Source organism: Dermacentor variabilis, chromosome 1, assembly GCF_050947875.1.
Source record: "Dermacentor variabilis isolate Ectoservices chromosome 1, ASM5094787v1, whole genome shotgun sequence".
In the NCBI taxonomy this organism is placed as follows: domain Eukaryota; kingdom Metazoa; phylum Arthropoda; class Arachnida; order Ixodida; family Ixodidae; genus Dermacentor; species Dermacentor variabilis.
The window spans coordinates 218,384,066-218,456,154 of record NC_134568.1 but is presented as its reverse complement, the minus strand read 5'-3'; the positions used below and the strand labels follow the sequence as shown (position 1 = coordinate 218,456,154).

Below are 72,089 nucleotides of genomic sequence, written 5' to 3'. Positions count from 1 at the left end.
GCATAAATAATCAGAAGAATAAGAATGGGCTGGGGTGTGTTTGACCGGCATCCTCAGACCATGAACAGCAGGTTGCCATTATCCCTCAAGAGAAAAGTTTATAACCAGCTGTGTCTTACCAGTACTCGCATACGGGGCAGAAACCTGGACGCTTACGAAAAGGGTTCTACTTAAATTGAGGACGACACAACGAGCTATGGAAAGAAGAATGACAGGTGTAACATTAAGGGATAAGAAAAGAGCTGATTGGGTGAGGGAACAAATGCAAGTTAATGATATTTGAATTAGTTTGAAAAGTTAATGATTAGTTGAAATCAAGAAAAAGAAATGGGTAGGACACGTAATGAGGAGGGAAGATAACCGGTGGTCATTAAGAGTTATGAAATGGATTCCAAGGGAGGCGTAGCAGAGGGCGGCAGAAAGTTAGGTGGGCGGATAAGATTAAGAAGTTTGCAGGGACAACATGGCCACAATTAGTACAAGACCGGGGTAGTTGGAGAAGTATGGGAGAGGCCTTTGCCCTGCAGTGGGCATAACCAGGCTGCTGCTGATGATGAAACAATGATATGGTTTCATATTACACATATATTTAAATGCACACACACACACACACACACACACACACACACACACAAACACACAAAACACCCATAAAAGAAAAACACAATGCCTACCTAACTGCAACTGTACGCTACAAAGGAAGCCAGCTAAGTTCTTCAAGAAGGAAACTCTAGCTGAAATTTTGTCCTGTCTAAGGACTACAATTATTGAAAACCAGTGTGGAACGAAATAATTTCCATGATAAGTTGGTTGGATGTTATTATAGGATGAGCAACTACAATGTTACAGAAAGAAGGACACCTTATAGATAACTGCCCTTTTTTATGTGCTACTTTTGATTTTATTATTGAGATGATAGAAATATAGATCATATTAACACACTCACCTGTCCCACGGCAGTGGTGGCTCAATTCCAGGGATTCTACTGTTGTAGAGAACCATCATAAATGTTGCGACAAGAATTCCAATTCCATATAAAATAGCTCTCCAAAATTGATCTGCGAGTTTATGACACAAAAGTAAAGACAAAAGATTATTTAATACAGAAAAAATAAACGCTTTCTTCACAATTACCCATCATAGAAGTAATATCTTACGATGAACACTCCGCTAAACTGCAAAGTGATAAACTATACAGTTCAATGTTGTATTGTGGTCCACTTGCCCACAAATATATATATATATATATATTTTAAATCTTCAGTAGTCTAACCAATCAATGCAAATAAAAAGTGATTACCAAAAGTTATCATTTCAGAGTATGGCCCCAGTTCTCAATAAGAGTGAACTACTGAGTTGCACTCGGACATTTACATACTGGTGGAAATTGGAACTGGATATTTGGTTCATTAGTTTACACAAACAACACTGCATAATCTGAACACTTAGAAGTGCCACGTGCAGAAAGAGCAAGAAAGCAAAGCTAGATATTAGATTAAGCATTATATTACCCAGTCTCTAAGAAAACTATTACTGTACAAAAAGACGAGAGTTGCCATCACGAACCTCTACTATTACAGCATTAATAAGAAAACACTGTTGACTATTACCTGCAGATGCAATTGAATTTACCAGCTCTTCCAAGTATGAGTAGACGTTGTGAGCTCGAAGACCATTTTCTAGAAAAATAATAGGGAAATACCAAGCAAGCATAAGATAAGATTTTCCATTGTTCCAAGTATACAAGTACGTAGTATCATTAGCTGGAGCCAAACAACTTAAGCCTTCAAGTTCATGGGGCAGGCTAGTTACCTGCCTGATGTAGGTCGCACACGTTGGACAATATGCACCACTATTCAAAACCATCTATGTTAGCAATACAAGCATGTAAAAAAATATGCTTTTACTAGTGCTGGAGAGAATTTTCATTAACCCTTTTAAGTGCTGTGTACACTATTGTGTACATCAAGATTGTGCATAAACAGCAAAAGCATTGATGAAAGTAACAATATCTAAAATGTGTTGGCTGCAGCTTGAAACACTTCTGTTTGTAATCATGCTGCAAGTTTGAATATCATACACAAAATGTTTTAGACGAACGAGTGAGTATGTAGATGCGTGGGTATTTTTGCTCGGTGTGGGTATGCCATTATATACAATTCATGAGAAGCCAACAAACAATGACACCACGGAAAACACAGGGAAAATTACTTGCACTTACTAACTGAATTAAAGAAATGATAAATTAATGGCAATGAAAGGTGCGATGGCAATGAAAGAACATCGCACATGTAATGCGAAGACGTAGCATCGTCCCCCACCCGCGGCAAGTTGTTTTTTAATCCACTTTCATTGCCATCAATTTATTTCTTTAATTCAATTAGTAAGTACCAGTAATTTCCCCTATGTTTTCCTTGGTGTCTTTGTTGGCTTCTCATGATATGATTAATAAAAATCGGGCCCCTCGGTTAACCCCCTTTCTACTCGTTATTGTACACAACTGGTTCACTTCTTTCATTGCTTTTGACAATGTGTTGCATCGGGCATAACTTTCAAGTGGCCGGATAGGTGCTTTTAGAGACTCCTAGACATGAAATAGTTGATGTTCTCATATCTGATGTTCCTGTAGTGAGTTTTCGCATGGAGTCCATATTCTGTAAACTTGACAAAACTCGCTAAAGAATTGAAAATTCTCTGTCTATTGTGCAGGTGTGTGCTTCTTATTATTCTGAAGATGCAAGAAATGCGGCAAAAGTAAGTTTTAAATCAACAGATTTAATTGGCGCCTTGGCACACGTTTACGCATAGAGGCGCTCAGATAAGTCTAACCGAAGAGAAATACTCGTAGCATGCTGGTCTCCCGGTGTTGACGTAGTAACGCACTGTACTTAGCAGGCAAATTTCTGGTGTAATGAGTACAACGAATTTAATCAACGAAACGCAACGCTTACACGAAACACGCATATTACAGCGAGGTTTCAAGCTAAATGCGTTTCAAATTTAAAAAGCTGAGCAGTTCGTACCAACAGTGCACCGTCGTCGCAGGCTCAACTGAAAACAAGCATGCCGTCCGCTCTCGACTACTTAGATAAAATCTGTTGCACGTAGTCGTATCTCATATGAGTAGTCTCACAACATCAATACGAAGAAAAGCAAAATGTCACCTTTACTGAAATAGACGACAGCGTGGACGAATATGAGCAGAACTACCACCAGTAGTCCGGCAAGTGGGACGTAGCGACTCGCACGGTCTGAGAAACTCGAATTCACGATATCGCAGCTATCATTGATATCTGGCGACCTTTTATGAGGCATCCTTGCCAACCTTATGCACTAAGATCTCCAGTCACATTAACTACATTGTTATACGTTAAGCACGGAAAGACTCCGCCAGAAAAAATACGCCATGCGACCGACGAGAGCAACGAAAGCGTCCCGTTTGTATACTGCTATAAGCCAGAGCCAGAGCCAAAGCATTTTAAACATCCGTTACCTGGCTATGCTCTACGAAGCGATTTCATTCGTTCGTTGGCGTGTTTATTTTCTCTCGCAAAGTACGCGTTGTGTGTAGTTTACGCAGGATAATTTTTTTTATTATTCACAACCTAAAATAATGTTTTGCTAACAAATGCCTTTTGTGAAGTCCCACTTGTCGATCAACCATTACAAACCACGCGTGTGGTCCGACCACCCACACTCTTACACTCTAAAAACAGTTGACCCCTTTGGGGTGCATACTTGCCATACAACGATAATCGTCACCTGTCTTGTCCGCATTTCCTTTCTTTAACGCGGCGAGCCCGGTACTTTCCAGTAACGAACGTCATGCGCGTTATCAGCATGACATAGCATTCCCGACAGGAAAGTAACGAGCGCAGCGTTTTGAAGAAAGGAAATGCGGGCAATACAGATGACGATTATCATTGTGGGGCAAATATACACTCCAAAGGGTGTAAACTTTTCTTAGAGCGTACACTCATAGAAACATTTACACCCTTTGGGGTGTATCTTGTCCCAAAACCATAATTGTCATCCGTGTTGCCCGCGTTTCCTTTCTTTAACACTACGAGCCCTGCTCTTCCCAGTCACTAATGGCATGCGCGTTATCAGTGTGACGCAGCATTCTCGACAGGAAAGTAGCGAGCGCCGAGTTTTCAGGAAAGGAAACGCAAGCAAGGCAGATCACGATAATCGTTGTGGGACAAATATACACCCCAAAGGGTGCAACCGTTTTAAGAGTGTAGACAATGTCACACCCTTCGGGGTGTATATCTGCCACACAGCACTCTGAGAAACGTTTACACCCTTTGGGGTGTATATTTGCCACACAACGATAATCGTCATCTGTCTTGCCCGCATTTCCTTTCTTGAAAACGCTTCGCTCGTTACTTTCCTGTCGGGAATGCTATGTCATGCTGATAACGCGCATGTCATTCGTTACTGGAAAGTACCGGGCTCGCCGCGTTAAGGAAAGGAAATGCGGACAAGACAGGTGACGATTATCGTTGCATGGCAAATATACACCCCAAAGGGTGCAAGTTTTACACTCTTAAAATGGTTGCACCCTTTGGGGTGTATATTTGTCCCACAACAATAATCGTCATCTGCCTTGCTTGCGTTTCCTTTCTTGAAACTCGGCGCTCGCTACTTTCCTGTCGAGCATGCTGCGTCACACTGATAACGCGCATGCCGTTCGTGACTGGGAAGTACCAGGCTCGCAGCGTTAAAGAAAGGAAACGCGGGCCAGACAGATGACGATTATTGTTGTGGGACAAGATACGCCCCAAAGGGTGTAAATGTTTCTAAGAGTGTAGAGTGAACGATAATCGTGATCTGCCTTGCTTGCGTTTCCTTTCTTGAAAACGCTGCGCCCGCTACTTTCCTGTTAGGAATGCTATGTCATGCTGATAACGCGCATGCCGTTCGTTGCTGGGAAGTACCGGGCTCGCCGCGTTAAAGGAAATGCGGACAAGACAGATGACGATTATCGTTGTTGCAAAAGGGTGTAATTTTGCTTAAGAGTGCACTTTATAGTTCGGTCATAAATAAATAAATAAATAGGTTCAAGTCACCATAATAGGGTAGTGTGATCTTACAACTGTTCGCTTTCCATACCGTTTCATTATAAAATCGAGCCCAGGTGGATGACTTCGCCGTATAGACCACTGACCTCCACCCTCTAGTGGAGATCAGTGGTATTGGAGATGTCTTCCTCGCGCTTTAGAGCGCAGCTCTTGGGCGCCCGTTCCAACGTTTAGCGTCGGCGTCCCTCAGCGTAACCAGACGAACGAGCACAGCGAAGGATGAAAGAGCGAACTCGGAACGCAGCGGGGGATGAAAAACGGCGATAGCGAAGAGAGCGCGAGGAGGAAAGCGGAGGTGGAGGGTGCAGCGGAACCTCCACCTCCGGAGGTTCAGCGGAGGTTCAGTGGCGTACTAACATTTTTTTCCAGTAGGGGGGAGCAAGCCATCTTTCTCTGCTGTCTATATATATATATATATATATATATATATATATATATATATATATATATATATATATATATATATATATATATATATATATATATATATATACATATAGTCTCGCGATGCAGAACAGGACGTGCAGGCAAGAGGCGATGATGAAGTGTTGTTGCTGTTGGGGCGCTTCGGCCGCCATGTTCTAGTGTCAGCTGGTGCCTTCAGCATTTGCCTTGCATAAGCAACATTCGTGCTTGTCTCCGCCTCGCAACATTTTGGTGGAGGTGCTGAGTACTAACACGGAGCTCCACAACGGTCGCCGCATAAGGCCTGACACGAAGATCAAGAGCCAAAGAGCCACAATGACAGACCGCCCACCTCCGGTGCGGAGGAATTCAGTGGCGTACATATCAACAATTTTTCGAGTGGTGGGGGCTCCATTTCCCTCTGCTGTCTTTATTTATTTATTTATTTATTTATTTATTTATTTATTTATTTATTTCAGGAGTACTGCCAACCTCTCATTGGGGCCTTAGGCAGGAGTGGGTTATAACACAACATATTTGAAAACAAAGAGAAACAAATCTAGAAGCGCAACAGAAAAAGTTGCCAAAGCAAGTCCAATGCAGGTACTAGGAGAACGTGATGCATGCACAGGTACAAGAAACAAGCGCTTGAAACACGAATACCAGAAATTATACAATTCAAGGGCAGAATGACGGCAACAGACATCTCTTGACAAACATCCCTGCAACGAGTGAACATACCATAATCAGAGCAAGATAAATTTGTAAACATTACGCCTTGCGAACACCGAAAGATACACATGACGCCAAGCAAGTATTTTTAGCACACTGCAAAAATACTAGAAAACGTAAATTGAAGCATAGTGCGCGTGCGTTGAACGAGGCCAGATAGTGGAAGGGGGGGGGGGGGGCATGTACGATGAGGTAAATCAAGTGGATTGTTGCCACAGCTTTGCCATGAACGATTCAACAGTAGTACAGTTTACTGTATCAGCAGAAAGAGCATTCCATTCAGTAACGGTGCGCGGAAAAAACGAATTTTTAAAAGCTCGTGTCTTGCAAGAATACTCCCTCAGTTTCTTTGGGCGCTCGGATCGCGTGGATCGCCGATTAACGGATTCTATGTACGTGTCCTTGTTAGCTTGTCATGATAAAGTAAAAACATGTATTTCAAACGATCATGTAGTCTTCTTGTCTGCAATGTATCCAGGTTAGCGTTATTTAGAAGTGTAGTGGGGGATGTAAAGGAACTGTAGCGATTGTAAACAAATCTAATTGCTTTCCTTTGAATCATTTCAAGCTTTTTAGTGTTTTCTTGGCTATGCGGATCCCAAACCACGGAAGAGTACTCGAGGATTGGACGGATGTAAGTTTTGTATGCAATTAGTTTTATATAATATTATATAAATTATAAATTATAAAATATAATTATAATATAATATAAAATTACAATTATATAATAATAATAATAATAATAATAATAATTTTTATTTGCACAAAGACACGAACCCGCCGGTGCTCGTGCGCCTGTTAGCCCGCCACCGAAGGGTAAGGAATAGTCACAGAGAGAGAAGAGGGAAAAAGTGAGGTACAAGAACACGCAGGGAAGAAGAGATGAAAGGGCAGTAGATATCGGGCTTCGCAGGTCATTGGATGTGGTTATGTGGCAACAGTACAGCGAGCAAAGATGTTTCTTGTACTCACGGGTTTGTGGGAGGGGTACACGAATATTCAGGGGAAGTGAGAGGAATTCACGCACAGCGGCTGGGATGGCGGAGGACCCGTGGCGTTTAGTCCTTGAATGGAGAAGCTCAGGTTGGCCTGTGCGCTTATTCACGCGTACTGCCGACGATACAAGGGTGCCAGACAGACTGCCATCGAGTAGGCGACAGAGCAGTCCCATCAGGGTGTTAGGGTTGGCGTCGGACACCACGGGCGATACGTCATCCCCTTACCCTCTACTTGGTCGGAGCCCACGGGCGACAGGTCATTCACCCTACCCTCTGGGCCGGAGCCCACGGGCGACAGGTCATTTCCCCTACCCTCTGGGCCGGAGCCCACGGGCGACAGGTCATTTCCCCTACCCTCTGGGCCGGAGCCCACGGGCGACAGGTCATTCACCCGACCTTCTCCCCGGATTCGTCGAAAAGAGGATCGACTTCTCCTACCCGTGCTCGGTAATGCAGGAGGGGGGGCCCTCTCTCTGTGCCTGTCACGTGTTATCGACGGAAGCAAGATCCCGCCCACACTTGTAGAGAGCCTATTTAAGGGGCTCCGAAATGTACTTTTGAGATACTTCCTACTTCATGCTTTTCTTATTTTCTTTCAACTACCTTTGAATAAACCGTGCAAGTTTCGCACTAGCAAATCGTCTCGCCCCTGCTTGGTCGCCATGATCAACCGGATGCCTGCAGCCTGCCGACAACGCCACGCTACCCAATAAGTAATGTCGGTCGAGCTTCGATAGGCAGGCGCCGCTACTTCTCGGCAGCAGTACGGTACGCTACCCTGGAGTACGCAACAAGGGCCACCTCTTGACGCTGGCGGAGGGAACGCCACTTGGCCATCTTCAGACGGGTTGCGTAGTCCACCGTTGGGGGCCCTACGGATGCCTATGAAGCGTGAACGAGGCTCTTTTTTGTACGCTTTCAATGCGGGAGATCAGGTGTTGCTGAGAGGGAGACCACACAGTACAGCCGTATTCAAGTATAGACAGGACAAGTGACGTGTACAGGAGGGAAAATGTTGCGGGACCACATGGTTTTGAGACCCGGGAGACAAAGCCTAACACGCGAAGAGCCTTTGTGACGACACTTGAAATCTGAAGGCTGAAGTCCAGAGAGCTTGTGAACGTGACTCCCAGAATTTTCAGTGACTCTTGGACGGAGAGGGGGACGCCTCGCATAGAGTATGGCTTGGCAGGCGTGCGGGCACTCGAGAATTTCATTACTCTACTTTTAGCGGGGGACAGCTTAAGGTGATTTGAAACAGTCCAGGATTCGATAATCGCGAGGTAATCCTGGAGATCCGGGCTTGTGGTAGGGCTGACAATGGGGCCGAGTATGGACGTGTCGTCTGTGTACTGCACGATGGGGAATCGGTGATCCTGGGGTATGTCATTCTCTTTCTCTCTCTCTCTATCTCTCACTTATATATATATATATATATATATATATATATATATATATATATATATAGAGAGAGAGAGAGAGAGAGAGAGAGAGAGAATTTGCGGATTGGAAAGTGATCTTTGCAGTACGTGCCGCCTGAGATAGCTGTGCCGCCGCTTTCCTGTCGGCACGGACGCCACGCCAATCATGAAAGCTTCACTACTCTAAACGTGTATATATTTTCCACTTTGACTTGTGCATTACATGTTCGTTTTTCTTATGCTTTACTGCAAAGCCTAACACAGAGAGCTCCTGCCAAAGGGAGCTGAGCAAGCCGGCGCGCAGCGCGGATGCTAGGGTGGTTAGGTGTAGATGCTGCTTTAGCAGCCGCAGACGAATAAACAATGACACGTTCTTTTATTCAATGTGTTAATGACATTTTGATTTATTGTAAAATATTCCTTGGAGGTTATACAGCATGCAGTTCGTGATCACGTACTATCAAGTTCACAAAAGCCATGAGAGTACGGAAGCGATTTGTTGAGACGCGCGTAAACGAGCTCAGCCGTTCCGATATTTATGCCTTTTCACGCAGTCACCTGCTGTGTCATAAATCTGAACACAAAATTTATTCCATTTGAGTTAGGTAAATTAGCTCTCTGACACGCTTGCGCACGTCTACCAGTCGAATGGATTTGATGACACCGCTGAACCCGCAGTGTTTAAACGCATTAAAATAGGTTTTGTATATAATAAAGAAACTTCAATTGTTTCAGCACTATTATGACCAATGTGCTCTGAAGCACCCTCACAGTGTGAAGGCTACCAATGAGAAGGCAACCGCGGTTCATCATGGTCACGCAGTCTATGCGTCGTACATCGAGTTTCGGCCGCTTACATGTACCTTCTGAATATTAAACTGCGTTCTAGCAAGCTGTTTCTCAAGCAGCCTTTCTAACTTATAAGTCGTTAAAGTAACGCCAATTGTTCATTCAAATCGCTAAAGAAGGTCGCTGATTGCTAAATAGAAAACATTGCTGCAAACCGACAAAAGAGCCACTAAATTTCAGCGACAAGATCGCTAAAATAGCAACTGATTAAATACCGGTAAATTATAGAAAGCAAATCTGATTTTGTGTTTTCAAAGGTGATTAGGTTAGACAGTTCCAAGAAAACAGGGGATGATGCAAGCGATGGTAGAACAAACTTGTTTTGGACCGCCCAGCGACAGCTTTCTCAGCAATGCAGGCTTGCGAGGCGCGTCCCGCAGGCGTCTCGCAGCGCAAAGCACGGTAACTCTTAACTGCTTTGTGCGGCCGACCGAGCGTCATCTACTATAGCACGTGGTGGCGACGCCTGAAAGACAATCTTAGCTGCCCAAGCAGGGGATACGTAATAAAGAAATCGCACCTATGTGGGCGCAATTCTGAGAGAAAACTTGGCATCAGCTGTTTTGTCAGATTTGTCAGTGTGCAGCCGACATTGCCCGCTTTCAGAAGCATGTGTGTGTAGGGGGGGGGGCGCAAGTGGCCTACTTTTCCCTTTCACTTCTGACTGTGGGAGGGAGCGGCATGCTTACCCCCAAACCGGCAGATACGCCTATGATAAGCATGCATGGTGTAACACACGCACAGGCAAATATAAACACACCTCACTCGATAACCTCGAGCACTCGCTGTCACAACGATGGCGGGATGAAAAGCGGCCGCAGGGAGAAGCGGACGCTTTGTGCTGCCTCAGTTTCCCCGCGAAAACACGGCCAAATAAATTAAAGTACTCTTGAAAGTACTGGACACTTCAATTGCACTATTGAGGTTCAATTGCACTACTGACAGATCCAGTAGCCCGAATCAATGCCTATAAATGAAGACTTGAAATACTATATTGCAGACTTGCAGAGGTGGGGAAATTTACCACCTGGAACCGAGTAGACCCTGTGTGCTATATACATACCGGTGATGAGTGCCCTGAAGAACCAATGTGGCCGAGGCCCCGCGTGCAGCTTGTGAAGAGGCCAGACCCCCATTATCAGGGCTTCAAGCTGTTTTCTGTAGACTCGAATGATCTTGGTCGGGACTCCAGGCGCCGTATTCCCGGCTTTCAAAAGTTGGGTGGGGTGGGGGGTGGCAAATGACTTACTTTGCACACCCACTTCTGAGAGTGACTCCGCCCCCCCCCCCGACCCCTGTTAGATACGCCTATGTCTATAGTACGCGTTCGCAATCACGAAAGTGTGCGAATAAGAAAATTTAAAGAAGAAAGATAATTGTCGCGACATCACGTTTCTTTACAGTAACTGACGTTGCTCGTTGCGGTGGAGGTTTGATCAGGTAGACGGTCGTATCGACGCCGTAGTATGGTGTTACATACCGACCAAACTGATACTTTCATTCTACACGTCAGCTTCAGTTATATATAGGCACGCGTTGTCGGCAATACATTCCAGATGCGGGCCTTAGGACACTTCGCACGGCAGTATTATACTCAAGCGAACTTTGTGGAGTCGGGAGCGGTGCGGTGGTTGCATAATAGTTGGCTCGATACTTATTTGAGTCTCAGTTTAGCGCTACCCCTGCAACCGTGTCGCATGTTCTTGACAGCCCAGACACAGCGAGAAGAAAGTAGTATGAAGAAAAGTTTAAGGAACCGACAGGTGCTGCTCACTGAAAACTTGGCCTTTAAGTTTGGGAGCTCCGCATGTGGGGTACTTGCCAAATTTTGTCCCCGACATGTCTGAGGGTAGATCAAACACCGCTTTTTGCTCGTTTGACCCACCGGCATCATCAGACCGAAGGGGCAGGTAACAAGAGAGACACGGGGAGGGATCAATTGATGTCGAACTTTTTTTTATTTTATTCAACATGCCGGCAACAAACAGTAGAGGGGGCCATGACAGGCAAAGAGGAGCGGGGATGAAAGAGAGAGCGAGTGGGCGGGGGGGCTCAGCCTCGCATAGGAAAGCTCCAGGGGGGGGGGGGGGGGGGCTCGAGCCGGCCCTGCCACCACCCTCCCCGGTTCCGCAGTCCCTGGCTGCGCGTGCAAACGTCCGGCCTGCCCAGTGAGCCGCATCAGATTTTTTAAAAGACAAACAGCCCTTCAAGCGAGCTAGAGGTTAAAAAAAAAAAAAGAGAGAGAGGTGTTTGTGCGTAGCGGGCCTCCGAAAGCTGCAAACGCCTGTTCGCGGCGTTGCTCCACTGGCACAATACTTGACTGTTTTCGACCTTCATAGGCAACTCCGCACTGCGACTCGTGTTGTAGTATATCACATATAGCATCGCACAATATATAGGCAGTAACGTCTGTCGTGCTTTCAGAAGCTAAATACGGAGATTCTGCACTGATAGAACGACGCTAAAAAAGGGTAAAGTTACCTGGTCTTGGGATAAAAATAAATGGAGAGTTCCGTTTGCGAGTCGGGGTGCACCTTTCTTTTTATAGTTTACTACTGGCTGATACAAGTTCGTCTGCGTCCTATGAGCGGCGCTTGTTCATGCTCGCAGTTCGTAGTGTTCGAAGTAGGGCCCGGGCTTGGGAACACAGCAGACACCTGCCACCCGTAGGAATTCAAACCCCGATGAAACGTGAGAATAACAACCAGTCGGACCAAGTTGAGTTTATTCCAACCGGCTTCCAAAATATAGCGAGGGTTTTCTGTTTGGCAAAGTCACTTGTATTTGTGTAAATGCATGATTTAATAGAAAAAAATGTAACCAATTGTAATGGAATTTAGCTGTGTACATAGTGTCGGAAAGCCAACTAGCGACGCCGTGCGCAGGTCGAACGCTGCAAGGCTGTAATGAAGAAGAAGAAAGAAAACATTTATTGTAGAAATCAGGACTGAAAAGTCAGCGCGTTGAATGAGAAAACAGAATCTTTTGCATGCACCGCTTACCTAAAGCATGCCATGAAAACGATATGCCGCCTCGCGGCATAACATGTGTCATGATCAACTTCAGACCTTGCAGCAGACAAAAGCTTCATTAGCGGGAATATTGCTGCTGCTTAAAGCATTAGTAATCCTAATGATGGGGCAGAAACTACAAAGAACAAAAACAAATGAAGCTTTAGCGTACATCGCTCTATGTAATTTATTAAAGCCCCTGGATAAACAAAGTACACTCCGCGATTTGAAACGCCAACAAGTTATTTAAAAAAAGTACAGTGAAAGTAATTCTGTACTCGCCGGGAAGAAAATGTCGCCGCGAATGAAGTGTTTCGAACAAACCGGTATAGCATCAGTCACCATTTCCAAATGCGGAAGCTTATTATCCAAGTTCCGATGCGCGTCGTCTGCTCCTGTAGGGAAGAAAATAAATCATACATTGCTGTCTTTCCACCTCAGTGCACTCGAAAATTCGGAATGGCAAGTGAGGACTGCAGTCTTTAACGTGAGATTGCATTCACAGACAAAGGAGAAAATGAGTTTTATTGCGCAATTCCTGGTCCGTATACTCTTGCTCACGGGTGTACGTATGACAACGTTATTCGTAACAGCGTGACGTGTTGTAGCGTAAAATACTTTAATGCTGGCACGGAATTTCTTGTTAGCTTTTTATCTCTGACGCGGTCGCAGTGATCGACGTGGCAGATAACTTCCGAGGGAGCAGTATAGGCGCAGAACGAATGGAATGAGGTAGTGACATGACTAACTTTTAAAGCGAAAGACTAACCTCGCCGAGCCGAGTTCATTTGACCGCAGCTGCGAAGTAGTCTTGGTATCGCATCACGTGACTCGCCGCGCCGAGCTGGCCGAGCTCCGGTGCCGCCGGCTTGGCGCATGCGCTCTCCGCAGCTGGGTCGCCGCCTGACCACGTGACTAGCCGCGCGCCTGGCTAAGATGAGCCCCGCGCTCGCCTATCAGTGCGAGCATATAGAATGAAATTGTGCGAGCTTGGCCATGGATGAGAGCGGGGCAGGGCCGTCTTCTCTGAGCGTTGCGCGGTAGAGGGAGGCTATGAGCCGTCGTCGCCAAGCGGCATCTGACCACCCCGCGGATATTGCCCGGCGAGCTGCTTCATTGGAGAAGGTCCGGAATGCAAACGGCGTCGCACCGTCGAGATCAATGTAGCGACCGCGTTCGCGCCCTGTCCGTTTGTGCTTCGACGCTGCGCATGTTCGCGGCGTCTCTTTGCATGTCTAGCACTTGTGCTTTTACTGTGGCACAACGGGTGTCGCACCGTCGAACGATGCGTGTCTACCCAAGCCTAATCACAGTCATGTCGAGCCACCGACATAGGCACAGCCGTCATACCTGGCTTAACGATCATTGTATACCTAAGCATAATAATTACAGCTAAATCAAAGCTTAACCAAGTGAAACCAGGACTTAACCGTGCTAAACGAAACTTTCGCTTTGCATATACAGGGTTAGCTGAGCTAAACCGTAGCCAAAATTTTTTCCAATTACCTTGAGTTGAAGACGAGAGCCAACTTCCATTCCATACGAATGACCGCAGGTTGCCATTCCATTCTTTCAATTCCGACAAGGTGTAGGTGTGAAGCACGGTAGTTATAAAGAAAACGCATACTGTAATGGTACCATAATGATCTGACTGCAGGTTGGTATTATTAACATATAAAGAGTGCGCATATGGACAATTCATGTTATGCTACAACCTGAAAATCAGCAATAGGCCGGTAATTTCGTTCGTTGTTGCAAATCCAAACGGCTCTAAACAAGGGCACAATCGCAAGATTGGGCAAGGAAGTGCTAAGACAGACACTCCGCTTAGGAAAGACAAGGTCACAACGTATTTTTGGGCTGGTTGGTTCATATTCACAGTAAAACAGCGCCAGAACTCAAGAGAAGAACAAGTACAGAGGGCGCACTAACAACTGAAGGTTTATTCACTGGATGCGCAGAATAAGTACTGGCTGAACGTGAATAAACGTAAGATAGGAAAATACGAGACATGAAAGAGCATCGCATGGTCAAGTCGATAGAGTTTCATGCAATAGTTACTAGAGGGAACTCTGGCGCTAGTGTCTACAGGAGCTGCAGCGGTTGACCCAGCATGGGAATGATGATATAAGGTTTTCTGAGTACTTGATGGCTCGTTATTGATTTATAGAGAATGAAGCCCCAAAGCATGTCAGAGATGCGGTAGTGGAGGAATCCGGATTTGTTTTGTCCGTCTTTTCTTTGTTATGGTGCTCCGAAAGCAAAGTAAACCAGCGTTTCTGCATTCGCTATTTATTAAAACGCGGCCAGGAATTGAACCCACGACCGTACGCTTATCAGCTGAATGCCATGCATATCCAATGAGTAACAGCGGCAAATATGTTTATTAGACACGCTATGTCATAATTCTTTAATCTGTAACACTGGCACACGGCTTCCTTATTGGCCTGCAAGAAAGGAGGAGTACAGTTGCCTGACTAACACGGCTACCAACAAGTATAGAGTCACTGTGAACAGCCAGGGCTCACAGTAGAACCTTAACCACGATAAAAACGAAACCGCATTTATGTTTACACACACAAACACACACACACACACACACACACACACACACACACACACACACACACACACACACACACACACACACACACACACACACACACACACACACACACACACACACACACACACACACACACACACACACACACACACACACACACACACACACGCACGCACGCACGCACGCACGCACCAAAAGAAGAATGTGCAAACGAGCTGTCAGGCATCATAAAAAGGAAATCAGGTGTACTTTTAGTTATCCAGTAGGGAAGAAAAATGCTAAAGTCGGGACATTTGGCAGTACCGACTGGATCAAACACGGGACATTTACTCAAAAGTCGGGACTGTCCCACTAAATTCGGTGCGTTTGGAGACCCTAAGAAGAAGCAAAGAAGCTAGGTCCACAAGCTACACTTCGCCCCTAATCCACAGTACGCGATAGCATAATCAGCATCGGTCCACCCAAGTCTTTGATTGTACTGAATTTATAGGATCAGTTTGCGTTAGAAAACCACATTAGAGCCCTTTCGCGAAAGCGTGTCGTGCCGAATCACCGGTTTCATTACCCAGCACCCAGAATCCGCCCAATTTTGATTACAGAAAACAGGGTGAACCCTGTTGCAGGCAAGGAAAGCTTTGCGTTTCAGAGTTCTCACGCTGTTCGTGAGAGCAGACGCTGGCCATTCGCGATGTTGGAGATAATATTAACGAAGACGGCCGGCCATCGGAAAACAAAATTTGCGAAAGAAAAGCTTCGTGAATTCGGCCCCAGTTTTATCAAGTTTGTTGCCTCTGTTTGCAAAAGGCTGAGCATGAAGCATTGTAAAGTTCTTCGAACTGATTTTTTTCTTTAAACACCATCAAGGAAAGTTCTACTATCTCCGCACAGCCTTCAATTCTTGGGGGTACAAACCACATACTGCACGCTAACTACAACGCATTCGGGAAACCATATAATAAAAAAAAGAATAAAGGCGTTAGGCTTCTTTGGTTGCTTCGCAAATAACACGAAGTGATTAGACAGAAGTGCTACACGGCTCCTGTTGTTGCGAAAAGCTCACGTTCTCAAAACTTAGTCTCCTTTTCAAAGTAAAAATACATTCTGGCCTCCTCCGATTGATTTGAAATGCGCATGCTGTCTTTGAATGTGTGCTAACTGGAGGGTGCCTGGCAATGCAGCAAATGCACAAGAAAAGGTACGTCTGGTTGAAAGTTCACTTCAATCCAAACATGATCTCGCCAACTCGCTTCATTTGTCCATTCATTGTTGCCTTTCTCGATTCTTCTGTGCCCGATCCCCGCTCACGCACGTCTTCCACGGGACCGCTGCGGTTGTAACCTGAAGGGCATACACATCACGACGAATTTAGATTTGGAAAGCAATGAAGAAAGGCGCCCAAGTCGTTCGCCGTCGGATTGGCTTTTCCTCTGAGATGTTTGCTTGCTCGTTAGATGGCGAGCTTCCGAGACGGAACACGAAAGAGGTCAGGACAGGAGAAATCAAAACAGAGCAGCGCTTTTCCTGCACACCATGCGTTTTTTGTTCCTTTTTTCCTCCGACTCGTGGCGCGTTTACTTTTAGAACGTTGACGTAGCGTGCCCGGGCGGCCTTTGCGCCGGGAGGGGAACACCCTACCTCGACCGAGAGGGCGGCCTGTGCGCCCTGCGTTTCCAATGCCACAGAGAAAGGCCACTGCATGCGCGAGATTTCGTCAACTGGCGCTCAGTCCCGAGGCTGGCGTGGCGCCGCTACCGCCGGTGGGCGCTCGCTGCCAGCTATAGGAGTGCGCGGCTTCCCGCATCGCCGTCAGCGGAGACTCGAGGGCACGCAGCGCGCCGCGGCCGACTGGTGTGACTGTCCGCGAGGCTGAAGGAGCCGGGACGCCATGTCACGGCCTGCGAACAACGAGTAAGGAGGCACTTCAGTGACCGACCTCACCTCGGAATTCCCTTGCAGTCTCCACGCTTGCTCTTGCGGGAAACAGCGGTAACGGTAGAATGACGACCTTCGAGCGCGAATGATCGGGGGTATCGCGGCGCCTGTTAAGGAAAATCACTGATTTTCCACTGTCCCACCCGTAACGCCTTTGCCAGTTGCGCTGTACGTAAATGCACGACCTGTGGACGCTGCATGTTTGCATGAACGTGAAATGTAAAAGCGTAGGGTACCAGGTTCCCCGAGGTGCAACGCGCTTGAGGCTCAGCCCATTGCACTTCCAGAGGACTGCCATTTCCAGCCAACGACTCGAGATGTCGCCAAGGTATTTCCTAAGAAATTTCTAAGCTGCAGGTGCGAATGCGCGGAGAAGCATTTTTCTTTCTTTTTTCTTTCTTTCTTTGGCGAAGCGGAGTCATTCCGGGAAGTTGCATGTTTCTCTCCTGGATTGATCACAGAAGAGTCGCGTGAGCAACCTCTCACCCCCCCCCCCCTTTCTTTCCATGCTCTCACTAAATGTTTCAAAACGTGTCTGGGTGAGTGCGCGTCAGAGAAATGGAAATAGAGAGAGAGAGAGAGAGAGAGAGAGAGAGAGAGAGAGAGAGAGAGAGAGAGAGAGAAAGCATCTAGAAGAAAAGAAAGGTACGGAGGTCAATATTACGAGCGTACGGTTTGCTACCATACACAGAGGGTAAGAAAAAGGGGGGAGGAGAAAGAGGAAAAGGGCCACAGAGTGAACACTGTGTGCATGACGGAAGATGAACGGGAGGTATATATAAACGGTCACTCAGGCCATTGGACTTCGAAGCTGCACTAGTGCACGAACAGCTTTCTGTATCAACGACCATGCGCAAATTTATTCTTATTAAGCCAAGTTCATAGCTTTCACCGTGGTTCTATGGTAAGTACAGTCGATGCGCTCTATCAGAGAAATATGCTATGCTGTAGGCTGCATGTTTAAACGTAACAGCGTGAGCAGGCCTGACTCTTCATCTTCGCGTTCTCGTCGGCCCGCAAAGCTATGAAGGCACTTTCGTCTCTCTTGAGAGCGACTCGCCTATGTGAACGCCTTTGACTCGCTCAGGCCCTCCGCGCGCGTGCGCGAGCTCACCGCGGCTTTTCTCCTCCTCCCCTCCCTATCTCTATCTTATCTTTCTATTCCCTCTTTCCTCTCCCCCAGAGTAGGGTAGCCAACCAGATGCATTTCTGGTTAACATCCCTGCCTACTCTCTTTATTTCCTCCTCCTCCATTTTCGCGTTCTGTTGCGGAGCACGTGCGTTGTTACGGGGAAAAAATCGCGCCTACGTTTTTCTCTAAGTACATTACTTTGTTCCGGCATTTGCCAAGCGGTCGTATCTTATGCGTGCAAGCAGTGTAACTTATTTGTGACTGTTACCGCTGTGCTTTGCGGCTCTGAAGCATGTCCCATGTGGTTTTAACTTTGTTTTAGTGACCAACAGCTTAACCAAAGTCGCTGTCGGTGCAAGATTTTCTTTTGTGTGTATTATGCCGTCCATGCGTCTGTGTTTGTATTTTTGCAGCTTAGATTTTTTTTGTGAAATGAAATAACATTCCAAGAATATACAGCTTGTCAACTGACCTCTCGAATCCTCATTAGACGTCATCGCGCGGCACTTGCGTCCCCCCCCCCCCTGCCCGCCCCCTGCAATATTATAGTGTCTGTTACACCTAAAGAACGTTTCACTAGTAAAATATATATGTACTGGGCGGCCGGAAAGTCAGTGCACAGTTACAGAATTACATCTTAATTTTCATTCTTGTTATCTTGAACAACAGGGGTGAGGAATTTTTATGGTGTACTAAAATAAAACATAACTCTAAGCATTGCCCGAATGTTTGCGCAAACGTTTAGGTATAGCATTTGGCATCTGCGGATTTTCCCAGAGAATTCAGTGCAAAGTCAGTGAATATATCTCGGATTTGTGCTTGCAGTATGTCTACGATCTGTTCGCTCGATTAGCTTGTCCGTCGTTCACACAGCCCCACACAAGGAGCAGTGGTGTCAAATCAGGGACGAGAGATAGCACCTGTAGGCCACCTGAACGCGTTAGACCGCGGAATGCCGTCGCGTAATTTCATAACAGAATGTGCCTAAAATGGCGCTGTTGTGCTGCTACTTGCTGCAAGACATTAAAATTTCCTGTTACACCCGTCCGCAGTAAGATTTGTTTTACTCAGACAAGTACATAATCCTAGAAGCTATAGGAAAATTAAAATAAACAGATTTTCTGGGCTCCCTGCATTTGTACACTTTCGTTTTTAGCGAATTTTTTATTGAGAACCTGGCCGCAGCTTTGGAGTGTGCGTGGCCTATTGAATGTTGTGCAGGGCCATCTCGCTTAAATTCATTTCCAATGATTTCTCACCTTCGGCATGATATAGGTTGAGATATACGCCTACATAAAAAATTACAGGGTCTCTTAAGATCTCTCTTAAGAGGTGAATGGCGAAAGCCTACTCTTTCTCCTCTTATCATTGGCCTCTTTCTCTTTGCCTCTTTTCTTTCTCTTCTTTCCTTTAGTCATTACCGCTCACTACTAAGCATCTTTAGGCATTTGTAATCAGCTGTGGTCATTAGAAGCTGTCGTTAGACATGTTGGTCATATCCTAGTCATCGGTAGCCATTACAAGCCATTTCAGTCATTATTAGTCATTACTGGTCCTTACTAATCATTTTAGTCATCTTTAATCAATTGTAGTCGTTACAAGTTGTGGTTAGACATATTGGTCATTTCATAGTCATTACTAGTCATTTCTAATCAATTGTGGTCATTACAAGCCGTCGTTAGACATATTGGTCATTTCGGAGTCATTAGTAGTCATTACAAGTCATTAGTAGTCATTATTAGTGGTTACTAATAATTATTTACCTCTACCAATCTCTATTACAACGTTATCATTCACTAACTGTCGCTATCAATTATTTTTCATTCTTTAATCTGTCTTTAATCTGCCTTCATATGGCGTGATCACGCTTGGGCGGTCCCTCCGGCGGTCAGGTCTGCTGACACAAACTTCACCATGAGCCTAGAAAGTGGAGCTGTCGAGCCCTTCTTTGCTGGCCTATTGTAAGCTATGACGTCATCTGCTGCGTATTTGTAAAGTTTAGCGCGAACAGCTGGTGCTATATTGTGCGGTAATAATGCTTGCCTTGAACTTGCTTTGTAAGTGTACCGAAAACAGCCAGTACTCTGATACATGCACAATACGTTTGTTTTGGTTTGCAAAGGTTCAAGTACAAGGCCCGCGATCGACAAAATCCTTTGAGTCTGCAGTGCCCGGCATGCCTGGAGAAGCTTCAGGACCCACGGATACTGCCTTGTTTGCACACTTTGTGCAGACGTTGCATAGAACGGCTTGGTAGATATCACAGGCGTTTTTTATCCTCGAGAGTAAGCACTCCGAAAGGTGTCCCGACCCGAGCTTCTTGCACCCGCGGCACACCTTCGAACGAACTCTCAGCTACCCCAAGCTGCAAGATGCATGACTCCGCATACCGCCAGCGTGACGGCTCTGTCGAAGAAAAGGCGGACGGTGTAATTGTTTGTCCTACATGCCAGAATGAATGCACCGTGACGGCGACAGGAAACGAGTTCCCTGCAAATTTTCTAGTCAGACGGTTCCTGCGCTCTGCTCCTGACCTACTTGGCAGCTGGCAGCCCGGCTCGCTAAAACAATCCGCGTCTCAAACCAAGCGTTCCTCACTGTGCGACCTGTGTGCCAAGAGCAGAGCTGCCGTGAACAGGTGCGTCGGGTGCTTGCTGTCGTGCTGCACTAGGCTGCGCCGGCATCATACCAGCGAGAATCTACGCGGTCGATCAGCCGCACGCAAGACGCACGAGGCGGACGAGCAGACCATGCAGTCAACAGCTTCACCGGGACCTCGAGCCTGTTCAAAACACCCGGCATACCAGGTAGACACTTTCTGTCTGTCATGCCGCAAGGCCATCTGCTCATCGTGCTTACTGAACGACCACCGTAATCACGTCAGCAGCGACTTAAGTGCTGCCAAAGAAAAGGAACTCATGAGGACAGGTCAGCTTCTTACCAGGCTGCACTCGAAGATGTCTACTCTTGAAGATTCGGCAAACGGAACCCTGAAGAAGAGCCAGGCTCTTTCTCGCAACGCTAGCGATGTGACACGCGAGGTGAACAGCTTCTACGACGGATATGTATGCGCTCTGGAAGCTCGCAGGCGCGAGCTGTTAGACGAAATTGCCCGCTTCCAGAAAGAAAACCAACAGACGCTGCTCGATCGTAGCAGCACCCTGGAGGCAGCGCTCGTGCGGGCTAAGAGCGTGCATGAGTTCGGTAAAACGCTGCTCCACTTCGGGCCTGAGATGCCAGAGGTCGTGCTGCCACTTGTAGAAGTGCTTGACAAAGCTGCTCGGCCCATCGTCGTGATGGACGACAAAGAAGACATTTCAATGTATCAGCCGCTCTCCCTCAGATTCAGAAAGGACAGAGAGGACCACAGGGAAGGATACCTCGTGTACGGTGCGGTGTCCCGCCAAGCCGACCCGTCGACGGTTTCAGCGGTGCTGTCTTTTGAAGGCGAGTCATTTCTTCGATCATACTTTCACAGCGACTACAGTCCCCGTGCCTTACAGCTTGGCCTGCGCGTCGTGCATCTTGATTTACGCTTAGTCCCTTGTGCAAGTTTTTTTTATTTTGTCAGTAATTGCTATTCAACGTTCGAGGCTGCAGCGGATTGTCAATGTGGTCATTACGCCAAGCCAGAAACTGCCTCTTATCTACACATGCATGTAAATTAGGCATACTATTTACCTTAATTAAACGTAGTTTTAAGTTTATCGAGAAGCGAATGAGCAATGCGTTCCATTTTTCCGGCCAATGGATTAGTCAATCAATGCTAGTAAGAGCAGAGTTTTTTAAAATGGTATTTCCAGATGCTCGCATGCTTACTGTCGAGAGCAAAACGCGTAGCAAGGGCGCTTATCATTGCGCTAGAACTGTGGGAAGTTCGAACATAAGTCACAATTGACTAATTTACTACATCTTGGTATAATGAAATTGTTTCCTTGACATTCATGCTTTACGCTATCATTATTTTTAACACAGATCCTGCAGACAGTCAACAGCTTGGTTCTTTAAAAGCCGTGCGCTTGAAGTTCCAGGACCCCTCTGGACACCCGATTGACGTGGAACCAGAACAAGTTCGGGCAATGCTCATTTCATCCAAATCCGCAAGGTTTGTTGTTCTTAGGTTCCTCTCGGCTCCGACAGGCTAAACTGGAGAGTCCAAAGTTTCCCTTTTTATCTAGGAGAGTGCCGAAGGAAAGCCTGTCTGCTAGACAAAGCTATAATAAGGCTTTTCAATGAGTCAATATAGGGATGCTTCTATGGCAAGCCTACATAGCCTGTGGTGTGTACGGAACGGGGCGAAGTTGTTCTCGAGTGCTGCGAATGTTTTATTTTTTGTTGTTCGCCATACAAATATCAGGGCCCACAGTAGAAGAAAGATAGTTCAGCACAATGCGTTGGCGGGCTAGTTGGTGCGAATCCATGAATACTTTGTTTAGCGCAAAAAGACAGACACAAGAAAGACGACAGGACAAGGCGCTACCAGAACAGCAGGATCAGGAGATGACACAGACACACAAATATCAGGGCCCACAGTAGAAGAAAGATAGTTCAGCACAATGCGTTGGTGGGCTAGTTGGTACCAACTAGCCAACTGATACCAAATGATACCAACTAGCCCGCCAACGCATTGTGCTGAACTATCTTTCTTCTACTGTGGGCCCTGATATTTGTGTGTCTGTGTCATCTCCTGATCCTGCTGTTCTGGTAGCGCCTTGTCCTGTAGTCTTTTTTGTGTCTGTCTTTTTGCGCTAAACAAAGTATTCATGGATTCGCACCAACTAGCCCGCCAACGCATTGTGCTGAACTATCTTTGTTTGCCATTTCCATTTTTAAAGAAAAGGCTTTTCTTAGTGAGTTATTGACCCCCCCCCCCCTTTTCTTTTTATGTATCGGGCATGTGTATTTCTATCCTCTTTCGTGGGTCGATTCCGGAGATAGTGCAGTCTAAATATGTGGGCTGATCCCGAAGGTAGTGAAGTCTAAAGCCGTTCCCGTGGGCATGTGCTGTCTAAAAATGTGGCCTGATCCCGAAGATAGCACGGTAAAAAAATTTAAGCAGACCGAGGCTCCTCCTAAATCTGCTCACGCGACGGGTGACGCGATAGAGTGCCGCTCGCATTGACTCCGCACCCTTCTCCCCCCCCCCCCCCCCCTCACTCAGGAGGATATTGTCTTTGATCGACTTAAGTAGAGATTGAATCGCCTTCCAACGTATCTGAACAACGAGGTTAAAATAAATTTGTATTTTCTCGCAGTCTGAGCCCCCCAAAATAAAAAAAAAATAAAAAAGAAGTTCGAAGGACTGATTGACATGACTGCGCAGTGATGGTAGCCTTGTGTGCACTCCCTTACTTTGCGTGCTGCATCGATCCAGAGACTTCTTACGTTCTTTCTTGTGTTCTCCAAGTTTTTACGGACTGATGTGCACAGAGTGCAGACGGATTAACTTTATGTTTTATGTTTTTCTTTAATTTACAGGAAAACTGCAGCAGTAGTCACACGTGCCGAAGACGATCCTTTACAACTGAGGCTGAAGTTCGATACGAGGAACGCCGGCACACACGCACTCGCAGTCACGCTAGACGACCAGCCCCTCCTGGTATATACCTTGCCCTTTGCTCTCTCTTCGCATACTTCTATAGCTTCGTATGGGGTGAAATGGCCGAACTTTTTTACAGCATTCCCGCGGCCGACAGCAAGCTCATTTATTTGTAATTCACTTCAGTGAGCTTTGACGAACGGGATCAATTTCTTGAGGTTCCTTAAAGTTCGTTCACTGCTCTAGCTGCGCAAATCGGCGTCGAAAATTCGGCAAGATGACTAGTGTTCGACGAAGATAAGCTCGCACGTCGGGACGATGACGCCAGGCTCAAACTCGTTCTCACCTGTTCTATAGTTTTCCCAAGTCTCCATATTCCAAATACTTTTAGATCTATGTTGACCACGATAATCTTGAAACATGTTGAGTGATTGGGGTGGTACTAAACCAGGTCGTTATTTCCGTACATTATACAGACTCTAGCACATCTTTAACCCGCCGTGATCGCTCATTGGCTATGCTGTTAGGCTGCTGAGCACGAGGTCGCGGGATCGAATCCCAGCCACGGCGGCATTTCGATGGGGACGAAATGCGAAAACAACCGTGTACTTAGATTTAGGTGCGCGTTAAAGAACCCCAGGTGGTCGAAATTTCCGGAGTCCCCCACTACGGCACGCCTCATAATCAGAAAGTGGGTTTGGCACGTAAAAACCCATAATTTTTTTATCACACTTCTCTAGAGCACGGCACTTGTGCGCTCAGAAATACGTTTGCGCCGTCTACTGTAGGTCACTAATTGGAAACAGCGGGAGCATGGGTCGCTAAATAGGTTGGCCAGCGCTGCTCGGATTTCCCGCTCTGCAACTGGCTCTTATGGCCCCATTTGACTACTGCTTCTCACTACTGCGAGCTTCAGCAGTCATGCTCTATCGGCCGTCTTCATTGCACAGAGGACAGCGTCACTATACGTGGTATAGTAGTGCGCTGCCAGCCAGGCCTCGTTAACTCAAAATCAAGTTGTCTCGACATGTCGACCCCGGTAGGTGGAGGCAAACGCTCTACCGAAGTGTAATGAAGTGGTACACTGGTGCACAAATAATCCCCCACCCCTCTCGCCCTCAAAAGAAAGAAAAGACACCTTGTGATTATTTTGGTGGAACTATTACTTCGACGAAGAAACAGGCTTTGTGACTTGCAAACATGCCGTAAGAATGTATTGAAATACTTGAAGCATACGACTATAAACAGTAGTCAAGAATATTAGAACTCCCATGTGATGACGGTAAAAGCGAGCTTATCGTTTCCGCTTTATATATATATTCTCCTGCAACAAAGCAGACCATGGATCAACGATAGCAGCAGCATGGATGTCGAACATTGCATCCTTCTGCTATTGACGCAATTGTTAGTTTTGCAATAGACGCCGTGTAACTATTGAGCAAAGGAGGAAGGATTTTCGAGGCGTACTAAATTCACAGTGCCAACATGTGGGCTGCAAAGGAATACCCTCTCAGAGAGACGCAGAAGCAGCTGCGGGGTACAGTCGCAGTGACTGGCGCTATGGTGAGCGCTATTAAGTCTTTGTAATGGCCGACTCTGGCTGCTATTGATACATGTGTGATCACATCTCCAGTGAGAGCGTTTTGTTAGCACGACCCATGTCCGTGATGTGAAAGCTGAATGTACTTCATCTCTTTATAAGAAGCCATGGTGAGTTAGACAAGGGCTTGAAAAAGGATAACCCCGCTTTTTTTCTCTTGCGAGCTCACCGCTGATCAATATTTCGTAGGTGTGAAAAAGTCCGAAATGCTCATTACAATGGGAGGTCAGTCCTGCATTTCGTTAGGAAAGCGAATTTTCGGAGGTCTTTCAACGTATACAGTTAAATTTCTCACTAGCATGCCATCAACTTTCAGTAAACTTTTAATATTCTACTGGGCTGTGATGTTCATTATTCGTCTCCATAGACGCTTCGCTGGAGAAAGAGAGAGAGAAAGATGAAAGGCAGGCAAGTTAACCAGATGCGAGTTTCCGGTTGGGTATACCCTGCAGTGGGGTGGATGAAATAAGAATTGTGAAGAAAGAAAAGAGCGAGAAATAACAAGAAGATAAAAAAAATTAACAGGAAGAACATTCCAATTAGAGGCGTTCGAACAGGCCAGTTAATCTCATGAAGCACAGTAGCGCTTGTACTGCCTTCTGATGCGATCTTGAGTCCCTTCGACGTTGTGACATTCTTTCATCCGAAAGTGATTGTCTCGGCACATCATACTGTCGGCACTGGCGCAGGACATGACGGATTGTTTCCTCTTCGCCCCAATGGCCACAGGCTGCGGTGTCAGTCATCTCTATGCGGAGCGCGTTGGCATTGGTACATGCGACGCCCAACCATAGCCTACACAAGTGTCGCGTCTCTTCGGGGAAGTCTTGGTGGAAGTCGGATGCTTAAGGATGGATCCAGGGTGTATAATCTGACATGAACGAAATGTGGTTCATTCCACTCTAATGTGGTATATTGGCGTGCAAGTATGCGGAACATTCTTGCAGCATCTGTCCTAAATAGCGGAATTGATAGGCAGCGGTCATCTAGGGCTAAACTAGCAGCTTGATCGGCACGTTTATTACCGATAATACCACAGTGGCTCGGTAGCCACTGAAAAATGACTTCGTGTCCTTTTTCAGTCAGATTGTGCATGGCTTCTGTAATTTCGAACAGCTGCTGCTCATGCGGACCGCGCCATAAGGCTGATGAACCCGGCAGGGCCGTCTTCGAGTCGCAGAAAGTAGACCATTTGTGTTTTGGTTCGTCATCAGTAAAGCGTAGTTCGACTCGAAGCGCTGCAAGTTCTACAGCCGTCGACGTTGTCAAGTGAGATGTTTTCAAGTAGATAGTGGTGGCTTTTGCTGGAATGACGAGAGCTGCAGTAGAGCTCTTCGGCAGGACGGAGCCGTCACAGTGCATATGTGTGTGTAATTCCGATATTTCTCATATAATAGGACAAAGGTAAACTGTTTAAGGGCTGACGATGGCATATCTGCTTTTTGCCGGACTCCAAGTATTGCGAGGCTTTGCGAGGATTTGGCTGAGTGAGAAACCAAGGAGCTCGCAGTCGAAGGTCTCGCGGCAAGTATGAAGCAATATCGCATAGCCTCACGATGTGTGCGGATACCGTTCGGCAGAACGAGGCACGTTGTCCCTCCTCAGGTAGAGAGGCTAGATGGTGGCAAGGAGTGCGGGCAAGGTGCTTTACGTGCACTCTTAGTGCTTCAGCTGTGATGTGGGTCTTCATGAGGTGGTCTCTGGTGATTGCAATAGTTGCCGCCGTTGAGGCACTTCGAGGAAGATTTAGACGAATCCTGAACGCCTCAGGCTGAAAGCTTTGAATAGTACGTAGGCTTGTTTTACTTGCGTTAGTCAATGCTGGCGAGCTGTAGCGCAAGAAGCGGTACAGCTTATATATATATATATATATATATATCTATATATATATATATATATATATATATATATACATACATACATACATAAGAGCAGAAAGGGCGTTAACCAAGGGGCCTGATTTTTATTATTCATATCATAAGAAGCCAACAAACACTGACACCAAGGACAACATAGGGGAAATTACTTGTGCTTAATAAATGAAATAAAGAAATGATAAATTAATGGAAATGAAAGGGGATGAAAAAACAACTTGCCGCAGGTGGGGAACGATCCCACAACCTTCGAATTTCGCGTGCGATGTTCTACTAAGTGAGCCCCTCATTGAGAATTGAGGAAAAAATCTATAAGAGTTGGCATTACCGGGCTTTCGGTATCATTTGCTTATTGATTAATACAGTGTAGTGTGTTAAGGGCTTACGCGTAAACGCCACAAGTGCACATTTCCCAGATGAAATTTTCAGGCCTTGAATGCGGAGGTAAAGTGCAGTCTGAGTGGCGGCTTTTTGGAGCCTCGCGCGCACGCGTAGGCGTGTTACTCTAGACGCGCAAACGAATATGTCATCCACGTACATTGATAATTTAACTGCATAGAGGGTGATCAAGCAGGCCAATCAGCGTGAACTTAAACAACGTAGGGCTTTGTACACCGTTCTCGGGGGCACCACGGTAGTTGTAAATAAGTGTGGCCGTTCTCAGTGTTCTCAAAGAAAGATCGCATCGAGAGATACCTGCTTATCCATCGAATCATCCGACCACCGAGGACGACCTCTTCGAGAGTGGCGAGGACAGCTTCACGTGTAATGTCGTACGCCCCTTTGATGTCGAGGAACAAAGACGAACACAGGTAACCAGGTCGACCACATTATCAATCGATGAGCGGCCACTATTTGGATCGGACTGCTGGTACGATCTGTTGGGAACTCGGCGCTGACGCCCGTGGTTGTACCTGGGTCGCAAGCCCCAAGGGTAGCGTTGGCCTGGCGGCCTGGGGTACAACTGCAAGCATCCGAAGGTCCCGGCAAAGCATGAGTCGACAGGTAACAACGAAACAACTTGTTTATTTTAACATCGCAAAGAGTTGGCGGTCAGGTTTGACCGAAGTAGAGAGACGGGAGAGCACTTCACTCAACGGAAGAAATCGGAGCCCTCTTCTGGCGTCCGGGGGCAGCTGTTTTTATACTCTCGCAGTTGAGGGCAAGAAGGAACCCCTCAAAAGACGAGCACGTGAATGTACAATGGGCTAATGGTGACGCACACTGTCGTAGCGATGCCGTAGCACCATGTCGTGGCGCTGCGCACGATCTCGTAGCACCTGGTCGTGGCGCTGCGCAGCACACTGTCGTGGCGCTGCGCAGCATACTGTCGTGGCGCTGCGCAGCACACTGTCGTGGCGCTGCCGGTCGGACACAATGACTGTAACGAGAAGATGGTCCCTGCTTTGGCATCGCCTGTTTCGGGCACAATGACTGGAACGAGATCCCTGCTTTGGCATCGCCTGTTTCGGGCCCAATAACTGGAAGGAGATCCCTGCTTTGGCATCGCCTGTTTCGGGCCCAATAACTGGAAGGAGATCCCTGCTTTGGCCTCGCCTGTTTCGGGCACAATGACTGGAACGAAATCCCTAGGCGGTCGCATCGCCGCAGACGCGCCTGGAAACACCTGGCGATGAGTGTTGCGGTGACGACGATCGGGCCAAAATGTCCGCCGCCCCGCCGCCGTCGCGCCGGCAAAACCACGTGTCGCAGGCGAAACGCAACAGACCGCCCCGCCGGGGAAAGGAGATCCCGATGGACAGGGGACTGCATCCGCTGTCCGGAGGGATGTCGCTCGATGATGCTCATAACCGAAGTCGGGCGTCCCTTGACGTTTCTTGAGCGCAGCGCACAGAGAAGGCCTCGTTCTCTCGTTCAGGTTCGCACGGGACACTGCAAAGTGACTTCGGGAGAGTTCACATTTTTGTTCTCGTTCCCGGCAAGCGTTAGAACTACGCTGAAAACTCAACCGCTCAGTCAGCAAGCACGGCACAACCCTCACTAAGCCCTGCCAGGCTCTTTCCCCTTTTTATACCACTGCCTAGTTCCTTACAGTAGTCTAGCATCACTCAGAACGCGTCCACAAATTGAAAAATTGCACTAGAAAGCATATCATCACTTTGAAACACTAAACAAAAGCAATATGTTAAAAAAAATCCTGCCTCAGGAAGAAAAAAAACATCAGTAACAAACAATTTTGAGGCTGATTCCTACGTTAGGGGCTTCGACTTAAGCCATCGGCGTTACCGTTGAGACTCCCCTTTTTGTAACGCACCTCAAAGGAATATTGTTGTAAAGCGAGGCTCCAGCGCAGGAGGCGGCCATTTTTGGGAGAGATGGTCTGCAGCCATTGGAGAGGGCAGTGATCTGTCTCAATGATAAACCTCGAGCCGGCTAGATAGCATGACAATTTCTGAACGGCCCACACGAGACATGCACACTCTTTCTCGGTGGCGCTATACGCCTGCTCACGACTGGTCAGCTTACGACTAGCATACAGGACGGGGTGTTCTACTTCTCCATTTTCCCGTTGGCACAGTACAACGCCCATGCCTCGCTCACTAGCATCGCACTGAACAATGAACCCTTTTGTATAGTCTGGCGATCGTAGCACAGGCTGGCTTGTTAGGGCACTCTTTAGGGCGCTAAAAGCTCTTTCCTTTGTCTCGTCCCAGACGACTGTTTGAGGCTCTGTCTTTCTTAGAGCATCCGTCAGGGGAGCCGCGATATCAGAGTACCTAGGGATGTACCTCTGATAGTAGCCGGCGCCACCTAAGAACGACCGAATATCGGTCTTTGTGCGCGGTTGCGGAAAGTCTCGCACAGCGGCCACTTTTATTTCAGAGGGGCGGCGACGACCCTGACCAATCACGTGACCGAGGTAGACAACCTCGGCCTGTGCTAACTGGCACTTAGGAGCCTTTACTGTCAAGCCTGCTTCGCGCAGGCGGGTTAGCACTGCCCGCAAGTGTGTCATATGCTCAGACCAGGATGCGGAGAATATCGCTACGTCGTCTAGATACGGTAAAGCGAATTCTTGCTGTCCCCGCAACACTTTATCCATGAGACTTGAAAAACAGTATGGCGCGTTCTTCAAACCAAAACTCAACACTTTAGGACGGAATGTTCCCATTGGTGAAATGAACGCCGCATACCTACTAGCTTCTTCTGTAAGTGGAACCTGCCAATAACCCCTGACAAGATCTAGGGTGGAAATAAACTGAGCGCTACTAACTTTCTCAAGGCGCTCCTCGATGTTAGGGATCGGATAAATTTGATCCTTAGTGATGGAATTAAGCCTGCGGTAGTCGACGCAAGGACGAGGTTCCTTGCCCGGTACCTCAACTAAAATCAAAGGGGAGGTATAATCACTCTCACCTGCCTCAATAACACCGAGCTGTAGCATTTTCTTTACCTCAGCCTCCATAATATCGCTCTGGCGGGGTGACACCCGATACGCCTTGGATCGTACTGGCTCTGTGGAGGTAAGTTCTATATCATGAGTAAGTACAGAAGTCCTACCAGGCCTCTCAGAGAACAGACCTTGAAACTCTTGTAATAGCTGGTGTAGTTCGGTTTTCTGCTCAGGCGACAGCGGTGCTTTACTGATAAGGTCACTAATGACTTGACCGGTGTCTTCCCTGTTCGTCACTGAGCCTAGTCCCGGAAGCTCGACCGGAAGCTCTTCAGGAACGTTTACCATCATGCACACCACTGCTTCCCTTTGTCTATAAGGTTTGAGCAGATTACAGTGGTAAACTTGCTGTGCTTTCCGCTTTCCTGGCAGACTTACCACGTAGTTAACGTCCGACAGTTTCTGAACAATTCGCGCTGGGCCCTCCCACTGCACGTCTAGTTTGTTGTTTAGCGATGTGCGCAATATCATGACCTCATCGCCAACCTCAAAACGACGGGCCCTGGCTGTCCGATCATAATAAACCTTGGCCCTCTGCTGGGCCTTTGTCATTGCTTCACCTGACAACTCCTGTGCCCTTCTTAAGCGTTCGAGGAGCTTAAGCACGTACTCCACCACGACTGGGTCGTCGCCCCTACCTTCCCATGATTCTCGAAGCATGCGAAGCGGAGATCGAAGCGAGCGACCGTACACCAGTTCAGCTGGCGAAAACCCCGTAGCCGCATGCGGCGCGGTCCTTAAAGCAAACATCACCCCAGGCAGACACAGCTCCCAGTCAGTTTGATGTTCAAAACACAAGGCTCTCAACACGCGCTTCATGACGGAGTGGAGCTTCTCAACGGAATTCGACTGTGGGTGGTACACTGAGCTGTGTAGCAGCTTTACCCCACACCTTTCGAGAAAAGTTGTCGTCAAAGCGCTAGTAAACACTGTGCCCTGATCTGATTGAATTTCTGCAGGAAAACCAACTCGCGCAAATATGGACAGTAGTGCATTAACTATCTCAACTGAGCTGAGTTCTTTAAGCGGCACTGCTTCAGGGAACTTTGTCGCTGGGCAGATCACAGTCAAAATGTGTCTGTACCCCGTGGCTGTTACCGGCAGAGGTCCCACTGTATCAATAACGAGCCGTCTAAAAGGCTCCGTAATGATAGGTACCAATTTCAACGGCGCCCTCGATTTGTCCCCTGGTTTGCCCACCCGCTGACAAGTGTCACATGTCCTCACGAAATGGTCTGCGTCCCGAAAACACCCTGGCCAATAGTACTCTTGCAAGAGACGGTCCTTAGTTTTCTTAACTCCTAGGTGTCCGGACCACGAACCCCCATGTGACAAGCGCAACAGATCCTGACGATAGCATTGAGGCACGACCAGCTGATCGAACTCCACTCCTCGGCGGTCTAGATACTTCCGGTACAGGACTCCACCTCTTTCCACAAAACGCGCAGTTTTCCTGGCGATACCTTCTTTGACATTGCAGCGCACGTTTTCCAGGCTGCCATCCTTTTTTTGCTCGGCTATCAAAGCCGTCCGGCTGACTTTTAGCAACCTATCAAGTCCGTCTGACGTAGGCGCGATGAGCAAATCAGTAGATAGCTCTTCTAACTTTCCCGCGTCGGGATTTTCCTCTCCAGTATCTGGCGCCTTCAACGCTACAGACTCAATTTTATTCTGTTCGGGCGTGCTCTGAATATCAGCTTGCTGCGCCTCTGACCCTTTTTCGTTGTTTGATAACGTCGGCCCCGCAACTACCGCCTTTGCAGCGAGCTCCCGAACCTTCGATCTGGTTAAGGCCTGAACACTAGCTTCACCAAACAAAAGCCCCTTCTCGCGCAGGAGGTGATCGGACCTGTTTGAAAATAGGTACGGGTACTGGGTTGGCAGCATAGATGACACTGCCGCCTCCGTCTCAAGCGCTCCGAAAGGTCCTTCAATAAGCACTTTTGCTACCGGCAGACACACGCTATGAGCTTCCACGGCTTGCTTGATCCACGCGCACTCGCCCGTGAACATATGGGGTTCTACGTAAGATGGGTGAACTACATCCATCGTAGCTGCGGAATCGCGAAGCACTCGGCACTCTTTCCCGTTCACGAGGAGGTCTCGCATGTAAGGCTCGAGAAGCTTCATGTTCTCGTCCGTGCTGCCTATTGAAAAAAACACAACTTTTGGTGTTGTTTCCGGACACTGCGCCGAAAAGTGACCCGGCTTCTGGCACGTATAACAAACGCCCGCTCGCCTCATCTCGAACCGCTTTCTGCGTTCGGCTTCGGCTGCCGTCTCTTTACGTTTGGTCGGATTGCTTTCACTCGCATCCTCACTACGCGTGTCCCCCTTAAATCTCATGGGCGTGAACCTTGGCCTCTCAGACTTGGAGCCAAATTCACCCTTTTGACCGTCCTTAGCTCCGCGAGCTCGACGCGTCACAAACTCCTCGGCTAGCTCAGCGGCTCTAGCCACCGTACTCACGTCTGGCCTATCCAAGACCCAGTATCGCACGTTCTCCGGTAACCGACTATAAAACTGTTCTAGCCCGAAACACTGCAGAACTTTATCGTGGTCACCAAACGCTTTCTCTTCTTTGAGCCACTCCTGCATGTTCGACATAAGCCTATACGCAAACTCTGTATATGACTCACTTTTGCCTTTCTCATTTTCCCGAAACTTCCGACGGAACGCTTCCGCAGACAGCCGGTACTTTTTTAGCAGACTCGATTTTACTTTGTCGAAATCCTCTGCTTCCTCTCTATCCAAGCGAGCGACTACGTCGGCCGCCTCGCCGGGTAACAAAGTGAGCAAGCGCTGTGGCCACGTTTCCCGAGAGAACCCCTGCTTCTCGCACGTTCGCTCAAAGTTAACCAGGAACAAACCAATGTCCTCTCCAAGCTTAAACGGCCGCATCAGGTCAGTCATTTTGAACAATACGCGTTCTCCTGCACCGTGTGCCTGACTTCCATTACGAGCGCGTTCCATCTCTACCTCGAGACGCTTCATTTCCAAAGCGTGTTCGCGCTCTTCTTTTTCTTTCTGCTCTTTAAGTTCGCGCTCCTGTCTTTTTGACCTCTCCTCAATAGTCTCAAGGCATTCCGACAGCTCGTCATCCTCAGCCTCTAACTCAAGAATAGCCGTTATCAGTTCCGGCTTTCTTAGTTTGTCTGAGACATCCAGACCCAGCTCTCTTGCAAGCTCCAACAATTTCGGTTTGCGCAACGACTTCAAATCCATGGCTGCTCTGAATGCTGCTTTCTCTACTGCTTACTATTGTCTTGCCGCAAACTAACCCGGCAGCAACGACAACCACAATTACCAGCTCTGTTTCTGACACTAACAAAAAGCCTGGCAAAGCTCAGTAGAAGAAAGTCCCGCACTCACCAAACCTCGCAGGCAGGAATTCCGCGCAGTCGTTCCGCTGCAGGCAACCAGTCGTCACACAGGGCTCGTTGCACTGCTCCCGGATCGACGTTGAGCTGCTCAGCATACAGTCAACTGCATCTCTTCGCTGCTGGCCTCCGTTGTCGCGATCTCGCCGCTGGCAGACAGTTGTTTGAAGTCGTAGGCGATCCCACCGCTGCCACCAGATATTTGGATCGGACTGCTGGTACGATCTGTTGGGAACTCGGCGCTGACGCCCGTGGTTGTACCTGGGTCGCAAGCCCCAAGGGTAGCGTTGGCCTGGCGGCCTGGGGTACAACTGCAAGCATCCGAAGGTCCCGGCAAAGCATGAGTCGACAGGTAACAACGAAACAACTTGTTTATTTTAACATCGCAAAGAGTTGGCGGTCAGGTTTGACCGAAGTAGAGAGACGGGAGAGCACTTCACTCAACGGAAGAAATCGGAGCCCTCTTCTGGCGTCCGGGGGCAGCTGTTTTTATACTCTCGCAGTTGAGGGCAAGAAGGAACCCCTCAAAAGACGAGCACGTGAATGTACAATGGGCTAATGGTGACGCACACTGTCGTAGCGATGCCGTAGCACCATGTCGTGGCGCTGCGCACGATCTCGTAGCACCTGGTCGTGGCGCTGCGCAGCACACTGTCGTGGCGCTGCGCAGCATACTGTCGTGGCGCTGCGCAGCACACTGTCGTGGCGCTGCCGGTCGGACACAATGACTGTAACGAGAAGATGGTCCCTGCTTTGGCATCGCCTGTTTCGGGCACAATGACTGGAACGAGATCCCTGCTTTGGCATCGCCTGTTTCGGGCCCAATAACTGGAAGGAGATCCCTGCTTTGGCATCGCCTGTTTCGGGCCCAATAACTGGAAGGAGATCCCTGCTTTGGCCTCGCCTGTTTCGGGCACAATGACTGGAACGAAATCCCTAGGCGGTCGCATCGCCGCAGACGCGCCTGGAAACACCTGGCGATGAGTGTTGCGGTGACGACGATCGGGCCAAAATGTCCGCCGCCCCGCCGCCGTCGCGCCGGCAAAACCACGTGTCGCAGGCGAAACGCAACACCACGTAGGAAACCTGCCATGTCATCTGGGTGGACGTTTTGGTATTCCAGGTACCACTTCAGGTTTCTGAGGGTCATTCTCTCCTACACTTTTCGCACAAAGCTCACCAATGCGATCGGCGACTTGCCGGGCTTCAGTACGTAGCAGAACCAGACGACCAATCTTCCAGCCTGCGGGAGGAGTACCAACTCGCCAAAATTCATTACATATATCAAGCAGGACCCTATTCGCCCGCTCATCCAGATTCCACAGCTTTGTAATAAATTGCTTCAGGTCCTGGTTGACGTAATCCGGCAGAAAGCTAGCGTCGCCTTGAGTTCATGGATGGAAAGTACTAGATCTATGCGAGAGTCATGTGGTGGCGGGGAGCTGATGGAACGTGGTAAGTAGTTGGGAGTTGTGAGTAGCCCGGATGATTAGGTGCAGAAATCTGCTGCGACATCAATATCTGGTTGCTGTTGGAAGAGGGCCAGGGCCTTGAATGGGGACCGCTGTACGGAGGATGTCCTAAGCCTCGTACCGTCCTCCACAAGTGCGAAAAGGGCTTACGAAGGTCCAACGATTCACAGAAAGCAGTCCAGAGTTGTGAGTCCAGCTTGTCTAACCGGCGCCGGATCTTGTTTTGTATGTGTCTAGCAGCCCGTAGATCGTCGATTAACTTCGTGCGTCGGTATCTACGTTCGGCACGTCACTTGACTGCTCAAAGCCACTCTAGTTCTATATCGAATTCCTTGCAGCATAACTGCGAGTCGGCCTAGTTGGAACAGATTCATAAAAAAAAAACTTTTTGTGCGCAAACAAACAGGGATGAAGAAAAGGAGCAACACAAGGACGAGCGCTTTCTAACAACTGTTGTTAGAAAGCGCTTGTCCTTGTGTTGCTCCTTTTCTTCGTCCCTGTTTGTTCGCGCCCAAAAAGTTATTTTCTTAAATGAATTCCTTGATTTTCGAAGAGCACATGAGAGTACGTGCAGTGTCGTACACTGTACTCTTGACGGTGTCTTCCAACTTGCACGATAATCTACCTTGACATAAGTCTTCCATGACAGACTGGAATTTGGGCCAGTCTACTTTTTGGATTGTATCTCATGGACTAGGAAGAGGACAGTCCGCTGACATTGACAAGTGCGGGAATACGGTCACTCCCGTGTGCTTCAATGTCTGTAAACCATCCAATACGCCTGACGAGATTATACGGGAGACAAAAGCCAAGTCAAGACAGCTGTTGCATGTGGAACCACGCAAATACGCTGGACTGCCTTCATTTAAAACCCAGTTTGTTGTCGGAGGCGAAGGATATCGAGTCTCAGCCTTTCGCGTTATCTTCGTGCTTCCCCAGAGTGCACAATGAGCGTTGAAGCCTCCTATATTAATCCACAATTCAGGAGATGATGACAGGATGTTTCGTAATTTTTTGTAATAAAATCGACTTGATGGATATAGGTTGGCACCCATAACAGTGACGGTAAGTCTCTTATTCTTTACGGTTAAGCACATGTATTGCTTATCTGTGCAGCGTCAATATACATAATTGCCGACTTGGCATCTCCCTAGCTATAAGCTGTAATGTAATGACAGTGAACAACTTTCGGGCTGGCTTTATCTTATTCGAGCTTTTAGGGACGTATCAAGTCAACAGGTCTCCGTGAGCAACACTTTTCAGAAAAAAATATATTTCGAAGAGTTACTTCTGCGAATCCCTGCGGCTCAATTTCCTTTCATGCTGTTCTTGGATGCTTGCAGGGTAGCCCATTTCTGTTCAGGGTGAGGTCGAGGAAGCCGCGGTGTGAGGGGAGACGGTGTCCTGCTGCTCCTTCACTGGACAGAACTTCTGCTTGCCGCGCAAGCGCAAGTTTTCAGTCTCAGAGCCTGTGTAAACGTCAACGCATTCCAGGTAAGGTATTTCGGGACAAAAAAGGAAAAAAAAAGCAATCATTGAGATGAAGGGGGCAAAAAAATTGCTGAATTTCTCCAACGAAATGCGTAGTCTGTCTCTTTGCCGCTGCGGGGTCTTAGCGAAAGATGCGTATCTGCTCAACATAACCTAGATAAGAGAAAACCTGCTCGCTTGAGCAGTAACGTCCCGCGTGAATTCAATCAAGCAAATAGAAGTGCCCAGTAAGCATATCGCGTCCAGTGGTGGTTCTTAAGCAGCATACACGTACACTGCAAATATAAGCAGCAGTGGCTAAACCAATTGATAGCAAGATGATAAAACGTTGGCTAGGATCCGCAGGGCGCCATGAAATCTTAATTTGTGCCATAGTATTTTTCTTTACTCACGTTTATTTTATGGCGTTTCAGTTTTCTATAGAAAAATGCCGGTCGCAGAGCCGGTTTCGATAACAAGCGAACGAAAATTTGTCCAAAATTTCTCCCGCAGGAGGATTCGAACCGCTGACTGGTAGCCGTGCGCAAGCGGCACGCCCTAACGTACCCAATAAGCTATTGGCGTCCTGCCTTCCAGCTGCCATGTGACTCTCTTCCAAAGGCCATAGAGGAACAGCTGGAGGGCGACCTTTCTACGAAAAGGTTGGCCCAGCACGTGTTAAAACGGGCGCTTTGCACCCACGGCGCGAACACGTCGCCAGTCATTCACGTGCGCGCGGACCCTTCGTAAAGATCTTTTGGCACCATGCGACGCAGGACACTCCACGTCAATCGCCTGGGACGCCGCGTCACTATGTATAGCTCAGGGGACTTGCGAAAGCAAGGGCTGGTATTGCTCTGTTCAGAAATAAATCGAGGCCAAGCAACCTTGAGTGGGGGCGAGAAAGAACATGTGCTGCCAACATCGAGGAACAGGACCGTGCTTTAATGCGCGATTACTATACGGCACGGCGTGCCGAATCTGCCCACTTGTTCCGAGCAGCAACAAATAAAGCAGCCGGGCTGGCGATGCTCGTCGGCGGCCTCGCGCTGCTTCCTATCGCTGCAGGAGTGAGTGCCAGACGCTAAAACTGTATGGCAGCTGGACTATCTCCAACAGCAGTACTTGTCGTTTTTAGACGATTACTTGTGAAAATAAAGGACAAAGAAAAGCAGTGGCAAAACAACAAGAGGGAGAGTACAGAAAAACGAAACAAATGTACGGCAGCATATTCGCACTACAAGTGGCTAAAATCGATCATCGCCGCGCCATTGTCGGCTTTGTAGTTGAACGAGAGACGAGTTTGTCGTGCGGTCACCAACGTCGTGAGCGTTAGCCATAATACCGCGCTTTTCGTTTGCACCGTTTATTCACAAACACGATATATAATAAGCAATTCTAGCGATCCTTTAATTCGCCCTCAACGAGCCTGTGACTGACTATAAAATGGAAGTTGTAAGGAATACATTTTCCTACATTTCATGAGCTATTCCAAAAGACCAACCTCATGGAACTGTTATGAAGCTTACTTTTCGCGGAGTATGTGGCGTAATTTGCATCTACATAATGTGTCTAGCTAGCCGAATGGTTTTCATTATCTTGACATGGGGTCGCCTTTCCTAACAAATATGAATTATTAAGAAACATAAGCACACTGTAATGAATATATAGCTGGCCCATAGGTATGCACGCTTTCCGTGAGAATGAGTGGCAGGTCGGAACAAGGGCTGCAGTTCTTACGTTTGAACGATTGTATGACTGGCGATCGCTGCACCATGAAACCACATTCCCGAAGAACTTACTGCAGTTTACTGCGAACATCAGCAAAGTGCTAGTAGATGGGTTGAAAGTGTCGGCCCGTTCGTTCGCTTATTCGCTCGATCGTTCATTTGTTTATTGATCCGTCTGTCTGTTCTCAAAGATCTTCACCTACGCCGCCGCGCCAGATCTCTTGGTCCTCGGATGCAGCGATGACATGAAGCGAAACAAAGTTGATGGCCCAAATTTAATTTTACTGCGAGCAGCACTTAATAGCTTGGAATAATGGCTGAGCCTGTACACCCAGAGGACTGTATATCTCAAAGATTGGAGGAGTTATTGCAGTTTGGGCAGTTGAGGAGTTTTCAGGAACGGGAACGTGACTATGCTAATATATTCTGCAAAATTATTGCGAGTTTCACACTGCGTTTCACGGTAACGTGATTTTAACTAACCAAAAAAGAAAGTGTCATTAGAGTATGTTCCATTTGCTTTCTGTAGAACACGATGCTTATGAAAATCTTTTGTTAAGAAAAGCTTAATGCATTTCTTAGGTTACGAAAGGTGGATATTAGAGGAAACAGAACAAATGGAAGTGTCATAATAATTTATCATCTCTTCCTAGTAGGAAATTACAATTACTCTCTTACAACTACTTACTTGCTCTCTGCGCACTGAGGCTTTCAGTATGAACTGCCAAAGCAGCTTGACCGCATTTGATACCCTTTGAAGGTGCGTCTTTTGACGCAGTTACGGCGCTTTGGTCTCGTGAGGAAGAAGGTTGGTGGTGGGACTTCGGTTGTGTCACAACAATGTTTTAAACTTTCTTTATTCGAGTCACAAAAAAGGACAGAAGGTTGAAAAAGTAAGATAATGATGCACGTAGAGAGGACGCGCACTTCAAGAGACGTGATTTAAAACCGGCTCCTCAGGCCACGTAATCTGTCATAACTTGAAATAGAGCTGCAGGGTCACGCATCGGTCATCGTGGCCACACAGCCTTCCAATCCATCTCGTAGCTCCCGATTTCTTCATAACGTAAGCATTTTCAGGGTACTGAATCACACACACACACACACACACACACACACACACACACACACACACACACACACACACACACACACACACACACACACACACACACACACACACACACACACACACACACACACACACACACACACACACACACACACACACACACACACACACACACACACACACACACACACACACACACACACACACACACACACACACACACACACACACACACACACACACACACACACACACACACACACACACACACACACACACACACACACACACACACACACACACACACACACACACACACACACACACACACACACACACACACACACACACACACACACACACACACACACACACACACACACACACACACACACACACACACACACACACACACACACACACACACACACACACACACACACACACACACACACACACACACACACACACACACACACACACACACACACACACACACACACACACACACACACACACACACACACACACACACACACACACACACACACACACACACACACACACACACACACACACACACACACACACACACACACACACACACACACACACACACACACACACACACACACACACACACACACACACACACACACACACACACACACACACACACACACACACACACACACACACACACACACACACACACACACACACACACACACACACACACACACACACACACACACACACACACACACACACACACACACACACACACACACACACACACACACACACACACACACACACACACACACACACACACACACACACACACACACACACACACACACACACACACACACACACACACACACACACACACACACACACACACACACACACACACACACACACACACACACACACACACACACACACACACACACACACACACACACACACACACACACACACACACACACACACACACACACACACACACACACACACACACACACACACACACACACACACACACACACACACACACACACACACACACACACACACACACACACACACACACACACACACACACACACACACACACACACACACACACACACACACACACACACACACACACACACACACACACACACACACACACACACACACACACGCGCACACACGCGCACACACGCGCACACACGCGCACACACGCGCGCACACGCGCGCACACGCGCGCACACGCGCGCACACACACACACACACACACACACACACACACACACACACACACACACACACACACACACACACACACACACACACACACACACACACACACACACGCGCGCACACACGCGCACACACGCGCACACACGCGCACACACACACACACACACACACAAGAAAAAAAAGCACCTTCGGGAGAACTGAACGCGACAATCTTAAGAAGTTCGTCTAAAATATGACCTAGGCGGCAGAAAATTACGTTTTGTTTTTGGACGATGTATTTTTCTCAGCCGGCTGATTTTCCCCCCCAATCGATTTGTCGATGTGGTTTAGGAAAGGCTCATTCCAGTTTGGGTGCTTTGAGGGATAATAGAATTCGATTTCTTCGATTTCCTGAGAGAGTAAGAGTGCGCTGTTAGTGTTGCATCGGAGTGTTGTTAGAGCTCTGTATCGTGCTTCTACTTAGCGATAAATTGCAGGCGAATAGGGTCCCTATTTTTAAAAAGACGTCGCCATCGGATTCTAAGAGCGAAAGTGAGCATTGCCCGTTTCTTTACCTCATTGACAAAAATTATCACACCTCAGCTCGGAGAGCCATCGGCTGTATTACACCGTGCCGCATTAGCTTTATCGGTGGTCAGCCGCCGCGCGGGAGCAACTGATTCAGTAGGCAGGATGGTGAGGTGGCGATATTGGTGTAGCAGGAATGCTTTTCAGAGGAGGTGGGGGGGGGCAAGCGGGTGTTATGCCAGGTTTCTTGGTACGCAGAAATTTCGGGGGGTGGGGGTGCACGTGCCCAAAGTGACCCTCCCCTCTGGCTACCTCCGTGGGTGGAGATCATGGCGGGACTGGCTGTATTTGTGGATAACCACTTTAGCATAACGTGTTGCTTGACAAACATGACTCTGGTACGTAGGATTTTGAAAGTTGATCATCAATAATTCTTGGTGATAAGCGCAACAAAGTTGTTTTTTGCAGCACCTTAACAACACAAGTTAAAAAAAAGAAGGAGAGAGATATCATGTGCAGCTGCTTAGTTCCTCTGGAGTGCACAGTGGTTATAGCGCTGCCTGCACGAGTGATGCTCCTGATTATTTCTTGTCGAAGTGCGCTGTTACCACGATGTATACGTATATGAAAGGTATTCTCTGAGTGGTAGAATAGAGATGAGGAATACTAGCAGAACTTCGCCACGCTGCCGGGGCTCAATAGATATCTTTAGCAGAGCGTTTACGGTCCGGTCCGCTCAGGTCAGCGCATCGCAGACAGCCGCACAGAGGGCGCCTGCGCACAATAATGCCGTTGTTCTCATACCGCCATTGATCTATACGGAATTCGTTTCGGAGGTTCGTGAATAAGAAGGTGGTATTCGGCCGCGCGTACAATTCATGGCTTCGGTCGCAAAGTTATGATACTGAAATGAACGCGATGCACACCGGGCCGCAAGAAGGTCGCGGGTCAGTCCGAAATGCTGCCTGCAGGAGTCCACTGCTGCGCCTTCGAGCGGCGCGCTTCTGGCGTCGAGGCTCACGTTGGCGCACGCGCGTCCTTTCGTGACAGCAGCCGTGCATGCTTTCTCGCTTCCGTCGAAAGACGTTGGCAATATCGTTGGCTATAGCTGCCGCAATTGCTTGTGTAGCCACACAGTTTCATAATAATAATACTGTAGAGGGAAAGCAGGTGCTAGTGTCTGCGCGCACCGCCAGTACAGGACTTCTTACAGGGTGGAAATGATAGAGCAGTGCACAGATTTGTCCAAACTTCACGCTTTTGGTTTCTTATTTTAGCCTAATCGCACATTTTTTTTTTTTTGCATGGCAACGATGAGCTACATTTCAAGCCTAATTTCTACCGTCATACATATTTCAGAGCATTCGTAATAAAATGAACTGCCTAAGCCTTCAAACTATTTCCCAATAGTTAGTGTTACTGCCCAAATGTTACCTAGACGTAGCGACACGCGTACCTATAAAGAAAAGGGTAAGACAGGGAGACACAATCTCTCCAATGCTATTCACTGCGTGCTTGGAAGTAGTATTCAAGCTATTAAACTCGGAAGGCTTAGGAGTGAGGATCGACGGCAAATATCTCAGCAACCTTCGGTTTGAAGATGACATTGTCCTGTTCAGCAACACTGCGAACGAATTACAACAAATGATTGAGGACCTTAACAGAGAAAGTGTAAGAGTGGGGTTGAAGATTAATAGGCAGAAGACAAAGATAATGATCAATAGTCTGGCAAGGGAACAACAGTTCAGGATCGCCAGTCAGCCTATAGAGTCTGTGATGGAGTGCGCTTATCTAGGTCAATTACTCACACTCGACCCTGATCATGAGAAGGAAATTTTCAAAAGAAAATGGGTTGGAGTGCATACGGCAGGAATTGCCAGATCCAGACTGGGAGCTTATCACTATCATTGAAAAGCAAGGTGTATAATGACTGCATTTTACCGGTGCTAACATACGGGACATATACTTGGACGTTAACAAAGAAGGTCGAGAAAAAGTGAAGGATCCCGCAAAGAGCGATGGAATGAAAAATGTTAGGCGTGACGTTAAGAGACAGGAAGAGAGCGGTGTGGATCAGAGAGCAAACGTGCATAGCCGATATTCTAATTGACATTAAGAGAAAAAAATGTAGGTGGGCAGGGCATGTAATGCGTAGGATGGATAACCGGTGGACCATAAGAGTCACAGAATGGGTGCCAAGAGAAGGGAAGCGCAGACGAGGACGGCAGAAAACTAGGTGGATGATGAAATTAGGAAATTGGCAGGCGCAAGGTGGAATCAATTGGCGCAGGATAGGGGTAATTGGAGATGGCAGGGAGCTACCTACGTCCTGTAGTGGGCATAAAAATAGGCTGCTGCTGCTGCTGCTGCTGATGATGATGATGTATTAAGAAGTGATGAGACTTATGCGCTGTGAATTACGTGACAGAATGAAGTCATGAACGTAAAACTCATGACTGCTCTAAGAAAACGCTGTGTGGCTGCTGCAGAACAGAGCTTAACCTTTTAGAAACGATGGAACCCAGCCTTTGAGAGGAAAACACCAGGAGAGAAGTAGACACACGCTGTGTCTACTTCTGTCCTGGTGTTTGCCTCTCAAAGGCTGGGTTCCATCGTTTCTAAAAGTATGTACCAACAGGCCCAGCAACAGACTCTTCTAAGAGCTGAACCACATGGAAGAAATAAAAGAAGTTGCAGGATTCTCTCTACAAGAAGTCATATGCCAAGCCGTAGGAAAATCCACGAACTATATATAACCATTATTCCCGTATGGGTCGAACAACCTGCAGCGCCTCATTTCGCTCTGTAGCAATTTTAGCATGAAACTAGACGCGTTTAAAGTATATATATATATATATATATATATATATATATATATATATATATATATATATATATATGTTCCCTAGCACCACAGGCTCGTCACCCTTTCTTCGACGTCAAAAAGCACGCGCGTCCTGACGTCTCGAAAAGTAAAATCCCGTGTGCAGCCGGAGCAATCACCGGCGTTTTCGCCAGAAGCGAAGACCGAGGGTGGCTGCAATTACGAATGGGTGCACATGTGCAAGCAGAGATCTCGACACCAGAAGAGTGCCGCTATAGAAGGTGAAGCATTTTTTCGGGCACTCGAGTTCCCCGCTATAGTATATTTCGTGAATGGAAGTGAATGGAAGCGAGCCGCGACCACTCCAATGCATTTGCAATTTTACGAATATGTGACGACGTCCTGAGATAGTCGCCTTATCAGCTTGTTCATTGGCTGAAGAAATATAATGTAAGTAACATTCCAGGAAAGGCCGTTCTCTAAATGTCAATTCGATGCTGCAGGACGCTGCGCTGCGAAAGAGAGAAACAATACCCAAGAATTAGGGACATTTCGCTCAGTTTCCTTTTTTCGCCACCACATGACGTGTCGAGATTAAAGAATTCGAGAGAGAGAGAGAGAGGTAAACGGGATATGAAAGGCAGGGAGGTTAACTGGATAGGTTTTTGGTTTGCTATCCTGCACTGGGGGAAGGGTAAGGGGAAATGAAAGACGGAAATAATGCCCGAAATTCCCGCTATGACCAATGCCATGACGAACAACTAAAGAAAAAAAAATAAAGAATTGACTCGCCGTCCCGGCCCTGCGAAAGTGGATGTTCAGCGAAGCTGTTGAAAACCACCACTACAACTGCTGATAGAATGCTTTATTGCCTTAGAATAAGGTAGCAGTGGAAGTAATGGTAATTTTGACAGCATGCCGCCGCCCAGAGCGGTGCTGCAACAATGTTAAAATCAGTTGCTGGACTGGTTATATTATATACGAAAGGCTAAGGACGCCACGCCCCACGTCACAAGCTGTCGTAGCCGCGGCAGACGGCGCAACAGTAATCTTTACCGAGATAGGTATGCGAGGAGAGCTCCGCGTTTCGCATTGTTATCAGGACCGCCTTATCAATTATGTGGTGCGGATGCTTGTTTTGTGCTTGTTCTTTACTGAAACGTATGCTGTTGTGTATGTTGTATGCACAATTCCAAAGAATGTATGCGCGGTTCGCTTCACTTTCCTGAGTGCTTGAAGCCTCTGCCTTACGGGGGTACGACCCACTGCTCTTGGTCCTGCATTGCCGCCGGGATCGGCCCCCGTTTCTGCTAACGGACGCGGACACGAAAAATGCCGACCAACGAGAGGCTAACAGCTTGGCTGTAAAATGTAGCTAAAAGCAAGTAAACGAGTGAAGTGAATGTGCAGCATGAGCAAACAGAATATGAAGCGCAGCACGAGACATCGCAAATATATTTAGGATGAGGATGTTTTTATGACAGCCTTGAAACTTTTTATTTCTTTTTATTGCGATAGCAATCATATGGACACTCCAAGCGCATTTTTTGCCGTCGGTGTCGCCTTTGCCGTTGCCGTCGCCGTGATCTTCCGTATAAAGTCCAATGGCGATAACACCGTCGCCGCGCGTCGTATGCTATATGTGCGAGTGAAAGCACACGAGGGAAGCCGACGATCGCGGCTTAATCTGGCGCGCGCGAACGATGCAAGCGGAGAGCAAACGCGCCGTCTTCCGTCGCGCGAAAGGCCGTGGGGGGATGGGAGGTAGGGGGGGGGCGACGTTGTGCTCCGCCAGCAACTGTGCTTTTCGCGAACGGGCGCTAGGGGAACTGATGATCGTGGCTCAATCTCGCGCGCCACATATGGAGGCAAGCGGGAGGCAGCGCCAAGTGCGTACTTTGCACGGCCGCGCGCGGTCCCGCGCGCCGTATCTTGAAAATAATCTGTAGACGGCTCGAACGTTTGTGCACGCTGTGTGCTCGCCACTCTTGCGTTGAAGGGGTAGACCGCACGAAGGTCACTTCGCTCGCTGCTGCTGCTGCCGCGTTGCTCACACTAGCGTTTCGACAGCGAGTGTCCGCGCTCATCGAGTGTGATCTGTTAATGTATCCTCGTGCGCGTTGGCACCATATGCTTGTTAAGTCAGTTTGTGAGCGAATGTTTCTGAGTTTATATGGCCGATAAAACTACTATCCTTACTTCGCATAGCTGTGCACTAATTGGCTATCGCAATCGATGCTTCGCCTTGCGGAAGAAACTGCGACTTTTTTTCCCCTTCTTTTTTCTTTCAGGTGACAGCGAGATAAATGTTCCTCCAGAGCAGACACCCTGGAGCAGCTCACCCAAGCCGTTCCTACAATCTAACCTGAACGGAAGTGACATCATGACTGATGCTTCGTCGAGATCATCGCGTTTGTATCAGTTCACTACGTGACCTCGGAATCAGAAATTGTTATGAGCTCTATGGCTGGAAGAGCAAACATAAGTGACGCCTCATCATTTTAGTTGCAGAGCTACCATCTGCTTTAACATGCCAGTTCTAACAATGACTGCCATTAAAGAGATTGCACAAGCATACTATGGCTGAAGCAAACTACTCAGTTTCTGATAATCTATTCATAAAACTTTCGCTTTTATGCACAGTAGAATAGGAAACGGCAAGGAGGGATTGTTCCAGATACGCACTGACTCATTACTGTCTGCCCAATGGCTCGTCATATGCGAGCCATTGGGCAGACACGTAGCACCGTCAGGCAGACTGTAGCACCCTCAGCTAACGAGTTTGTTGTTTAGCGCGAGGCCATAAGTCATGCTGCTAGTATAGCCGCGTTCGTATTTACTGGGAGCGAAATGCGAAAAATGCCCGTGGAAACTAACAATTTGGTGTAGCTCCAGTTACCATATAAAAACAGGAATTTGTTCAGAATTAACTTGGAGATTAACACTACGACGTCAGTTTACCTTTTTTAAGCAATTGTTATGTCGGCGCCTCCAAGTGGCGCCCGCCATCTCTCTTTCTAACTTGATAATTGTGTACAAAACCATTAAAAATGCACCTCCGTATCCCCATACTACCCGCAAGAAAGAAAGAAAGGAAGGAAGGGAGGGAAGAAGGAAGAAATGAAATGAAATACCGCCGGAATAGGCTCCCACGTTTGCAAAAAGCTAATGTTCCTGAAAAAACTGTAAAGAAAAGTTCGTTATGAATGTCGCACCAGAAATAACACTCACGAATGATGAAACGTGATCCCCCATGTATGTCAGATCAAGAATACATCACTCACCCGTCTTGGTAGCTCATTGCATCACGTTGCATCATTCAACGGCATCGCCGCAAAATCTGCGGCTGGCGCTTGTGTGAATATACGTTCAGACAAGATTGTCTGATTATATATCACGCAGGTTCGATCCTACCCAGCACCGGAAAAAAAGAAGGAAGGGAAGGAAATTACTACGGACGGCGCTGTAACAGCCTGGCGCAGTCTGCTGACACCTGAACGGCGGTTAGCCGTGGTAGGGAGTAAAAGGACAAGGAGAGAGGATAGCAGGGAGGATAGAGTAATACACGTATCGCTTCCTGGACTTGTGAGGCATGTGGTCACGGTCCAACTACTTTTGTCGCCGAGAATAAGCTTGAATTCAGCAACGTCTCGCTGTAACCGATAGAAACATTGCCTTGCATAGTCAATCAGCCACAGTTAATTTTGTATCAATTCGCGATAATGCTTCGGGGCGTTTTTTTTTTCAGTCATTTCAAAGTCCTCCACTCCCGACGCCAAAGAAAAAAAAAAGGAAGACAACAAACGAGAGAGAGAGAGAGAGAGAGAGAGAGAGAGAGAGAGAGAGAGAGAGAGAGAGAGAGAGGAGAGTGGTCTTAAGGGAACGGCAAGGAGCTTGACCAGCGTGAGCCCGGTAGGTTACCCTGCACTGGGGAAGTGGCAAGGGAGATTAAAAGAGGAGAAGGAAGAAAGAAGTTCACAGTTTGCACTGTTACACACGCAAGCGTTGAACACTGAGTCAGTCAAAGGCGGTCATACAGGCTGGTGTATTTCAAGAAACGCACCAGCGCCTTTGTGACAAAAAAACAACAACAACATATTTTTTCATGTTATTTTTTTTTCTACGCATTCCAAATTTGCGCCCATTTTGTATCTCTATAAATGAGACACCCTCCGTATGTGGGCCCTGAATGAAAACAGCTAGCAACCTCTACGTCTGTATATTGTCTTTTCTGCATTTATTGTCTCTAAAGAATAATAAGCTGAAACTGAAACCTGCAGCGGAGCACGGACACCCACGTCAGTCTCAGGTGATTCGGATTGAGGAATTGTGCGGGCTCATCACTCATGATCATACGAGTCTTCAGTCTGATATCTCTGCAACTGAGGGGTCGCTTGCCATAAAATAAATGTGGTGAGCTTTATAGAAATACGTTTAAACATTATTTACTGAATCAACGTTTGTGAGTTTCCCTTGAAAAAATGTGCACGATAATGTTATTTGCGCACCTCGCTTGCGACGAGGTGCTCTTCAGTACTAACACCGTCCGCCGTGCTTGCTTAGTGGCTAAGGTGTTGGGCTGTTAAGCCGAGGTTGTGGGATCGAATCCCGGGTGCAAAAACGCCCGTGTACATAGATTCGGGTGCACGTTAAATACCCCCATGTGGTACAAATCTCCGAAGTCCCCCACTACGGCGTGACTCATAATCATATCGTGATTTTGGTGCGTAAAAACCCATAATTAAATTTTTTAGAACTAACACGAGATTGACATGGTTTGTCACTGTCCTATGGCCAGAGTAACTAATATTTTTATCAGTGAGGCCACCAAGTAATTATTACCCAGTACACTCGCTGTCACCACGTTCGCTAATACCATTGGTATAAGCGTCTGTTCTTGCGACCAGTTATTACTACAGAACAGCTGTGTGAATCCCGGCCTTGAAGTTTAGCAACGTCGTTCTGACGCCGGAACTGGCGATCGGTAGTCAAAATATATAGAGAACGGCATGATTGCGTTTTTATTACAGACGATAACTTTGTTATTCTAAGGCCCGTATTCGCATTTACAAAGTAAGTTGTACGTAGGAAAAGGCGCGAGGCCAATCGTAATACCCAAGGAAGTAATACAAGCGACTAAGGAGGTTGGTAATACATAGTTAGTGCCAACAAAAAGCTGTTTGAACCCATCTCGAAATTTTAAAAATATTATTTTCGTATACCTCAGTGTCTGTGAGTGTTCCGTTCTTTTGTGGGTACTTTTTGACGCTGCTGTCATGCCTGCATTATTTTCGCAAGATACATTTGTTTGGTGGGAGCGAACCACTTTGCAGATCCAAAGCAGTTAGACCTGGAAAGTAAGATTCACTCCATGAGTTCCCGGCCTATTTCCTATTTCACTCATGAACACACGCCCACGATGTTGCGGTAAGGGAGAAAAGCGCAAATGGCACCGAGTGCGGCGAAGAAATGCCGTTCCGAGGAAAAAAAAAAAAAAACGAGCAGCCGCAGCGACAGCGATCTTGGGCGCGGTTCGTCTCGCCTCCCGACGGGCATCAGGCGCGATGGCCCGAGCCCGCGTGCCGATTCCCGAACCCCCCCAAAAAAAACAGCGCCCGCGGCGCCCAGGCTCTTCTCGCTAAGCCTCCGGCGGACACAAAAAGCAGCTGCCGCCGAAAGTCCCGCGTCGCGATTTCGCCGGATCAGCGGCGCCTGCCGCCAAGGTGTCCATTCCCCTAATGAAGAGAGCGCCGCTGCCGCTCATCGCGCGCAACCTAATTTGCCGGAGTCGCCAGCGCGCTGCCTTCGAAATCGCGTTAACGAGATGCCAGAGGCGCGCGCGCCTCTTCGCATTCTTCATGCGCGCCAAGCCGTTAGCGTGTAGCGACTCTCTGCTCGAGCAGGAAGGAAACGCTGGGACCGCATTCGGTGCGTCAGTCCGCCGCTATACACGCCGTCTGCCTAATGCAAGTCACTCGCGGCAGCGGGAGGGGAGCCTTCGCCAGGCACCGGAAAGGCAAGTGCGCCGAAGTGTTCGCACGTCCCCACTATTGTCGTCATGATGTTGAACGGGAAACGCGAGGCAAGAACAGAAATGAACGAACGCCGAGAAATTCCTTCGGAGCCGCGCCGAAGACCGCTGAGCAGCCGCGGTTTGTTAGCTTCGCCTTTCAGCGACTTGGGATTGTGGAAACTTTTTTTGCCAAGTGGATTGAACGTCTTCTGGCCTCTTCCGCGTGTCTTGGCGGGGCCCTCGAGCGTATTACGCTCCAAGCCTCGATACGTTGAGCACAACCTTCTCTCCCAGAGGCAGCGGTCGGGAAGTGGAAGAGGATGTTTCAGCGCCACAGCGGAGGTTCGTCGCAGTGAGCAAGGAGTGGCCAGCAATGCGCTCGCGTAGTCTGAAGCCATTCGCCCCTTACTCCGCGCGTGCTGATCGAGAAGTGCCTACAGAATACGGTGCCGTGTGGGTTCTTCTTTAGCGCATTCTATAGATAAAATTAGCAAGCGTCTTTTTACCTTTATCATTTTGTGCTATCTTTCCGTGCAATCCAGCTTGGCTACATGTTTTATCCGTTCGAAATAAAGAGCCGTGGGCTTCACAATCAGAGCAAGCGTTACCTTCGAGACAAACAAGAACGCTGTTATCGTGTGATCTTCAGCTATTCATGGACTTTGGAGAAACGTGAGTGTGGTTCACTCTTAAAGGGAACACCCAGTTAACAATGCGCTACCTGTTACAACTGAAGCGGGGCATCTTATTTCTTTGCGCACAGATGTCCACGTGACGCAACATGCAAATGATCTTTTTATCTTGCAATGACCAATTCCTGTTTTATTAGCTTGATTTACAATTGAGTGTTCCCTCTAATAGTGGACCATAATGTATATTTGAATTCAGTCTGTGACGGACAGTGTGGCTTTCCTCAAGAAAGCGCTATATGGGCGCGAAATCACAACGGTGCTACAGGTTTAAGGTTGTGGGGATGCGCGACTCTCGCGCGTCCCCTGATATGTTTTTCCCGCATGGCGCGTCTCCTGTAATCCGGCTTCAACGCGTAGCCTGCGTGATGCCCGCGGCGGTCGATGTGGTTGGGGCGCAGTGCGAGAGATGGCGCGAGTGTTGCGCTGCTAACGCCGCCGACAGGCGAGGTTACTTGGGCGCCGGGAGACAAGGCGCTCTCTCTTCCCCGGCGGGTCGGCGAACGGCGTGGACATCCCGCGCGCCACCGACCCATGCTTCTGCGAGACCGCCTCGCGTGGCCGCCTTGGAATGCGCCACCATTCGCGTTACAGTACGCGCGAACGACCAGGCGTTGGGATCCAGCATGGGGCGAACATATTCGCTCGTTTTCCGGTCGCGGTGAGTCGGACTTCTAGATTTGTCGCGCGCCCATCGGCATGTTTTGTGGATAGCAACTCGGCTAGCAGGCATTGATCTATGAAAGGTGCAATAAATGCCCTTGTGATTGTTTGCACTACTGTGTTGTCGTTCCTTTGTCCCAAGAGCACGGGTGAGAGACCCCACAAGGTTGACGCTAAGCAGGACGCTTCGGCGTATAGCGACGGGGCATTCGTTGACCTCATGACGTTTCTGTTGTCGATTGAGTCGTAGCACTCGACAAACTGGGCTGTAAAGCTAACGCTGCTCCGAAGTGCGGGCGGTCTTAAATTTTCTCTACAGCTACCCTCCTTTCGTCGTGCTCGGGCATAATCATCATCATCATCAGCATCATCGTCGTCATCATCGTTATTATTATTATTATTATTATTATTTGTTTTAAAGTATATATGTACATTTGACAGGAAAGGGAAGGCGAGGAGCAGGCTGGCAACTGCCTCCGGAAGGGGCGCAACGCCTGCCTATTCTTGAGAAGGGAGGTCACAGCAACACAGAAATGGAAGACAGGAAGAAGTGGAGGCAAGAGGAAGGAAAGAGCAAGATGACAAATTAAGTATAGTCTATTTGACGCACACCGGTGCATAAAAAAGTAAAGGAGGCAGGGGGTTGAGCCCTCTCGTGTACCGAATGAGCTTGCACGAGTTCTGTGCGTACATCAATGTGGCGATACCTGCATGCCTCCTGCCATATATATGTATATATATATATATATATATATATATATATATATATATATATATATATGCAGAACACACGCACTGTAGGAATCGATAATTTTGCAGACAGCTGGCTATTCTGCGTCGTTTGAGGTTCCACAAAGTGTTACCAATGCGGCTTTCTGGTGTAGCGCAACTAGTACATGAACGCACCGGGAGAATAAGACACCCACCCGCGCACAGCGCTGTGTGTGTGTGTGTGCGTGCGTGCGTGTGTGCGTGCGCGTGTGTGTCTTGTTTTTCATATGCGTCCGTGTACTATTCATGATTTACCGAAAAGCGTTCATGATGACGTACCAACAAGCTCAAATCTAAACACTGATTGCTTACTACACAAGTGAACCAACGTGTTTGTGTGAGGCGAACAGTTACGTGTGTGACGCGAGTGTGAGTGTGACGACAGCAGCAAGACGACGAGGACCATGACGGCGATCGTGTGACGGTGACTACATCACTCCTGCTCTGGCCGTTTTACGCGAGTTTATGATAAGCCTATTGTTGGGTTCTTTAAAGGAGGTTCTTAAATGAGGGTTGTGAAAGTAGGGTTCTACATAGGTACTGGAGGCGCGCAAGCGAGAGAAAACACGGATTGTGACGTCATCTGCGACTACGCGTTAAACAACGATGGCATTTATACTCCGGCGAGGAAATGTTAAAACGTGTTCGACCTGGCCGGTCATGAAGGCGGTACAATGTCACAAGCTTCTACGTAGCGTTAAGTGCCAGGAGGAGAAGACAGGATAGTGTTCGCCGAGGCAGTGAAGCCCAACACACGGTCTCAAAGCGCTACAATTGTCACGAGGGAAGAATGCGAGAAGCTGGCTCTGGACGTACGCGCCACACGTCTCAATTTGCTATGCTTTTCTTTGGCACGAGAGAATTATGCGTGCAAACACAGCGTAATGGTTAGAGCATCGGACTGCCTTGTTGGATGTTAGAGATTCGATCGCACCGTCGGCCAACAGACAGACAGACAGACAATGAACTTTTATTCAGGTCCTGAGGGACTAGCCGGTCGAGACCCGTTGGGGCCCCCGGCTCGCCGCTGGCTGCTCCCATGTCGGAATCGGGAGGCCAAGCCTCTCCGCTCTTTCACGGGCCCTCTGGACGGCCATGGACTGGAGCTTAAGTTGCGTGCTAGATATGGCCTCGTCCCAGTCCCGTTCGCTGGTGAGGGACGTATCCCGTAACGCAGGACACTGCCAGAGCATATGAGGTAGAGTGCTAACCTCCCCACAATCCGGGCACTGTCGGTCAAATTCTGGATAAATCCTACTTAAGAAACTTCGCGAGGGATATGACCTCGTCTGAAGCATCCTAAGCGTGATCGATTGTGATCTGCAGAGATTTGGATGCGGAGGCGGGAAGCGCCTGCGTTCCTCTTTATAATGGGAGACGATCTCGTGAAATGTTAATAACGGGTCGCTGTGGCCGAGCTCCTCCGGATCCAATGTAGCCCCATCGCCGTCGCGGCGCGTTAATTCTCGCGCACGGCGGTGAGCAATTTCAATGGGGTTCGGGTGGCCCGGCCAAAGTATTCCTTTTTATTGCAGAGTTCCAAAACGAGGCGCGATAGGAGCCTACCTACCACAAAGCGCCTAGAAAGGCACAGAATGTGTCGCAACTTTACATCAGGGCTAAGATCACGATGAAAGTATACGCAGAACAGGTATCTCACTGCTGTAGGCAAGTACAAAACATTATATATAAAGGTGCGGCGCTTTAAAATCACCCGCCGTGGAGATTCAGTGGCTTGTGGCGTTCTGCTGCCGAGCACGAGATCACGGGTTCGATCCGCGGCGGCTGCATCCTGATGAAGCCGGAAAGCAAAGGCGCTCGTGCACATTGAGTTAGGTGCGCTTTAAAGAATTACCCTAGGTGGTCGAAATGATTCTGCAGCACCACACTACAAACCGCATCCCCTTACCCCACTGTGCAGCTTAGAGCAGGACGTTCAGCCCGACAACTTAGTTCTTTAGCATTTCACACTCGGGGGAAAAGATAGCTGATATACATCGGGTAGTACGATACTTTTTTAGTACCGAATAGCCAGGGAATCCGGCGGAATGTAAGTATCGCATGATACACTCTTTAGTAGAATACAGCTGACGAGGCAATACCAACACAGGGTGTCCCGGCTAACTTTATCCAATTTGTAATCTGTTTACAAAACACACCGGGGCGCTGAAGGAGGACGCAAATAAGCATGTGTTGTTCACGATTCAATGGAGCAACTCAAGCTATTACTGATATTGTCTAATCGCACGGTTAGTAAAAACTAACTAATCAACTTCGTGATAAATTTAGGGAAAAACGTCGCGATAAGAAAGTTCTAAAGCGTCCAAGGAAACTCTTGATTGAGCGTGTTTTTAACTTATGCCTGTTCCACGAATGTCTAGCTAGCTGTCGCTGAGGAAATGACATGTGCGGCGACGATTTTGTGCTATGCGGTCTGCTTATCGCTGTCATTGCGCCTATTGGTTTCGACCACGTAGGCCTAATCTATCACTGGCGTAAATTTCGCAGCCAACAACTACATGACTACATCGCTGACCCATGCTGCATTATCGCTCTCACAGCCACAACACACGGCGTGCGATGGTGGAGCGAAGGCGGTGGTCACATAATTTTAATAATTTTTTTAATTATGGGGTTTTACGTGCCAAAACCATTTTCTGATTATGAGGCACGCCGTAATGGGGGACTCCGGAAATTTCGACCACCTGGGGTTCTTTAACGTGCACCTAAATCTAAGTACACGGGTGTTTTCGCATTTCGCCCCCATCGAAATGCGACCGCCGTGGCCGGGATTCGATCCCGCGACCTCGTACTTAGCAGCCCAACACCATAGCCACTAGGCAACCACGGCGGGTCACATAATTTTGTTTTGCATATTTCGCGGGATTTCTTTATCATGCGAACAAAACCATAAAGTATGTAGATTCTGCACACTTGAGAATCAACGTTATGCGAATTATTTCGCGCATAACTGGCTATCGTGATCGTTTAGTATTTAGTGTTACCGAACATGTCACAGTAACTATAGTGTGGGGCGAGTGATTGTGTGTGACGAGAGCGTGTGCGTGCGTGCGTGCGTGCGTGCGTGCGTGCGTGCGTGTGTGTGTGTGTGTGTGTGTGTGTGTGTGTGTGTGTGTGTGTGTGTGTGTGTGTGTGTGTGCGTGTGTGTGCGTGCGTGCGTGCGTGCGTGTGCGTGCGTGTGCGTGTGTGTGTGTGTGTGTTTGTGTGTGTGTGACGACAACGGCAAAGCGATGGCACGACGACGACCAGCTTGACGATGACGTCAACTACGATGGCACGACAACTAATTTGCTCCGGGGAAAAAATGTTACAACCTGTTCTGTTACGACCTGGGCGCATGGATCCGGAAGGTAATGCACAGGTAAACTGAGCCGATCCCGAAGGTGATGCAATATCACATAGCGTCTCAAAGCGCTAGCTGCCACGATGTAACATCAAGTGAAACAAGCACGTGCTCGCACGGGTGGAGTAAATTGTTCTTTTGGTGATGTGGCGCACGCGCCAACCATCTCAACTTTCGCATGGGAAGGCGTGTGGTATACGGGTTGGTATTATCGTACCATGTGTGAGGGCCTAACGGGTAGATCATTAAACTGCGTCGGGGAGGCCTAGGTCAAATACCACCGCCGGAGATGTAACCTTTCTTTCCTGAAGAGGCCCCAAATGAGGCTCTCCGACCGCCCCTGAGGAGGTAGCAAAAGAATGCTTCGCATTGAAAATAAAGCTGACTTAATAAGCGACAAGTTATGAAGTGCTGAATCATAAATTTAGTCGGACGCTTTAAAAGTTTATGATTAGAAGCTTCTCTCTAAATTTATGGCTTTTAAAGTTAATTTGTTGTTCTTGAATAATCATGCAATTACACAAATCACAATAAATAGTAGGACTTGCACCATAGAGGGGCCAACAACCAGCCTTTTGTCGCGCCCACCTATACCGCACCAGCGTATCTTTAAAGCCATGGTCCAAGTTCGCTGGAAAACTCCGTATGCTATCTGGCAATGGGGCCAGCATATGTCGTTGACTGACTATACGTCAAAAATTCCCTGCGCCGTCATTGGACCTTTTCCGTAATGCGCACATTGTCGTTACATTGCAGTGTTTGTTGCGGAATTTCTGACTGCACCTTTGTTATCTTGAATTGTTTGATGATGTTACCAGTCTTAGCCTCATTACAGCTATTCTGTGGTGTACTGAGGACAATAAAAATAAAAAGTGAAGTTGATGAGTAAAGTTACATATTTTTTTTACTTCCTTGACCACTGACAGTGACGACTGCTTCTTTATTTTACTTCATCCAGCCAGATGTCAGCGTCACCTGCGCAGTTTATTGTCATACAGGGGCAATAATGGTCGCGTAAGGCCGTGTCGGTATACTTGATGCAAATAAATCTGTTGACATTGTTGGATTTAAGTCCCACGTTAAAAAAAAGGAAATCGCGATTCTCTATCAGTGCTCTTATAACTGCTTGTCGACCATCTCGACTGTAAGTGGCCCTCTGAGAGACCAATGATTACTGTACCTATCCGATCGAGGTTGTAATGTTGCATACAATGTTTTTTTTTGTATGTCACAACAGCAAAAACACATCACACGGACACGCAGGAGGAGCAGGACACACACACACACGTGTATATGCGCGTGCGTGCGCATGCGCTGGTTGTTCTATAGACTTTGCATGCCTTCGGGCACGCACCTATCCAAGAGCATTCGAAAACAATTTGCATAATTGCACCGTACAGCGGCCAGTTCAGGAAATTTTGCAGACGAAGGCAAGTTACATGCAGCCGAAGGCACGCTCTTTGTTTAATGCATCGTTCAAGTGGCGAGCAAGCGACATTTGAGGTGCGATTTATCTGCCGTGGAAAATGCGTGACGCGGTACGACGTCGCCAAAAACAGGGGAAAGAAAAATACAGCGACTGCACCGAAAGGAGTTTTCTGTTTCCCCCGGAGGGACAATCCCTGCAGACGAATGTTAACTCTGAGTAGCGACTTAGCGATCGTTATCATCAACGCAATCCGCAAGCTTCTCGCGCAAAAGGGGGCAACTGAGTGCCCTTGTTTTTCTCTGCGCCCGCCCTCTCTCCACTCCAACAGCTCCTTGGTAATAGAGCATGCAAAAATTAGTACCTGGCGCAGCAGAACTTTCTTGTATGTATACATATGTATATGGACACATTTACTTTCAGATGAAGGTTTACTTTTTATTTTCAGTTCGCCCGCTCGAGCGGTTGCGATTTGAGAAATGATATTCTTGGTGCCCAGTTGTGTCTCCTTCTGTAGCCGCGAATTATGCGACGCGCGAGGTAAAAAGGACCAAGAGACGAACGGAAAATCACCGAGAGTCGGTAGAAAGAAAGAGAGAGAGAAATAACAAAAAACAGTGCTGTACCTCGTAATTATTTCTGAGACGACAAAATTGCGCAATTACTTTTAGATATTTCCAGCGATAATTTTATGTTTTGATGCGAAAAAAATAAACAATAATAAAAAAACGGTGAAGTAACCAGTGGAGGACACGGCGGAAGTAATGGTTTCCCAGTATTAGGGGCTCCGGAGCGGACGCCCATATATCTTCTCTTCGAAACGATTTTGTCGCTTCGTGGCTCCTGCGGTGATTAATGTTTGACCTAATAAAGAATGAATCTCTTTTCCCCACAGAGCCAGCTCGAAATGAACTAAAACACGTGACGTATCCACGAATATTTGCTATGTAACGACCGGCCATTACAGATCTCAAGTTGCCCGGACTTTATGCAATCTTAAGTTGATCAATGAGGCTTTCGAAGGCACTACACAGTATACGCTCTCAAAGTGCGTTCCCTGCTCGTTTTCCCCGAGGAACGCCTTTGCGAAATTGACCACCGTCTCGCTGAAATCGTATTTTGTGGGCCATTTACTGCGGCTTGGCGCGTATTGAGTGTGTGTTGCTGGTTAATTCACTGGCATCACGTTCTAACGCGGAGTTGCTTTGTACACAGCACTTTCTTTAAAGCGTCGCGCTAGTATCACTACTCTGAACGGGATTTGGACAGTGTACAGTTTCTAAAGACGTTGCGTACCTCTATCATGTGGTATGTTAACGTGCTGTATTACTGCATGAAATGCAGTTAAACGGGTTAATTGGTCCTTGATTCGTGTTGCTTGATTCGTGTTACAAGCGCGATATAAGCGGGACATGAAGAGAAGCTGCAGATGTCTGAGCCTGTTTTTCTGAACTGATTCTGAACTGACACACATACGCCAGGCTGTGTCTAAGTTTCTTCGCTAGCACTTGTCCCACGTGCACGTTGTACGTGCGTAACAGACGGGCCAGCGACTCACTGATTCCTGGATCGCACATAGTAAGACTGATTGTTTGGGGGGTTGTCGATGGTGCATTGCACAAGCATGGGAAGCGCGAGTAAGTTAGTGCTGTACAGATGCCACGAAAGAAACCAACACCCATTGGGGCTTAGGTTACCCTGCACGCACCTTATATCGGCTGCAAGGTCGCTTGACTACGTGCAAGTACATTGCACTCGCCGAATTAGTAGCAACAGAAGACTGAAGCTCCTAAAAAGCTTTTAGAAGTCCTTTAGAACGCTTGTAGAAAGCTTTCAGAAAGACTAAAGCTTTGCTTGTCAGACCAAGGTAGACAGACCTGCAGTTTAGCTAGCGGCCTATGTTTCTTGGTTTCGAATAGACACTTAAAGACAACTTAGCTCCCTTGCACTTTGTTAAGACTTCGAGAAAAGGCAAATGGCCGTATTCCTCTTCGTCAGTAATGAAACTGATGGCTTCCTTCATGGAATTTAGATGCGACAAAAACGATGTCAGGGCGCCCTTTCGGATTACGCAAAAGCAGTCATCTATATACCGAGGAAAATCTTTCAGCCTTGGAGAGAACTTAGCAAGTGCACGCCGCTCTATGTGCTCCATGATTACGTCAGTCGAAGTAGAGGACACCAAGAGAGAAAATTGCGGTTCGCTGGAGTTGCGCCGTGAAAAACGAAGTAGGTGTTCTCGAGTAAGAACTGTAAACGGAAGGACTGTGGTGAGAACTTGCGAAGGTCTTCTGCTTTAATGGGAGTTCCCTGCGGCAGTTAAACGTCAGGTCCAATAAAAACATCTGAAGACATTTGCACGCCCAAGTAATTCCGGACACTGGTGAAAAGTGATTTCACATCAGATGACATGACGATGACGTCGTCATCAAGTGAAATGTGGCGCCCTTTTTCTATAAAATCGCACAAGTTGCTTACATGCGACGACGAGCGTCCTAATAAAGAGGCCATCGTATGGTGGGCTTAGCTGGAGAGCTTCAGCAGATCATAACGCGTATCATTCTATATTCATTTCATTTCCTGTCGCCAAAGGCCCCAGAGATGGCGTATTAGATGAGGAATGGAGGGAGTTTAGTGAAACAGTGACTCGGGAACAATCTTTAAATGATGTAGGCCGGAGTGATGCATGGCGGTCGCTAGCAGACCGTTCGAGTCCCTTGCTGTTGTCATAAAAAATGAGCGTAGATAGGCTGTATTTGTCTGCGCAGGGGAGAATATACGGCTTTACTATGGTTTATGGGACTGAACTGGGCGATGAGCTGGTGAATTGGCATGATGAATTGGTAGGTGAATTGGCGCGGGATAAAAATTTGTGAAGAAGGAATAGTCTAGAGATACGACGTAGTGATTCCAGATTAGAAAGTCTTGCACGGGTTTTAAGTTCGGAAACGCTGGCATGATAATAATATACAAAATAAATAAACCGGGCTGCACAATTCGGAACTGATTCAAGTGCATTAGGTTATGCTGATGAGGATCCCACAAAGAGCAGACATGTTTGAACTTACGGCGGACACGTGTAAGCTATATAAGGCAATAACTTCACTGATGGCGGAGCGTGTGTTAAGTTCCCGCAGAAACCGAAACTATGTCCCTATCATCAGCAATAGGGGCCCATATAGGGACGTCACTCACGTATCTTCGGGAGTCCACAAAGTGCCGGGGCCGATCCATGAAGATATAAAAGTTATATTAAATTATGGGGCTTTACGTGACAAAACCACGATATAATTATGAGGCACGCCGTATAGTGCGGGACTCCAGATTAATTTTGACCACCTGGGGTTCTTTAACGTGCGCCTAAACCTAGGTACACGGGTGTTTTTGAATTTCATCTCATCGAAATGCGGCCGCCGTGGCCGGGATTTGATCCTCCGACCTCGTGCTTAGCAGCGCAACACCACAGCCGCTAAGCAACCACGGCGCGTAAGACATGTTAATAAGAACTGAAGGGACTTGTGCTCAAGAGGGACGTACCAGAAAAGTTCAAGTATTTTCTATAAATCCCTCTGTGCCTTAGGCGTCGAATTCTAGTAGATAGGGTTATAAGTGTTGGTGCCGTTAAGCAAGGACTGCATTTGGCTCATGTAGTCATTACGGCCAAGCAGCAGGGTATTGTTGCCTTTGTCAGCCGAAGAGACAACTAACTGATTAATCTGGAATGATTGCACATTCTACAATTGCAGAGACTCTGAATGGCAACGATAGCGCCCTACCGACTGTTTACGCGCGCTGTCAGTACTTTTTAAAGACTTCTTCATTGTAAACTTGCGCTATTGTGAACAAGGCTCTCCTGCCGAAGCTGAAATAACTTTTGTTCTTTTACACGTCTAGCGTGTTTTTTTTTCTCATCTGGTCGGTGCCTGTGTTCTTGCACAATTGTGCCATGATAATTCCCGACCAGACAACATTTTTTGATTTTCTGGAAGTGGCCGAGTAGTCGCGCACGCCCCAAGTCGTTGTTGCTCGTTGTTTTTCAGAACTGCATCACATTATTTAGACAACTAATAATCGGAATCAATAATCAAAGGAATACGTTGACTAATTGTAAAGTTAACGATGAATTACATGCGGCTCTGTTTAAGTGAGGTCGCCACCCGCAACCAAAATCTTTTCTTGTGCATATAGTCTCGTTAAGAAACCCAGGCTAAGTGCTGGTTGTGGACGACATGGCATACAAGATATCATTAAGGAGGCTCGCGTCGAAAGACCCTCTTACACCCACTTTTATCGTACGTCATGTATTCTGCAGCACCTAAGGAACGTACCTCGCATGAATTAGATGTCGTACATTCGCATACATTTATGCGCAGTATAAGACGTGTAAACACGAATATCATCTTTCTTTGCCCCCTCGAAATCCGAGCTTATTAGCACAGCATGAAAGGAGTGCGACGCCATTTGCATCCTCCTTCACACGCTACCGCTGTCTCGGCCACAAAGGAGGGAAGAAGATTAATAGCTTCAAAGTAGTGGCGTATCCCGCTTCGAAACGAGGTGGGGGAAGCAGTTAAGCCAAAGCAAGTTGTCTCCTGCATGCACTCTGGAACCTCTTTCTAAGTGCCCTTTCCCATCTTTCTCTTGGCACCACGGGCACTTATACTCTCAATGTTTCCGGAAGTGTACGCTTGCGACTCCTAAGAGGTGGCCGGGCTCCGGGCTTAGCCTGCTTGCATAATGAAATCAACTGCGGCAGCTGAAACAATCGACTGTGAAGACAAATGTGAGATGTGCCGGAAGTACTCCCTCCCTACATAGTGGCTGCATCATTCCAGAAAGAACCATGGGAGCGGCTAGCCCTATTTATCTTAAATGTTCTAAATTAACCGGTGCTTCACACACGGGCGCTCAATGACGGATCTCATGATAAGTACAAAATGTTGCAAGTGGAATGACCATATAACGCACTCATACGTGTTTAGAGAATACTTTGCTGTTTGGCCATTCACCATTTCGTCGGAAATTGTAACAAAGATGAACAATAGAGTTTAGGTGGTTCAAGGTAGGGTGAAGCAGTTTTCATGGAAGCGATGCATGAATTATGATATCATTATACAGACATCAGGGAGCTCCTGTGGAATGCAAAGCAGTGGCAAGACCAGATCAAGATAGCTGTGATTTTCCGTACACTGAATGTAGGACACACTGGTGACCATGAACAACTAAATATGATATAATCCCTTTTTGTTGGGAACAGTCAGACGAATACCGTGTAGGCATGTGTGATCGCGCTTGGAAAGAACACACGGTATGCAGACTCGCACGCTGGGTCGGAAGTACTGACAGGTCTGTACTGTTGGTATGAGTTGGTTCAGAGAACGCGTTCTGAGTCCTACATGTCATAATTGATTCGTTACTGCAGTCGTAACTCCTAGAGAAAAGTATCGATCGGTAATTGCATTGAAGAGTTCCTGCGTGTTGTGCCAGCACTGTTACGAGCAAGACAGTGTGGCGCATTGAGAGGGTAGCCTTTGCAGTACAACACCGTGCAGTGTCCCGCTGGCCTCGGTATGGAAACCATTGATGTCGTCTACCGGCTGGTCATTAGCACGTGGGGCCTTCAGGGACAGCAGGGTTGGACGTGAATCCGCAAAGACAACCCAGGAGCTCGCTGGGTGATTTTAAATGAAAGTAAAAGCTGGAATAGAATTGAAAACTGAGCTAGATGGCACGTATTCATCTTGTGGTTCGTGCAGCGCATGTCTTGTGCATTTCTTCTGTTTATCCTGGTCTTTTGTGAGCGCTGCACGAACCATGATATAAAAGCCAGACGCCGTGCTGTCAGCTGTGTGGCAGTGGTAGAGGTGCTGTGGCTCAGCTGCCGTTGATGGAGCCTACAGATGATGGAGCCTACACATGAATACAGATGGAGCCTACAGATGAAATCTATCGCTCTGCTTGTAGCAGAGCGATAGATTTTGAAGAGTGAAATACTTTTCTCTGCTGGCCCTGAGATTTTTTCTTTGAACCTTGTTCCTGGAACATTCGTAGGGATGCAGAACTTTCATCATGGAATTCAAGGCACTTGAGAGCTTTGGTAGTGAGGCCACAGCAGGTCGCGCATTTCAGAAATATACCGGGTGCCCAAGTTAACTTGAACCAACATTAAAAAAAAAAAAAACCCCAAGAGCTCTATAGAAATCGTACCGACTGTGTAGTAGCCGTAGTCGTGTGTACTTATAGCCAGTATATTTTTTCATCACGAAGTATAAATTATTTATTGATTTTAATTACTGAACGTTTTAATTATTGCTTGAATGACAAACACATCAATTACAAAGTTGTAGGGCACCTCAAATAACCTCCGAATCAAGCATTTGTTTCGTGCTCAGCTTTGCCTCGTTGGTTTTTCCGAGAAAACAAAGAACAAAAGTGCGCGAAATATCGAAAATACGAAATAGATGCACGCTCGCGTGCCGCTACTCACGCGCACCCAGGCGAATTGCCACGGATACACGGCTTTACTAGCGGCGGCAGATCGATACAGGGCTTCACGCTTTGTGACGGTCGCGGCATCATGAGAACACGCCGCTGACCCATTGATAAGCGTAGCGGAGCCGTAAGGAGGAGAGGGGGAGAGGTGATTTCAAAGCCGGGAAACCTTGACGGCGCACTTGAGACTGCAATTTTACGCAATCATCTCCTTCTGTAGATAACAGGCCCCGAACGTATGCTCCTTTTGTTACCTTTAGCAAGAGACCTTCTTCTGCTCACATCGACATTGAAATCTTTCAGGATGATGATGGATGTATTGTCGGCGGGCTTAATCTTCCCAAAGACATGCACCAAAAACGTTTCGATCGCGACACCTGCCATGCACAGTCTTGCTCCAAGTCTCCAGAGGTGATGCACGGCCGCAACGCACCCGCGGCCACTTCGCGCTGTTGCGTATCACGCACGCCGCCGATCGTGGCCAAGTCTCCGGCGAACCAAAGACGTTCACACACGATTGGTAGATAGAAACAATGACGTTTTATTATAGCGCGGCTGCACCAATCACGGTGCGCGCTCTAGAGCGCCGCAGAGGTGGCCGCCGAAGAGCGCGCGCCGCGGTATATTGCGCAATGTCGGGAGAGAGACGGTGCTCGTGGCGAGGAGAATACAGAACTTGGGAAAGAGGCGTTAGCGGTGGAGAGGAGTATAAATTGTTGGTCTATGCCCATGCAGACGAGATCCGCCAGCACCTAGCCATAAACTGCTTCGTTGGAAAACTTGAAGACCGAGATTTTGAAAACAGACTTCGCCAATTGGATTTTCACGAAATGTGAATGTCTGAATGTCATTCGCGTGTTTTGGACGGATGAGGCTAATTTCTCCAGAAACGCACAAGTTAATCTTCACAACGCACACTACTGAAGTGATAGGAATCCCCACTGGCTGGCACAAACACACCAATACCAGTGGCCGTTTAATGTGTGGTGCGGTATTTTTGATGGCAGCATCATTGGACCCGTCATATTTGGCAACACACTAACGACGAAACGCTACGCCAACGACATCCTCGAATGCTCCGTGAAAGATGTCTGTTGCAATGTTCCACTTGCGCACTTTCGGAACATCTGGTTTCAACATGATGGTACTCCTGTGCATAGTAGTAGTCAGTCTCGAGCGTGGCTCGACAAGCTTTTTCCTGGACAGTGGATTGGCAGGCACGGACCTGTACCTTGGCCTGCAGGGTCGCCGGACATGACACCGCTGGACTTCTTGTAGGGTTGAGAAAAATCGCGTGCATATCAACGAACTACCACAACAGACGCCCTAAAGGCAAAAATAAGCAGAGCCTGCCGTGTGATTCCAATTAAAACCTGCAACAGCAGAAGTGTTGGAAAGAAGCAAGTACTGTGTTGCTTAAGACAGTGATTTGTTGGAGCACGTGTTATAAGTGGCAGTGGAAAATAACCGCTCAAAACTGGTGTAAAATGTGACTGTTTAACCCACATTCACATCATCATCATCATCATCATCATCATCATCATCATCATCATCATCATCATCATCATCTTCTTCTTCTTCTTCTTCTTCTTCTTCTTCTTCTTCTTCTTCTTCTTCTTCTTCTTCTTCTTCTTCTTCTTCTTCTTCTTCTTCTTCTTTTATGTCCACTGCAGGACGAAGGCCTCTCCCTGCGATCTCCAATCGCCCCTGTCCTGCGCCAACCGATTCCAACTAGAGCCCGCAAATTCCTAATGTCATCGCTCCACCTGGTCTTCTGTCGTCCTTGATTGAGTTTCCCTTCCCTTGGTACCCATTCTGTAACCCTAATGGTCCAACGGTTATCTAACCTGCGCATTAGATGACCTGCCCAGCGCCATTTTTTTCTCTTAATGTCGATTAGAATATCGGCTATACCCGTTTGCTCTCGGATCCAAACCGCTCTCTTTCTGTCTTTTAACGTTATGCCTAGCAATCTTCGTTCCATCGCTCGTTGTGCGCTCCTTAACTTGTTGCCAAGCTTCTTTGTCACTCTCCAAGTCTCTGTTCCATATGACAGCACCGGTATAATGCACTGATTGTACACCTTCCTTTTCAATGACAATGGTAAGCTTCCAGTCAGGAGCTAACAATGTCTGCCATATGCGATCCAACCCATTTTTATTATTCTATGACTTTCCGTCTCGTGATCAGGGTTCCCTGTGAATAATTGACCTAGGTAAACGTACTCCTTCACGGACGCTAGAGGCTGACTGACGATCCTGAACTCTTGTTCCCTTGCCCGATTATTTATCATTATCTTTCTCTTCTGCATATTCATATTCAACCCCATTCCTACACTCTCTCTGTTAAGGTGCTCAATCATTTGTTGTAACTCGTCCCCAGTGTTGCTGAATAGAACAATGTCATCTGCAATCCGAAGGTTGCTGAGATATTCGGCGTCGATCCTCACTCTTAAGCCTTCCCAGATTAACAGCTTGAATACTTCCTCCAAGCACGCAGTGAATGTCATTGGAGAGACTGTCTCCTTGTCTGACCCCTTTCTTGATAGGTATCTTCCCGCGTCTCTTGTCTAGAATTAAGGTAGCTGTGGAACCTCTGTAGATATTTTCCAAGGTATTTACGTAAGCGGTCTGTACTCCTTGATTATGTAATGCGTCTATGACTGCTGGTATCTCTACTGAATCGAATTCCTTTTCGTAATCTATGAAAGCCATATAGAGAGGCTTATTGTACTTTGCGGATTTCTCGATTGCCTGATTAATGACATGGATGTGATCCATTGTAGAATATACCTTCCTGAAGCCAGCCTGTTCCCTTGGTTGACTAAAGTCCAGTGTTGCCCTTATTCTAATGGAGATTACTTTGGTAAATATTTTATATAATTCTGGGAGAAAGCTAATGGGCCTATAATTTTTAATTCTTTAACGCCTCCATTTTTGTAGGTTAATATAATGTTTGCATTCCTCCAGTTTTATGGGACCCTTGCAGTCGATAGACACTTCGTATGAAGAGCCGCCAGTTTTCCAAACATCATGTCTCCTCAATCTTTGATTAAATCGACTGTTATTCCATCTTCTCCTACCGCGCTTCCTCGTTTCATGTCTTGCAGGGCCCTTCTGACCTCATCGCTAGTTATAGAAGGAGTTTCTGTATCTTGTTCATTACTGTTTCTAATTGAGCTATCCTGACTCCTCTGGGTACTTCACAGGTCAGTATAGAATTCTTCCGCTGCATTTACTATATCTTCAAGATTGCTGATGATATTACCCTGCTTATCTTTTAGTGCATACGTTTTGGTTTGTCCTATGCCAAGTTTCTTTCTCACTGATTTCAGGCTGCGTCCATTTTCTACGGCTTCTTCAGTCTTTCTCCCGTTGTACTTATGAATATCACTTATTTCCGCCTTGTTGATCAGTTTTGACAGTTCCGCGAATTCTATCTTATCTCATGAGTTGGACACTTTCATTCTTTGTCATTTCTTTGTTAGGTCCTTTGTTACTTAGGAGAGCGTGCCTGCTGGTTACATAAGAAAGCTTGCGACAAATATAGAAATCGGCAAAAAAGTGCTTTATTGTGCCGCTTTTATAGAGTTCAAGAGACAGAAAAGGCAAATGACTAAATCAGTTGCACCTATGAATGTTCCTTTGTGAGAGGCTGAGACGCCTTACGTGCTTTTCGTTTATGTTTTATTGAAAGAAACCCCTGAATAGCTCCTTTCTGTTCTTCCAAGAGCTGTTTTTTTTCTGTTTTCGTGCTCTTTTGCGCAGCTTTTTTTAAACATTGGTTGCATTTCTTTAGTGGCATTGTTTCATGATGCGCGAAGGGTAAAGCTATCCCGAGTGCCACGATCGAGCACAACATTCTTGTGTCCGCAGATGCTGACGCTTATCGCACCACACTAGTTAGGTCGCGAAACCTGCCGAGCCATCCATAATTACTTTGTTTAGCGCAATACAACGTACACAAGAAAGACGACAGGACAAGGCGCCTTGTCCTGTCGTCTTTCTTGTGTCCGTTGTTTTGCGCTAAACAAAGTAATTTTGGATTCGCACCAACTACCCCGCCAACGCATTGTGCTGAACTATCTCCCGAGCCATCCTACATGACGAAGCCTTATACGATGCGGCAATAAGCGAATACAGCCGTATATCTTTCAAAAATTGCTTGGAGGCGCTTGAGTAGCGGTGCGCGAGCGCGCATCTATTTCATATTTCGCGTATTTCGCGGGCTTTTGTTTTTTCTTAAAAAAACAACAACCAGGCACACTTCAGCACGAAATAAATGCTTGATTCAGAGGTTATTTAAGATGCCCTACGACTTTGCAAGTGACATGTTTGCGATTCGAGCAATAATTAAACAGTTCACTAATGAAAATCAATTATTTAATTAATACTTCGTGATGAAAAAAATACTGAGTGTAAGTACACACGACTACCGCTACGATGCAGCCGGTATGATTTCTCTAGAGCCCTTGGTTTTTTTTTTAAATTTTGGTCCAAGTTAACTGGGATATCCGGTATGTGTGGCAGCAACAGGATTTTCAGGGGCTCTGACAACGTAGCCTTGTTCCTTTATTGGCAGTGAGTGGTTCCTGTTTTGTAGTGATAGTTGAAGTGTCCTATAGGTAGAGAAAGGCGTGCCCTCAATGATTCCGCTTACAATCTTTCCAAGGTCTTCCAGTTTATTCGGGAGTTTATTGGCGATGCAGGGAAGGAAGGCTGTATCGAAGAAGACCTTTGCAAAGCGCTGCATTTAATTATTTTTTATTTATTTATTTATTTTACTCTTAGGGCTTGCACATGACAGAGGGGAGGCGCGTATTACCGAACAAAATTGAAAAAAAAAACAGTTGATAGAATAGGAATAAGTAGGAGGAACAATCGACAAATTAATACAAAAAATGTACAGTTGCAAGTAAGAAAAAGCAGAGTAATTTCAAGATCGAAAAAAAACAGGCTAAACAGAAGAACAAATTGAGTACAAATAATTAGGCAATGTTAAGCATGTTATTAAAAAAACCCCCTTAAAGCGCGATGTATCCGTAATAACAGTAGCTGCTTCTAGCAGCTGATTCCATTCGGAGGTGGTTCGAGGTAAAAATGCATTTATAGGTCACAGTTCTGCAACGAGGAACATCAACTTTTTGGAGGTGGTCAATTCTAGCTGATATGAAAGGAGGGGTTTCAATGAACTGTTCACGAAGATGATCGTTGTGACAGCAAACTTTACGAAAAAGAGTGAGCCGGGCTATTTTACGCCGAATGGTAAGTTTCCGAGGGTGTAGCAGTGACTTCATCGGGGTAACACTGGCTGTGCGGTCATAATTGGACAAGATGAAGCGAATGGAACGATTCTGCACTCTTTCAAGTTCGTTTATCAGTGTAATACCACCGGGACCCCAGATAGATGATGCGTATTCAAGTGACGGACGGATGTAAGTGGTGTAGAAAAGCTTTTTAAGTCATGGGGGTGCCATATAGGTATTTCTAACGGTTAGCTGTGGCGATGATGTACCTTACATGATGCTTCCATGATACGTTACTACAGTTATGAACACCGAGGTATTTGTAAGATGGAACAGACTCAAGAGATGTGTTAGCAAGATGATAGTGTAAACATGATAATGAGGTGCGAGATATGCGCATTGATTTGAATTTTGAAATGTTTAATTCCATGTTTCACGTTTGACACCAGGTAAGTATGTCATTAACTGGTACTTAAGAAGCCGATCAATGAGTTAGCGGTAAGAGGGAAAATAGAGGAATTCCAGATCAAGCTACAGAACAGGTATTCGGCTTTAACTCAGGAAGAGGACCTTAGTGTTGAAGCAATGAACGACAATCTTGTGGGCATCATTAAGGAGTGTGCAATAGAAGTCGGTGGTAACTCCGTTAGACAGGATACCAGTAAGCTATCGCAGGAGACGAAATATCTGATCAAGAAACGTCAATGTATGAAAGTCTCTAACCCTACAGCTAGAATAGAACTGGCAGAACTTTCGAAGTTAATCAACAAGCGTAAGACAGCTGACATAAGGAAGTATAATATGGATAGAATTGAACATGCTCTCAGGAACGGAGGAAGCCTAAAAGCAGTGAAGAAGAAACTAGGAATTGGCAAGAATCAGATGCATGCGTTAAGAGACAAAGCAGGCAATATCATTACTAATATGGATGAGATAGTTCAAGTGGTTGAGGAGTTCTATAGAGATTTATACAGTACCAGTGGCACCCACGACGATAATGGAAGAGAGAATAGTCTAGAGGAATTCGAAATCTCACAGGTAACGTCGGAAGGAGTAAAGAAAGCCTTGGGAGCTATGCAAAGGGGGAAGGCAACTGGGGAGGATCAGGGAACAGCAGATTTGTTGAAGGATGGTGGGCAGATTGTTGTAGAGAAACCGGCCACCCTGTATATGCAATGCCTCATGACTTCGAGCGTACCGGAATCTTGGAAAAACGCTAACATAATCCTAATCCATAAGAAAGGGGACGCCAAAGACTTGAAAAATTATAGACCGATCAGCTTACTGTCCGTTGCCTACAAAGTATTTACTAAGGTAATTGCAAATAGAATCAGGAACACCTTAGACTTCCGTCAACCAAAGGACCAGGGAGGATTCCGTAAAGGCTACTCAACAATAGACCATATTCACACTATCAATCAGGTGATAGAGAAATGTGCGGAATATGACCAACCCTTATATATAGCTTTAATTGATTACGAGAAAGCGTTTGATTCTGTCGAAACCTCAGCAGTAATGGAGGCCTTACGGAATCAGGGTGTAGACGAACCACGTGTAAAAATACTGAAAGATATCTATAGCGGCTGCACAGCCACCGTTGTCCTCCATAAAGAAAGCAACAAAATCCCAATAAAGAAAGGGGTCAGGCAGGGAGATACGATCTCTCCAATGCTATTCACAGCGTGTTTACAGGAGGTATTCAGAGATCTGGATTGGGAAGAATTGGGGATAAGAGTTAATGGAGAATACCTTAGTAACTGGCGATTCGCTGATGATATTGCCTTGCTTAGTAACTCAGGGGACCAACTGCAATCAATGCTCACTGACCTGGAGAGGCAAAGCCGAAGGGTGGGTCTAAAAATTAATCTGCAGAAAATTAAAGTAATGTTTAACAGTCTCGGAAGAGAACAGGAGTTTACGATAGGTAGTGAGGCACTGGAAGTGGTAAGGGAATACATCTACTTAGGACAGGTAGTGACTGCGGATCCGGATCATGAGACTGAAATAATCAGAAGAATAAGAATGGGCTGGGGTGCGTTTGGCAGGCATTCTCAGATCATGAACAGCAGGTTGCCATTATCCCTCAAGAGAAAAGTATATAACAGCTGTGTCTTACCAGTACTCACGTACGGGGCAGAAACCTGGAGGCTTACGAAAAGGGTCCTACTTAAATTGAGGACGGCGCAACGAGCCATCTTTAGTGAGTGATTGTTGCTGACTCTTAAGCTGTAGGATATTACTTGACGTCGTCATCTGTGCGGCTTCAATGCGAATCGAGCGTTCATGCATGTCTTTCATCAATTTGTGCATCTCAGTAAGCTGATCATACTTGGGACCCGGATTCCTCTCAACCTGACCGCATATTTAACAGCAGCAATTTACACAAAGGCACTAATAAGGCTTTTGGACATGGAAGAACCACGATACAATGGTTGTCAGACCGAAATGTTACGTAAGGTAGTTTGTTAAAATAACTAACCTGCAAAACGTAGGCGAGCATGAATGAGTGCATGTTTCGGCCGATGCTTCCATGCCTACCGCCTGAGGCATGCGCGCAACATGGTTTTAACGGGCCCGTTGGTGTCGCTGTCGTCATAGTCGATGCCGATTTGACTGCGGCGCTTTCAAATCCGTTTCTTTCGATAAGCCAGCAGTGACAAAGTAAACCACAGGGCATCGGTGGCTGGGTTGTGTCGATGTAGGTGTGGTTCCCAGTCTCAGGCACGACGTCGCAAGAATCTACGCTAAGCCGCAGCTAGGTACTGGCCCTGGCTGTAATCAAGGACTCGATGAGAAACTGCAAAACCTAGGGGAGCATGAATGAGTACATGCTTCGGCCGATGCTTGCATGCCCACCTGTTCCATGCCCACTATGCTTTAAGGGACTGTACACAGCTTCACCAGTATTGCTGGAAGACATGCATAAGATGTGGGCAGAAGAGTCAAGCCTTTCCTTGGCGTATTTGATGGCTTTCTCAAGGTTTGCACTGACGTGGAATAATGACACAACAAACCAAAAGCGAAACTGGCATAGAAAATATGAGGCCGTTCTTTATGTTTTAATACATGGCACTTCTTCAGAGTTGACTGGAAGAACGCTTGGCTTGAACGTTTCATTGATTCGGGCCTATCTATGCAATCGTTGTTATCTCACAGTGA

At 47.2% G+C, this 72,089-nt stretch overlaps 2 protein-coding genes and 1 long non-coding RNA gene across 4 annotated transcripts in view; 1 reads left to right on the top strand and 2 right to left on the bottom strand.

Annotated features, from left to right (window-relative positions):
* LOC142557255 (uncharacterized) overlaps nt 1-3,444 on the bottom strand; it is a 13,093-nt gene extending 9,649 nt beyond the window's left edge. Inside the window, exons 1-3 of the mRNA XM_075668966.1 lie at nt 3,165-3,444; nt 1,611-1,679; nt 947-1,058 (exon numbers count right to left, since the gene is read on the bottom strand). Coding sequence (XP_075525081.1) covers nt 947-1,058; nt 1,611-1,679; nt 3,165-3,315 — 332 coding nt within the window. The 5' untranslated portion in view covers nt 3,316-3,444. The remainder of the gene's footprint in view (nt 1-946; nt 1,059-1,610; nt 1,680-3,164) is intronic.
* An 8,753-nt stretch (nt 3,445-12,197) lies between these two features.
* On the bottom strand, nt 12,198-47,673 carry LOC142557250 (uncharacterized). Its single transcript, XR_012822747.1, has 3 exons — nt 47,552-47,673; nt 12,783-12,895; nt 12,198-12,390 (listed from the first exon to the last, which is right to left on the bottom strand). It is a non-coding gene; the product is annotated as an uncharacterized LOC142557250 (long non-coding RNA).
* Nucleotides 16,734-47,562, top strand: LOC142557232 (E3 ubiquitin-protein ligase TRIM45). 2 transcript variants are annotated; one of them, XM_075668947.1, is made up of 6 exons: nt 16,734-16,974; nt 20,253-21,577; nt 22,106-22,235; nt 23,609-23,729; nt 36,754-36,904; nt 46,559-47,562. In XM_075668947.1, the coding sequence occupies exons 1-6, from the start codon at nt 16,952-16,954 to the stop codon at nt 46,699-46,701; spliced, it is 1,893 nt and encodes a 630-aa protein (XP_075525062.1). In that variant the 5' UTR covers nt 16,734-16,951; the 3' UTR covers nt 46,702-47,562. The 2 variants fall into 2 exon arrangements, with proteins under 2 accessions (XP_075525062.1, XP_075525054.1); XM_075668939.1 differs by lacking the exon at nt 16,734-16,974 and adding an exon at nt 16,996-17,326.
* Nucleotides 47,674-72,089: the final 24,416 nt, after the last annotated feature.

Bases quoted from the DNA above. Each gene is read 5' to 3' on its own strand.
- LOC142557232 (XM_075668939.1), top strand. From the start codon at position 17,175: ATGCACGACCTGTGGACGCTGCATGTTTGCATGAACGTGAAATGTAAA. The intron at 17,327-20,252 runs GTATTTCCTAAG...TGGTTTGCAAAG, and splicing joins CGACTCGAGATGTCGCCAAG to GTTCAAGTACAAGGCCCGCG. The intron at 21,578-22,105 runs GCGAGTCATTTC...TTTTTAACACAG, and splicing joins AGCGGTGCTGTCTTTTGAAG to ATCCTGCAGACAGTCAACAG.